Below are 60948 nucleotides of genomic sequence, written 5' to 3'. Positions count from 1 at the left end.
ACAAACAAGTACACATTTGAAATTTCTACAAGGTGAGTTCTGCTTTTTGAGCAGAGTGAGGTGGTGGAAGCGGGAGTGCTTCAATGACATGTGTATCGTCCATTATGGCGTATCCAGATGTCAGAATGCCCATGTCATTTTGGCGGTGGCAGCTACCGTCAACATACAGGTTCAGGTCTGCATTCTGTATCTCAGTGTCTCTTATGTCTAGTCTTGGAGTGCATAAAGTCTGGGTCAGCTTTTCACCATCATGATCATCTACCTTCTCCCCACTTTGTTACTGTCCAGTCACACCTGGGAGGAAATTTGCTGGATTCAAAGTTGTGCAGCGCGGTGTCTGCAGCAGCTACACTTGTTGACAAGACAGCAGATATAGTTCTAACACACACTCTACCTGACTGTCCCACACACAGTTGCTGCTTTATTAGATGGCTCAGCCACAAAGCACATCAGTGTCAATGGTAACCAAATGGTATCATTTAATGGTCCTACCTGTATATTACTATCAGCTAGTATTGGTAAGTGCTGTAATTGTCCTGAGACTCCGACTGCTAGGACCGTGTGCCCTGAAAGCGTCTGTGAAGGTAGTGCAGTGGTAAGTAGTGACTTAGCAGCTCCAGTGTCTAGTAAAAAAGAAATAGGTTCATTATTGACATGCATAGTAACCAAGGGTTCCTCAATGTGTTGGCATTGCACGCTGCATAATGAAGACACTGGATGGATTAAACATCAGTATGATTGCTGCTGCCAGCATGACATCTGAGTGTGTGGACCATTGTGTGGGGCATGAGTGCCCATCTGGGGACCTTGATTATAATGTTGGTGGAAGGGGGGTTGTGTGGGGCCGCTGGGTGTTCCCGTATTTTTATGTGGGTACATCCTGTTCTGAGAAGATACTTGACTTCTGCAATATCTAGCTCTATGGCCATACTTACCACATATGAAGCATGCCATTGGGTCTGGGTATCTAGGATCTTGGTATGTTGGTCCTGTGTTTCTATTTGTGGTGTACTTACCTCCTTGTTGTCCCTGCCATGAATTTCTCTTTTGCTGGCTATGACTTGGCTGTCTGGGGTCCCAAAGGTTTTGCACAGGTGGTCCCTGACTGTTATGAACTCCCTGGAGATTTGTTATATTTGTCTGTTGTTGGGGTTGTGTAGGAGCAATCTGATCTACAACAAGAACTGGAGTGGGTTTGACAAGATTAAGTTCATAAGATCTTGCTTCTCTCACTACAGTGTTTATTGGGGCGTCTCTCCATGCTAGTTTAGTAGTCGAGTGCGGACATTACTGCAGGCTTTAGACCTTCCACAAAGCATGGAACTAGCCTCATTTGGTTTAACTATCACTTCTCCAGCAGTAAATGTGGGCACCGTTAACTTAAATCTACCAAAATACTCATCCACTGTTTCAGTGTCTGCCTGTTTGATCTTAAACAAACCATCCGATTTGGGGACTGGTGGGTATAGGTCACGCAGGTTAGCATTAAGTGCATCTATCTTTCCTTTAGTTGGGTCACCATAATCATTTGCAGAGAGATTAATACTGGTTGTGAGGGATTCTGCTAAATCTTCAGGTAAACAAGTATATAATATCTGTTCTAGATCCCTGCAAGTAAACTTATGTACATAATATTCCTGTGAGAGGCACCTACAAGTGGCATCTGAATCTTTCCTCGGGTCTGGGAATCCAGCTTTTATACTTAACAGATCAGTTTTTGATAGTGGGTAACTGACCTCAACTGAGGAAGCTGGTACAGCCGGGCTTACAGCAGTATTGCCTTCACCTTTCACTTCTGGCCTCCCTGGTAATTTCATTGTGCGCATAGGGTTCAGTGCTACGGTCTCACTGTCAGTATCTATGATGGCTTGGTCTGTAGGCACTTGTATGGTGTACGCAGCAAGCTGATCTTGACTGACTGCCTCAATGATTTCTCTTGTCCCTATGCGGTGGAATACACGCTGTCCTGTGTTATTTAGTATTCTGTAATTAAACCTGGGTCCATCTCTGAGTGTTCTTATGGACTGTGCAATATGTCCTGGTATACTGGTGACATTGAGACATGCTTGATTACCACTTATATATACAGGAGAGGTCACTGGTGGAGTAGCAAAGGAAAGCTTAGGTAGCAGAAGCTGATAGAAATCAGGGGAGTTAGCAGATGGATGGGAGACAGAAGAAGCAGAAGAGTCATCAGATATTATAGACATGGTGTTTAAGGTTTTCCTGTAATATGTCAATGTCATGTTCTGTGTCACCATCTTGTTCTTGGTGTGGGCTTCTTTGGTCAGAGCCATGTGCCGTAGGTGGACTATGTGTTGTGTACTTGTGGATATTACAGGAGGGGCAGAGCCCTGGGCGTCCTGTGCTGGTGGAGGTATGTACGAAGGCTGTACAGCAGGAGGAACTGCACTGTGAAAAGCTGGAAACTGGATGAATGCTGCGTCATCCTCTAGGCTGGATATGTCATTAGGTGTATTCTGTAGTGACTAATTCTCTTACTGGATATAGAGATGGTGGTGATGCTGTGATATTGTTGTATGGTGGAGGATTACTGTGAGGGTTTGGTGTCAGTACATGTGTCAATACAGAGGTTAATCTTAACATTATCTGCAGTCCAGTTACACATTTCCTTTTTCCAGAAATCTAAAACTTGCAAATGTTTAATGTGCTCATTAGGTTTTATAACTGACTTTATCTGTTTCTCAAGGCATTGAAGTACTACTGGGTCAAAACTGCCCGTTTTAGGAAATGGTACAGTCTCATCCTGTGTGATGTCATTGTTAGGTGCCGTGGTCCACGGCGCCGCTCGATCTGCTTCCGAGCGACGCGGCCGCCGCACCTCCCTCTCTGCCCGCCCGGCGCCTAGCAACGTCAGGACGCCGTGCGCGCTGAGCCGCCGGGTCCCTAGCAATGCTGGGGCGCCGTGCGCGCTGAGACGCCGGGTCCCTGGCAATGCTGGGACGCCGTGCACGCCGGACCCTTAGCAACGGGGACGCCACTGACGGACCGCGTTCCCCGTTGCCTCTTATTGATTGGCACACCTGTTTGCTCTGGTCGTGCAGCAGAGCAGCTGCACGACATTACCAATTAAAGTATCATTGCAGCTATTGGAGGGCTCCGTGTTATAATCTCCCTCACTACCTGGCACAGACGCCGGTGATAGCTTCCTGTATACTGTTCCTGCCTTGTAAATGTCTGTTCCTGGTCAGCTGTACCTGGTCAATCCTGCTCCCTATGCTCTTGTATCCTGGAGTTCTGAAGCCGGTCCTGGGAATCCTTCTAGTCCTTGTGAACCTGTTACTGTCATCTGGGGTTCTCGCCCGGTCTCGTGAGTAGCGGCTTCTGTCGCGTGTTGCGGCCTAGGCCGCTTAGTATTAGTGTTTATTTTGCATTGGTGCTTTTGCGGAGGTTTCCGCTTTCACTGTCCTCCCCGGAACTCGGCGGTGCCATGTGGGGGAGTGGACAGTGGTATCTTTTGTTGTTCATTTCCATTGGCGGCGTGCCGCACATACATTTAGTTTTAGGGTAGTTAGTAGCCCCTAGCTTCGGTTGTTTTAGTTAGAGGTCCCCTTGTTATTATCCTGTCTCAGTTCACGCTTTGTCTCTCTCTAAGACCTGGGGCATCGGAGTTGGGCAGACCTAATCCGCCCTTCAAATGCGGCTGCCGTGGGCCCAAGAAACCATAGTCATTCAGGCGTGAATTGACAACACGGGTAAAACAACGGAGGTACGGTGCTAGGGGCTACTTCCGTTCCATTCCTGTCCCAGCATCACGTCCTGGTGCTCTGGACTCACTTCATAAGATCGTTCTAGTTCTGAGCATCAGGAACGTAACATTATCACCGGCCAAAAAAACAAAACAAAACACATTTAAACAGTTTTTTGTATCTGGTGGGCCTTGAAATTCGGCCTCATGAATCCAGCAGTTTTAGGACCGAATCCCAGCCAGCTTTTAGCCAGCCAGATTCAAGAACAAACTCAGATGGTTCAGGATCTTACTCTTCGGGTGAGGTCGCAGGAAGATCTTTTGCGAGCCTCCCCGAGTATGATTCCAGAACCAAAGATGCATCTACCTGACCGTTTTTCGGGTAACCGAAAGGATTTTTTTTAATTTTAAGGAAGCTTGTAAGCTTTATTTTCATTTAAGGCCCCGGTCCTCTGGCACTGAGTCTCAACGGGTCGGGATTGTGATGTCATTACTGCAAGGCGATCCGCAAACCTGGGCTTTTGGGCTAAAAGCTGACGATGTTGCCTTGCTATCTGTAGATGCCTTTTTTAAGTCCTTAGGCCTGTTGTATGATGACCCAGATAGAGAAGCATCGGCTGAGAGCCATCTGCGTGCTCTTAAGCAAAGGAAAAATCCAGCAGAGGCGTATTGTACCGAGTTTCGCCGTTGGTCAAACGACTGTGGCTGGAATGACCCGGCCCTGCGCAGTCAGTTTCGCCTCGGTTTGTCCGAAGTTATTAAAGACAGTCTCCTTCAGTACCCCGCTCCAGAGACTCTAGACAAACTCATGGAGCTTGCTATTAAAATTGATCGTCGTCTCCGGGAGCAGAGGGCTGAAAGAGGAGCTAGTTTCAGGCCTAGTCCATGTGTGTATACTTTCCCTGAGGACGTCGAGGAGCCCATGCAAATGGGCCTCTCCCGGCTGTCCCCAGAGGAAAGAACCAGAAGGCTAAATTCTGGTCTTTGCTTGTATTGTGGTGGCAAGGGACATATTGCACGTAATTGCCCGAATAAACAGGGAAACGCTCTGACCAGGTGAATTGTGAGGGGGTTCACTTGGGTCTGCAGTTAATCTCCTCTAATGACTCCTTATTAGTTCCAGTAAAAATGTCCTTTGATAGTCTTAGTTCGTTGGTGTTGGCCTTCATCGACAGTGGAGCAGCGGGAAATTTTATGGATCTTGGTTGGGCCTAGGCTCTGGGCGTTCCACGGATACCTTTGGACAAACGTATCACCATGCACGGCTTGGATGGTGGTCCACTTTCTAATGGGGTAATCACTCACCGCACACCACCAGTACAACTGACAGTGGGGGCCCTACATTCAGAAAAAATCGAGTTCTACCTTACCCATTGTCCAGCTGTTCCCGTAGTCCTGGGTCACCCTTGGCTCGCCTTTCATAATCCCACCATAGATTGGCGGTCTGGGGAGATTTCCCGATAGGGTCCTTTTTGTGTAAAGGAATGTATTTCCCGTCCAGTCCGGGTTGCGGTAGTTACCCCAGAACGTATTCCTTTGGAATATCAGGACTTTGCCAACGTTTTCTCTAAGGGTAATGCGGATATTCTGCCTCCACATCGGTCCTACGACTGCGCTATTGACTTAGTTCCCAGTGCCTCTTTACCTAAGGGGAGATTATATGCCCTGTCTGGGCAGGAAACCACAGCTATGAATGATTATGTTCAGGAGAGCCTAAAAAAAGGCTTCATTAGGCCCTCGAAATCTCCACTTAGTGCAGGGTTCTTTTTTGTTGAGAAAAAAGATGGGTCGCTCAGACCATGTATTGATTTTCGGGCCTTGAATAAAATTTCTGTTAAAAACACCTACCCCTTGCCATTGATTTCAGTACTCTTTGATCAGCTCCGGTCTGCCGTTATCTTCTCTAAGATTGATCTTAGAGGGGCTTACAATCTCGTCCGAATAAGATCTGGGGATGAGTCGAAGATGGCCTTCAGTACACAGTCAGGTCATTATGAATACCTGGTGATGCCGTTCGGGCTGTCAAACGCTCCTGCGGTATTTCAGGATCTCATTAATGACGTACTTCGTGACTTCCTAGGAAAGTTTGTAGTCGTTTATTTAGACGACATTTTGATTTACTCTGAGTCTGTTGAACAACATATTACCCATGTGCGACTGGTCCTTCAGAAATTACGGGAAAATCACTTATACGCCAAACTGGAGAAATGTGATTTCCATATCACAGAAGTGTCCTTCCTGGGGTATATCATTTCTCCTAAGGGGTTTTCATGGAACCAAAGAAACTCCAGGCCATCTTAAATTGGGCACAACCCACGAACTTAAAAGCAATTCAGTGCTTTTGAGGGTTTGCAAATTACTATAGGCGTTTTATTCATACCTTCTCTGATTTGGTTGCTCCTATAGTAGCATTGACTAAAAAAGGAGCGGACCCTTCCAATTGGTCGTCTGAAGCCAAGTCTGCCTTTCTGGCCTTGAAGCAGGCCTTTGTTTCAGCTCCAGTTCTTAGGCACCCTAATCCGGAGCTCCCCTTTATTGTTGAGGTAGATGCCTCAGAGGCTGGAGTGGGGGCTATCCTTTCTCAGGAATTACACCCATGTGCCTTTATGTCCAGGAAATTCTCCTCCGCAGAATCCAACTATGATGTTGGTAATCGAGAATTATTGGCAGTTAAATGGGCTTTCGAGGAGTGGAGGCCCTGTCTGGAGGGAGCTAGGCATACCATTACGGTGTTTACTGACCATAAGAACCTGCAGTATATTGAGTCAGCTAAACGGCTTAATGCTCGACGGGCACGTTGGGCGCTGTTTTTTACTCGTTTCAGGTTTATTATCACCTTCAGGCCCGGTTCCAAGAATACGAAAGCTGATGCCGTCACGTTGTTTTCTTCCGGTTCACAATAACCATCCTGCTACTACCACCATAGTTCCATCATCTGCCATCCGGGCAGGCCTCACACAGGATTTATTTACACAGCTAGTCCAGCTTCAACAGCAGGCTCCTAAACTTACTCCTGCTGATCGTCTCTTTGTCCCTGAATTTCTGAGAGGCACTGTTCTAGCTGAGTTTCATGACAACAAAGTGTCTGGTCATCCGGGTATCACTGAGACCTCGCTCAGTGTGGTGGCCTAATCTTTCTAAAGATGTAAGGGAATTTGTCCATTCCTGTCAGGTTTGTGCACAGCATAAGGTTTCTCGTTCGTTGCCGGTCGGGCAACTCGTACCTTTAGCCGTTCCTCTCAGGCCATGGTCACATATATCCATGGATTTCGTGGTGGACCTTCCTCTTTCAGACAGATTTCGAGTCATTTGGGTGGTAGTAGACCGTTTCAGTAAGATGGCCCACTTCATTGCTCTTCCCCGATTACCCTCTGCTCAAAGGTTGGCAGTCTTGTTTCTCCGCCATGTGTTCAGGCTCCATGGGTTGCCCAGGGATATTGTCTCTGATCGGGGTCCGCAATTCATCGCCCGTTTCTGGAAACGTTTTTGTGCCTCATTAAATATGAAACTCTCTTTAACATCTGGGTACCATCCACAATCTAACGGACAAACCGAAAGGGTTAATCAGTCGTTAAAACAGTATTTACGGTTGTATTCGGCCAAACTTCAGAATGATTGGTCTGAATTTCTTCCTTTAACTGAATTTGCCTATAATAACTCTTGTCATTCTTCCACCAAGGAGTCCCCATTCTTTTCGCTCTTTGGTTTTCATCCTAGAGCCAACTCTTTTTTCCCTCATTCTCCAGTCTCCTCGTTGACCTTAACTTCCCATCTCAGAACGATTTGGAGAAAGGTGCACCTTGCCCTTAAGAAGGCTGCCTTCCGAGAAAAGAAATTTTCTGATAGGTTCCGAAGTCCTTGCACTTTTAAGGTGGGAGATAAGGTGTGGTTGTCAACCTGCAACATCAAGCTTCGACAACCCTTGGCTAGATTGGGACCCAAATTTATTGGACCGGTCCTTATCATTAAGAAAGTCAACCCAGTTGCTTTTCGGCTATTCTTGCCTAAATCACTCAGAATTGGCAATACCTTTCACTGTTCCCTTCTGAAACAGTATTTTTCTTCCAGGAGATTTCCTCGGAGGACTTCCCAGGGTAGACCTCCGGTGGATGTTCAGGGGCAACAAGAGTTCTTGGTGGAGAAGGTTTTAGATTCAAAAGTTTCCCGGGGCCGGCTTTATTTTTTGGTTCATTGGAAAGGTTATGGCCCGGAAGAAAGGTCTTGGGTCCTGGATAAGGATCTACATGCCTCTAAACTTAAGAGATTATTCTTTCAGGAATTTCCTCAGAAACCCGGCTTTAGGGGTTCTTTAACCCCTCCTCAAGGGGGGGTACTGTTAGGTGCCGCGGTCCACGGCGCCGCTCGGTCTGCTTCCGAGCAACGCCCACGGCCGCCGCACCTCCCTCTCTGCCCGCCCGGCGCCTAGCAATGCCAGGACGCCGTGCGCACTGAGCCGCCGGGTCCCTAGCAACGCTGGGACGCCGTGCGTGCTGAGACGCCGGGTCCCTGGCAACGCTGGGACGCCGTGCACCCCGGACCCTTAGCAACGGGGACGCCACTGACGGACCGCGTTCCCCGTTGCCTCTTATTGATTGGCACACCTGTTTGCTCTGGTCGTGCAGCAGAGCAGCTGCACGACATTACCAATTAAAGTATCTTAGTAGCTTAGTATTAGTGTTTATTTTGCATTGGTGCTTTTGCGGAGGTTTCCGCTTTCACTGTCCTCCCCGGAACTCGGCGGTGCCATGTGGGGGAGTGGACAGTGGTATCTTTTGTTGTTCTTTTCCATTGGCGGCGTTACATTTAGTTTTAGGGTAGTTAGTAGCCCCTAGCTTCGGTTGTTTTAGTTAGAGGTCCCCTTGTTATTATCCTGTCTCAGTTCACGCTTTGTCTCTCTCTAAGACCTGGGGGCATCGGAGTTGGGCAGACCTAATCCGCCCTTCAAACGCGGCTGCCGTGGGCCCAAGAAACCATAGTCATTCAGGCGTGAATTGACAATACGGGTAAAACAACGGAGGTAGGGTGCTAGGGGCTACTTCCGTTCCATTCCTGTCCCAGCATTACATCCTGGTGCTCTGGACTCACTTCATAAGATCGTTCTAGTTCTGAGCATCAGGAACGTAACAGTCATTCCACTTAGAAACATACTGGACACACGGTTGTCCATAAAGGCTGAACATACAAGTAACAGCAGTACTGTCATTACTCTCTGAAGAGTCACTTCCCATTTTTCAACAACACAGTATATTATTTCTCCCAATTTGTCACCTGGACTGCTCTCTGTGGCCACAAAGAGTCTCAAATAGATCTGACTCCTGTCATTCTCACCAGTAATAATGTTACTTATACATTTCCCCTTCTGTATATGTAATTTTTGGTGTAACTAGATCTCACTTCTGTCATTCTCACCAGTAACAAATGTTACTTATACATTTCCCCTTCTGTATATGGAACTTATAGTGTAACTAGATCTGACTCCTGTCATTCTCACCTGTAAAAATGTTATTTGTACATTTCCCCTTCTGTGTATGCAACGTATGGTATAACTAGATCTGACTCCTGTCATTCTCACCAGTAATAATGTTATAAATTTTTCCTCCTGTATATGTGACGTATGGTGTAACAAGCTCTGACTCCTGTCATTCTCACCAGTAATAATGTTACTTATACATTTCCCCTTCTGTATATGTAACGTATGGTGTAACTAGATCTGACTTCTGTCATTCTCACCAGTAATAATGTTACTTATACATTTCCCCTTCTGTATATGTAACGTATGGTGTAACTAGATCTGACTCCTGTCATTCTCACCAGGAATATTGTTACTTATACATTTCCCCTTCTGTATATGTGACGTATGATGTAACTAGATCTGACTCCTGTCATTCCCACCAGTAATGATACTTATACATTTCCTTTTCTGTATATGTAACGTATAGTGTAACTACATCTGACTACTGTCATTCTCACCAGTAATGTTACTTATACATTTCCCCTTCTGTATATGGAACGTATGATGTAACTAGATCTGACTCCTGTCATTCTCACCAGTAATAATGTTACTTATACATTTCCCCTTCTGTATATGTAACTTATGGTGTAACTATATCTGACTCCTTTCATTCTCACCAGTAATAATGTTACTTATACATTTCCCCTTCTGTACATGTAACGTATGGTGTAACTAGATCTGACTCCTGTCATTCTCACCAGTAATAATGTTACTTATACATTTCCCCTTCTGTATATGTAACGTATGGTGTAACTAGATCTGACTCCTGTCATTCTCACCAGGAATATTGTTACTTATACATTTCCCCTTCTGTATATGGAATATATGGTGTAACTAGATCTGACTCCTGTCATTCTCACCAGTAATAATGTTACTTATACATTTCCCCTTCTGTATATGTAACTTATGGTGTAACTATATCTGACTCCTTTCATTCTCACCAGTAATAATGTTACTTATACATTTCCCCTTCTGTATATGTAACGCATGGTGTAACTAGATCAGACTCCTGTCATTCTCACCAGTAATAATGTTACTTATACATTTCCCCTTCTGTACATGTAACGTATGGTGTAACTAGATCTGACTCCTGTCATTCTAACCAGTAATAATGTTACTTATACATATCCCCTTCTGTATATGTAACGTATGGTGTAACTAGATCTGACTCCTGTCAGTCTCGCTGGTAATAATGAGGCAGATGTATTAACCTGGAGAAGGCATTAGGAAGTGATAAACCAGTGATATGTGCAATGTGATAAAGGCACCAGCCAATCAGATCCTAACTGTTAATTTACATATTGGAGCCGATTGGCTGGTGCCTTTATCACCTTACACATATCACTGGTTTATCACTTCCTTATGCCTTCTCCAAGTTAATACATCTGCCCCCCTGTTACTTATACATTTCCCTTTCTGTATATATAATGTATGGTGTAACTAGATTTGACTGCTGTCATTCTCACCGGTAATAATGTTACTTATACATTTCCCCCTCTACATATGGAATATATGGTGTAAACTAGATCTGACTCCTGTCATTCTCACTGGTAATAATGTTACTTATACATTTCCCCTTCTGTATATGAAACGTATGGTGTAACTAGATCTGACTCCTGTCATTCTCACCAGTAATAATGTTACTTATACATTTCCCCTTCTGTATATGTAACGTATGGTGTAACTAGATCTGACTCCTGTCATTCTCACCAGGAATATTGTTACTTATACATTTCCCCTTCTGTATATGTGACGTATGATGTAACTAGATCTGACTCCTGTCATTCTCATCAGTAATGATACTTATACATTTCCCCTTCTGTATATGTAACGTATAGTGTAACTAGATCTGACTCCTGTCATTCCCACCAGTAATGATACTTATACATTTCCTTTTCTGTATATGTAACGTATAGTGTAACTACATCTGACTACTGTCATTCTCACCAGTAATGTTACTTATACATTTCCCCTTCTGTATATGAAACGTATGGTGTAACTAGATCTGACTCCTGTCATTCTCATCAGTAATAATGTTACTTATACATTTCCCCTTCTGTATATGGAGTGTATGGTGTAACTAGATCTCACTTCTGTCATTCTCACCCATAATAATGTTACTTACACATTTCCCCTTCTGTATATGGAACATATGGTGTAACTAGATCTGACTCCTGTCATTCTCACCAGTAATGTTACTTATACATTTCCCCTTCAGTATATGTAACGTATGGTGTAACTAGATCTGACTCGTCATTCGCACCGGTAATAATGTTACTTATACATTTCCCCTTCTGTATATGTAACGTATGGTGTAACTAGATCTGACTCCTGTCATTCTCACCAGTAATGTTACTTATACATTTCCCCTTCTGTCTATGGAACGTATGGTGTAACTAGATCTGACTCCTGTCATTCTCACCAGTAATAATGTTACTTATACTTTTCATCTTCTGTATATGTACCGTATGGTGTAACTAGATCTGACTCCTGTCATTCTCACCAGTAATAATGTTACTTATACATTTCCCCTTCTGTATATGTAACGTATGGTGTAACTAGATCTGACTCCTGTCATTCTCACCAGTAATAATGTTACTTATACATTTCCCCTTCTGTATATGTAACGTATGGTGTAACTAGATCTGACTTCTGTCATTCTCACCAGTAATAATGTTACTTATACATTTCCCCTTCAGTATATGTAACGTATGGTGTAACTAGATCTGACTCCTGTCATTCTCACCAGGAATAATGTTACTTATACATTTCCCCTTCTGTATATGTAATATATGGTGTAACTAGATCTGACTCCTGTAATTCTCACCAGTAATAATGTTACTTATACATTTCCCCTTCTGTATATGTAACGTATGGTGTAACTAGATCTGACACCTGTCATTCTCACTGGTAATAATGTTACTTATACATTTCCACTTCAGTATATGTAACGTATGGTGCAACTAGATCTGACTTCTGTCACTCTCACTGGTAATAATGTTACTTATAGATTTCCCCTTCTGTATATGTAACGTATGGTGTAACTAGGTATGACTCCTGTCACTCTCACCAGTAATAATGTTACTTATACATTTCCCCTTCTGTATATGTAACGTATGGTGTAACTAGATCTGACTTCTGTCACTCTCACTGGTAATAATGTTACTTATAGATTTCCCCTTCTGTATATGTAACGTATGGTGTAACTAGATCTGACTCCTGTCATTCTCACCAGTAATAATGTTACTTATACATTTCCCCTTCTGTATATGTAACGTATGGTGTAACTAGATCTGACTCCTGTTAGTCTCACCAGTAATAATGTTACTTATACATTTCCCCTTCTGTATATGTAACGTATGGTGTAACTAGATCTGACTCCTGTTAGTCTCACCAGTAATAATGTTACTTATACATTTCCCCTTCTGTATATGTAACGTATGGTGTAACTAGATCTGACTCCTGTCATTCTCACCAGTAATAATGTTACTTATACATTTCCCCTTCTGTATATGTAACGTATGGTGTAACTAGATATGACTCCTGTCACTCTCACCAGTAATAATGTTACTTATACATTTCCCCTTCTGTATATGTAATGTATGGTGTAACTAGATATGACTCCTGTCACTCTCACCAGTAATAATGTTACTTATACATTTCCCCTTCTGTATATGTAACGTATGGTGTAATTAGATCTGACTCCTGTCATTCTCACCAGTAATAATGTTATTTATACATTTTCCCTTCTGTATATAGAACGTATGGTGTAACTAGATCTGACTTCTGTCATTCTCACCAGTAATAATGTTACTTATACATTTCCCCTTCTGTATATGTGACGTATGGTGTAACTAGATCTGACTTCTGTCATTCTCACCAGTAATAATGTTACTTATACATTTCCCCTTCTGTATATGTAACGTATGGTGTAACTAGATCTGACTCCTGTCATTCTCACCAGTAATAATGTTACTTATACATTTCCCCTTCTGTATATGTAATGTATAGTGTAATTAGATCTGACTCCTGTCATTCTCACCAGTAATAATGTTATTTATACATTTTCCCTTCTGTATATAGAACGTATGGTGTAACTAGATCTGACTTCTGTCATTCTCACCAGTAATAATGTTACTTATACATTTCCCCTTCTGTATATGTGACGTATGGTGTAACTAGATCTGACTTCTGTCATTCTCACCAGTAATAATGATACTAATACATTTCCCCTTCTGTATATGTGACGTATGGTGTAACTAGATCTGACTTCTGTCACTCTCACCAGTAATAATGTTACTTATACATTTCCCCTTCTGTATATGTAACGTATGGTGTAATTAGATCTGACTCCTGTCATTCTCACCAGTAATAATGTTATTTATACATTTTCCCTTCTGTATATAGAACGTATGGTGTAACTAGATCTGACTTCTGTCATTCTCACCAGTAATAATGTTACTTATACATTTCCCCTTCTGTATATGTAATGTATGGTGTAATTAGATCTGACTCCTGTCATTCTCACCAGTAATAATGTTATTTATACATTTTTCCCTTCTGTATATAGAACGTATGGTGTAACTAGATCTGACTTCTGTCATTCTCACCAGTAATAATGTTACTTATACATTTCCCCTTCTGTATATGTGACGTATGGTGTAACTAGATCTGACTTCTGTCATTCTCACCAGTAATAATGATACTAATACATTTCCCCTTCTGTATATGTGACGTATGGTGTAACTAGATCTGACTTCTGTCATTCTCACCAGTAATAATGATACTAATACATTTCCCCTTCTGTATATGTGACGTATGGTGTAACTAGATCTGACTCCTGTCATTCTCACCAGTAATAATGTTATTATATATTTCCCCTTCTGTATATGTAACGTATGGTGTAACTAGATCGGACACCTGTCATTCTCACCAGTAATAATGTTACTTATACATTTTTTTAATTATTATTATTATTATCATTTATTTATATGGGGCCACAAGGGTTCCGCAGCGCCCAATTACAGAGTACATATGCACATAATCAAAACATTGACTTACAGTTTAAAACAATTTGGACAAGTACAGGGTAACTAAGCATAACTACACCAGTAAACAGCATAGAGATAAGTTCCAAGGTGACCAAAAAACTGCAGTATTTGGGCAGTTGAGGATTATTAAAGTAAGAAAAGGATAAGCACATGAGGGAAGAGGGCCCTACTTGTGAGAGCTTACATTCTAAGGGGAAGGGTAGACAGACAGGGGTGACACAGATGGGGTACATAGAGAGCGTGGAACACAGGGTTAGGATGAGAGTTGGCTGGGTTTGGTAAAGAAGTGGGTCTTGAGAGCCCGTTTGAAGTTTTGTAGAGAGGTGGAGAGTCTGAGGGGGAGAGGTAAAGAATTCCAAAGGAAGGGAGCAGCACGTGAAAAATCTTGGAGGTAGGAGTGGGAGGAAGTAATCCATAGGCAGGAGAGTCAGCGTGCATTAGCAGAGCGAAGAGGACGGGTGGGAGAGTAAAGGGAGATAAGGTCAGAGATGTAAATGGGAGAAGATTGGGTGAGAGCTTTGTAAGTGAGGGTGAGAAGTTTGAATTGGATTCGGAAGGGGAAGGGAAGCCAGTGAAGGGCTTGTAGGAGAGGAGAGGTGGATGTAGTGCGTTTGGTGAGGAAGATGAGCCGGGCAACAGCATTGAGGATAGACTGGAGTGGAGAGAGGTAATTGTCAGGGAGGCCAGTTAGGAGGAGATTACAGTAGTCCAGTCTGGAAATAATCAGTGAGTGAATAATGATCTTAGTGGCATCCTGGGTGAGAAAAGGTCTGATCCTGGAAATGTTTTTGAGATGAAAATGACAGGTTTGTGAGAGGTGCTGAATGTGTGGTTTGAAGGAGAGGGAGGAGTCAAGGATTACACCAAGACAGCGTACTTGGGGGCTAGAGGAGATAGTCGTGCCATCAATGGATAATGAGATTGTGGAAGGTGAGGTTGTGCGGGAGGGTGGGAAGATGATCAGCTCAGTCTTAGACATATTGAGTTTAAGAAAGCGCTGGGACATCCAGGAAGAGATAGCAGAAAGACAGTTAGAGGCACGAGTGAGGAGAGCCGTGGAGAGATCAGGGGAGGAGAGGTAGATTTGAGTGTCATCAGCATAGAGGTGATACTGGAAATTAAAAGAACTAATGAGTTCACCTAAAGAGGACGTATAGAGAGAGAAAAGGAGAGGACCAAGAACAGAACCTTGGGGGACACCAACAGTTAGTGGAAGTGGGGGTGAGGTAGCATCATGAGAGGAGACAGAGAAGGAATGATCAGAGAGGTATGAGGACAGCCAGGAGAGGGCAGTATTGCGTAGACCAAGAGAGTGAAGGATTTGCAGAAGAAGAGGGTGGTCCACAGTCTCAAAAGCAGCAGAGAGGTCAAGAAGAATAAGCAGAGAGTAGTGGCCCTTAGATTTGGCGGCATGGAGGTCATTGCAGACTTTTGTGAGGGCAGTTTCAGTGGAGTGGAGAGAGCAAAAACCAGACTGGTATGGGTCAAGCAGTGAGTGAGAGGAAAGAAAGGCAGTAAGGCGATTATAGACAATACGCTCAAGAAGTTTGGAGGCAAAGGGGAGGAGAGAGATGGGTCGATAGTTGGAGAGAGTGTTAGGATCAAGGGTAGGTTTTTTAAGAATAGGGGAGACAAGAGCATGCTTGAAGGCAGAGGGGACAGTGCCTGATGAGAGGGAGAGATTGAGAAGGTGGGCAAGATGGGAACAGGCAGAAGGAGACATGTAGCGAAGGAGGTGGGAGGGGATAGGGTCGAGTGGGGAGGTTGTGGGGGGGGGGGAGGAGTGTATGAGGGCCATGACTTCCTCACCAGATACAAGTGAGAAAGATATCAGAGTTGGTAAGGGGGTAAGGGAGGGGTGGCAAAGGATGGGTGGTGGCTGGTTGCTGGACTGGTGGGATGTGATGTCCTGACGTATGGAGTCAATCTTGGATGTGAAATAAGTGGCAAAGTCAAGAGCAGACAATGAGGAAGGGAGAGGAGGTGGTGGTGGGCAGAGGAGGGAGTTAACAGTGGCAAAGAGGTGCCGGGGGTTGGAAGAGTGGGTAGAGATGAGGATTTTGAAGTATGATTGTTTAGCAAGGGAAAGGGCAGCACTGAAGGATGACAGCATGAATTTGAAATGGAGGAAGTCTGCTTTAGAGCGTGATTTCCTCCAGTGTCGCTCGGCAGTACGTGAGCATTTCTGTAGATATATGGTGCATTTGGTGTGCCAGGGTTGAGGTGTTGATCTGCGAGGGTGAATAGTGGTAAAATCTTATTTTTTCATGTGCTGCTCCCTTTCTCTGGAATTCTTTACCTCTCCCCCTCAGACTCTCCACCTCTCTACAAAACTTCAAACGGGCTCTTAAGACCCACTTCTTCACCAAACCCAGCCAACTCTCATCCTAACCCTGTGTTCCACGCTCTCTATGTACCCCATCTGTGTCACCCCTGTCTGTCTACCCCTCCCCTTAGAATGTAAGCTCTCACGAGCAGGGCCCTCTTCCCTCATGTGCTTATCCTTTTCTTACTTTAATAATCCTCAACTGCCAAAATACCGCAGTTTTTTGGTCACCTTGGAACTTATCTCTATGTCATTTACTGGTGTAGTTATGCTTAGTTACCCTGTACTTGTCCTTTATTGCCTTCATCTGTAAGTCACTGTTTTCCTGTTTTGATTACGTGCACATGTACTCTGTAATTGGGTGCTGCGGAACCCTTGTGGCGCCATATAAATAAAGGATAATAATAATGTAGAAACTCAGCAACAAATGGTAAGACTGCTGCTTTGCCGACCAGACCTACACTTAGGGGTTCAGAGTTTGTGTGGAACCTTTGTGTCCTGGATGGTGGAGTGACACTTAGACATCCGGTATCAGCCACAATCAGATCCTCATCTGAGGAACATAGCCAGACTCCAGCACTTAAGTCCTCAGCAGATCGAGGTCGGGCCCTGTGTTTGATCCCTCTGGAGCTAATGGTGTCCAGTAGCCTAAGAAGCCCAAGCTAGCTGCAAGCAGGTAGGTTCGCTTCTTCTCCCCTTAGTCCCTCGTGGCAGTGAGTCTGTTGCCAGCAGATCTCACTGAAAATAAAAAACCTAAAATAATACTTTCTTTTCTAGGAGCTCAGGAGAGCCCCTAGTGTGCATCCAGCTCAGCCGGGCACAAGATTCTAACTGAGGTCTGGAGGAGGGTCATAGTGGGAGGAGCCAGTGCACACCAGGTAGTCCTAAAGCTTTCTTTAGTTGTGCCCAGTCTCCTGCGGAGCCGCTATTCCCCATGGTCCTTACGGAGTCCCAGCATCCACTTAGGACGTCAGAGAAATCTTGGATAGGAGTGGGAGGAAGTAATCAGAAGACAGGCGAGTTGGCGTGCATTAGGATATGGACCTGTTTCACTAGGACATGGTATCATGGCCAACTGGCATCACCCACACCTGGAGCTCAGCTAGACATTTAGTATTGGTATTGTTTTCAGTACCCGGAGCAAAGACTGTATATCTGTATAGCAGAGGTAAAGGAGGACATGATGTCTTATTATTTCACCCAATAGCAGCATGTATATTGAAAAAAAAAAAAAAAAAAACACAGGACATAGGATAAAACCTGAAGGAACAATGCAGGAAAATGGTGAAGATGAATATACTCCAGCACAGGAGTTCTCAAACTCGGTTCTCAGGGGCGCACACAGTGCATGTTTTGCAGGTAACCCAGCAAGTACACAGGTGTATTAACTACTCACTGAAACATTTTAAAAGGTCCACAGGTGGAGCTAATTATTTCACTTGTGATTCTGTGAGGAGACCTGCAAAACATGCACTATGTGGGCCCCTGAGGACCGAGTTTGAGAACCCCTGCTCCAGCAGATTAAAATGGTTCCCCACCTGTGTGATGTCTACTGTGTCCAACAAGAGCTGATTTATTAATCACTCAGAGCATGCAAATGACTTCACACCTCTATGAGTTCTCTCATGTCTAACAAGATGTGATTTCCGTGTAAAACCTTTCCTACACTCAGAACATGAAAATGGCTTCTCACTTGTGTGACTTCTCTCATGTCTAACAAGACAGGACTTGTGTGAAAAACCTTTTCCACACTCAGAACATGAAAATGGCTTCTCTCCGGTGTGACTTCTCTCATGTATAACAAGATATGACTTGTGTGAAAAACCTTTTCCACACTCAGAACATGAAAATGGCTTCTCTCCGGTGTGACTTCTCTCATGTATAACAAGATTCGATTTCAGTGAAAAACATTTCCCACACTCAGAACATGTAAATGGCTTCTCTCCGGTGTGACTTCTCTCATGTCTAACAAGAGTTGATTTCTGTGCAAAACATTTCCCACACTCAGAACATGAAAATGTCCCCTCTCCGATGTGATTTCTCTCATGTATAACAAGACATGACTTGTGTGAAAAACGTTTTCCACACTCAGAACATGAAAATGGCTTCTCTCCGGTGTGACTTATCTCATGTTGAACAAGATGTGATTTCCGTGTAAAACATATCCCACACTCAGAACATGAAAATGGCTTCTCTCCGGTGTGACTTCTCTCATGTTGAACAAGTTGTGATTTCCGTGTAAAACATTTCCCACACTCAGAACATGAAAATGGCTTCTCTCCGGTGTGACTTGTCTCATGTTGAACAAGATGTGATTTCCGTGTAAAACATTTCCCACACTCAGAACATGTAAATGGCTTCTCTCCGGTGTGACTTGTCTCATGTTGAACAAGATGTGATTTCCGTGTAAAACATTTCCCACACTCAGAACATGAAAATGGCTTCTCTCCGGTGTGACTTCTCTCATGTATAACAAGATATGACTTGTGTGAAAAACCTTTTCCACACTCAGAACATGGAAATTGCATCTCACCTACCTTAGCTGGCTGATGTGCAATAAGCTTTGTGTTCTGTGTAAAACATGGTGCATCTATAGAACAGGAAAACACTGTATCTACTGTCAGAGCTGTAACAGATGCACCAATATCAGAGTGATCAGGAGAACATTTCCCAGGATCAGAGGGATCAGCTGATAGAGCTGGATGTATAATTGGGGTAATGGGGTTATCTCCTGGAGAATCCTGTCTACTGTCATTATCTTTTATGTCACAATCCGGGGATAACATTAGATGTCCTTCTGAGATGTTCCTGCTTGTGTGTCCATCTGCTGGAAATAAAATACATTTTGGAAATGTGAATTTTCATAAAACAATTAAAATCTTGTAAAGATTATGATCAAAACTGGAAAATTACTATAAAATAGTGATGAGCGGATTCGGTTTTACTCGGTTTTCAAAACGGCATCTTATTGGCTATCCAAAACACGTGACAGCCGTGAGCCAATAAGATGCATTTTGAGAACAGAGTAAAACCAAATCCGCTCATCACTACTATAAAATGAGTAGACAAGACCCAGGGTGTTACATGGTACAATATATAATTCTGTAACAGACATTTTATCCAGTACTGTATTTCTGGCATTGCTTTTATGTTTATCTTTAAAAGAATACTAGGAAGCTTGGACAGGAGTGTTACGAACACTGAGAGAACATGTGGGATTACTAGAGGTGACATGGGCTGTGCAGTAATAGAACATCTCCTGTGCATACATTTAGGTAACACTGAGATCATGTGGGATTACTAGAGGTGACATGGGCTGTGCAGTAATATAACATCTCCTGTGCATACATTTAGGTAACACTGAGATCATGTGGGATTACTAGAGGTGACATGGGCTGTGCAGTAATATAACATCGCCTGTGCATACATGTAGGTAACACTGAGAGATCATGTGGGATTACTAGAGGTGACATGGGCTGTGTAGTAATATGACATCGCCTGTGCATACATTTAGGTAACACTGAGATCATATGGGATTACTAGAGGTGACATGGGCTGTGCAGTAATATAACATCGCCTGTGCATACATTTAGGTAACACTGAGAGATCATGTGGGATTACTAGAGGTGACATGGGCTGTGCAGTAATATAATATCGCCTGTGCATACATTTAGGTAACACTGAGATCATGTGGGATGACTAGAGGTGACAAGGGCTGTGCAGTAATATAACATTGCCTGTGCATACATTTAGGTAACACTGAGATCATGTGGGATTACTAGAGGTGACATGGGCTGTGCAGTAATATAACATCGCCTGTGCATACATTGAGGTAACACAGAGATCATGTGGGATTACTAGAGGTGACATGGGCTGTGCAGTAATATAACATCTCCTGTGCATACATTTAGGTAACACTGAGAGATCATGTGGGATTACTAGAGGTGACATGGGCTGTGCAGTAATATAACATCGCCTGTGCATACATGTAGGAAACACTGAGATCATGTGGGATTACTAGAGGTGACATGGGCTGTGCAGTAATATAACATCGCCTGTGCATACATTTAGGTAAAACTGAGAGATCATGTGGGATTACTAGAGGTGACATGGTCTGTGCAGTAATATAACATCGCCTGTGCATACATTTAGGTAATACTGAGATCATGTGGGATTACTAGAGGTGACATGGGCTGTGTAGTAATATAACATTGCCTGTGCATACATTTAGGTAACACAGAGATCATGTGGGATTACTAGAGGTGACATGGACTGTGCAGTAATATAACATCGCCTGTGCATACATTTAGGTAACACTGAGAGATCATGTGGGATTACTAGAGGTGACACGGGCAGTGCAGTAATATAACATCGCCTGTGCATACATTTAGGTAACACAGAGATCATGTGGCATTACTAGAGGTGACATGGGCTGTGCAGTAATATAACATCGCCTGTGCATAAATTTAGGTAACACTGAGATCATTTGGGATTACTAGAGGTGACATGGGCTGTGCAGTAATATAACATCGCCTGTGCATACATTTAGGTAACACTGAGATCATGTGGGATTACTAGAGGTGACATAGGCTGTGCAGTAATATAACATTGCCTGTGCATACATTTTAGGTAACACTGAGAGATCATGTGGGATTACTGGAGATGACACGGGCTGTGCAGTAATATAACATCGCCTGTGCATACATTTAGGTAGCACTGAGAGATCATGTGGGATTACTAGAGGTGACATGGGATGTGCAGTAATATAACATCGCCTGCGCATACATTTAGGTAACACTGAGATCATGTGGGGTTACTAGAGGTGACATGGGCTGTGCAGTAATATAACATCTCCTGTGCATACATTTAGGTAACACTGAGATCATGTGGGATTACTAGAGGTGACATGGGCTGTGCAGTAATATAACATCGCCTGTGCATACATGTAGGTAACACAGAGATCATGTGGGATTACTAGAGGTGACATGGGCTGTGCAGTAATATAACATTGCCTGTGCATACATTTAGGTAACACTGAGATCATGTGGGATTATGTTAGGGTCTCCTGCCCTGTGCTGCCACGTCGTCATGGCAACCGGGAGACAAGTGCTAGCGGAGTAACCTGAGCGCAGCTGATACTCCGGTTCGGGTCTTTTGCTGTGCAGTGGTTACAGGCTCTGTGCACGGCAGGGGATCCGGTGCTGGTTTTTGTGCTCACAGTCTGTGAGGTCTGAGTGGGGCGTGGACAGCACCTGCTTTATAAGGCCTCTTCTCAGGTTAAGCAGATGCTGCTGAATCTTTGTTGGTTAGTCAGTTCCTGAAAGTTAGCCAGTACTGTGTAGCTTTGTATTTGTTGTTGCTTACTGCAAATAGGCCTGGGGATTTGGTACTACACTCTGCCAATCCAGACCTAGCAGTAAGACTGGAGTCAGTCGTTTAACCTGCTGGGGTTCTTTTGCTACTCTGAACTTAGCAGGTTTGCGGCTGTATTCTCAGACTGCCTGCCTAAATCCTGTCTCACTGTGCAAGGTGTTCAGGTATTCAGTTTAGTGGCAGTAAGCTGAACCTGTGCACTGCAAGTGAGGATTAGGATTGTGGAGACTCTCCTTGTGTCTATCATTCCATCTCTGACCAAGGAGTTTACTGCCACACCCGTTGGTAACCCTTTAGGGTTTTGCTGTTGCCCTTAGCAACAGCATTTCAGGTTCTCTTCGGGTATTAAAACACAACATCTTGCTTTTTTCATCTGAGCATTCCTAATAATAGGGAGACACCCAGTTTCTTAGCCTCTGGGCTTCTCTGTTCACTTTGTGTTTATTTTGTTACCCTATCACCTTCTGTGTACGTAATGTCATATTCACCAGTCTGTCTGTGAGTTCATTTGTTTTGCATCCCTATCCGTTCAGACACCAGTACATTCCTGCAGGCACTGGTGTGCATAACAGTTCAGACACCAGTACATTCCTGCAGGCACTGGTGTGCATAACAGTTCAGACACCAGTACATTCCTGCAGGCACTGGTGTGCATAACAGATTACTAGAGGTGACACGGGCTGTGCAGTAATATAACATCTCCTGTGCATACATTTAGGTAATACTGAGATCATGTGGGATTACTAGAGGTGACATGGGCTGTGCAGTAATATAACATCGCCTGTGTATACATGTAGGTAATACTGAGATCATGTGGGATTACTAGAGGTGACATGGGCTGTGCAGTAATATAACATCGCCTGTGCATACATTTAGGTAACACTGAGAGATCATGTGGGATTACTAGAGGTGACATGGGCTGTGCAGTAATATAACATCGCCTGTGCATACATTTAGGTAACACAGAGATCATGTGGGATTACTAGAGGTGACATGGGCTGTGCAGTAATATAACATCGCCTGTGCATACATTTAGGTAACACTGAGATCATGTGGGATTAATAGAGGTGACATGGGCTGTGCAGTAATATAACATCGCCTGTGCATACATTTAGGTAACAGAGATCATGTGGGATTACTAGAAGTGACATTGGCTGTGCAGTAATATAACATCGCCTGTGCATACATTTAGGTAACACTGAGAGATCATATGGGATTACTAGAGGTGACATGGGCTGTGCAGTAATATAACATCGCCTGTGCATACATGTAGGTAACACTGAGAGATCATGTGGGATTACTAGAGGTGACATGGGCTGTGCAGTAATATAACATCGCCTGTGCATACATTTAGGTAACACTGAGAGATCATGTGGTATTACTAGAGGTGACATGGGCTGTGCAGTAATATAACATCGCCTGTGCATACATTTAGGCAACACTGAGAGATCATGTGGGATTACTAGAGCTGACATGGGCTGTGCAGTAATATAACATCACCTGTGCATACATTTAGGCAACACTGAGATCATGTGGGATTACTAGAGTTGACATGGGCTGTGCAGTAATATAACATCGCCTGTGCATACATTTAGGTAACACTGAGAGATCATGTGGGATTACTAGAGGTGACAATGGCTGTGCAGTAATAGAACAGTCATACTAGTGGCGCCTCATTGGCCTCGGAGAGCTTGGTTCTCAGATCTCCGCGGATTACTCACAGACAATCCTTGGCCGCTCCCGCTACGTCCGGACCTGCTATAACAGGGTCCGTTCTTTTACCCCGATTTAGCGCTGCTGCGTTTGACGGGGTGGCTGTTGAGACCGCCCTCGTAAGAAGAGAGGGCATTCCAGAATCGGTTATACCAACCATGTTACGAGCTAGGAAGCCAGTTACGGCAGCTCATTATTACAGAATTTGGCGTGCCTATATAGGTTGGTGTGAAGCTCGGAAGTTTCCGACATCATCTTTCAAGTTATCCCGTCTTTTTTGTTATTTCTACAGACGGGGTTAGATGGAGGACTGCGTTTATCTACACTAACGGTGCAGGTATCTGCTTTGTCAATTTACTTTCAAAGACGATTGGCTCTATTGCCGTCTGTACACCTTTCTGCAAGGTTTCCTCAGAGTACAGCCTCCATTCATTCCACCTACAGCACCATGGGACTTGAATCTGGTTTTAGATTTCTTACAGTCTTCATATTTTGAACGCTTACAATAAGTGGATATTGAGTTTCTCACTTGGAAAACAATTTTTCTCCTAGCCGTAGCTTCGGCAAGGCGTGTTTCAGATGTGGGTGCCTTGTCATGCAAGCCACTGTATTTGGTGTTTCCTGATGACAGAGCAGAACTTCGGACGAAACCCGCTTTCTTGCCAAAGGTAGTGTCATCTTTTCACATCAATCAACCAATAGTAGTTCCTGTGTTAACAGAAGATTCCGGAAATTTGGATGTGGTACGCGTTAATGTATCCCGAACATCTACATTTCGTAAGACGGATACGTTGTTTGTTCTCTATGATGCTGCCAAGATGGGTTGGCCAGCTTCTAAGCAGACCTTATCCAGATGGATTAAACTGACCATACGTCAGGCTTACCTTCATGCTAGGTTACAGCCGCCTACATCAGTAGCAGCTCATTCCACACGTTCTGTGGGAAATTCATGGGCAGCTGGTCGTGGGGCTTCTACGACGCAGCTTTGCCGTGCGGCTACATGGTCATCAGTGCACACGTTTGTGCGTTTTTACAAGTTTGATACGTTTGCGCCATCAGCATCTAGCTTTGGCCGCCTAGTGTTACAGGTGCCAAAGTCTCCCGCCCATGTGGGAAGCTTTGGTAAGTCCCAAGAGTACTCCAGTGACCCCTAGTGGATGATAAAGAAAATAGGATTTTGGTACTTACCAGGTAAATCCTTTTCTTTGAATCCATAGGGGGCACTGGACGCCCACCCAGAGCAGTTTTACCTGGTTTGTGGTAAGTTCAGGGGATGTTATGGTAACACATTCTCACCGACTGGTTCAAAGTTCTATCGGTTATGGTGTCAACTGTTTGTCAGTAACGTTATGTGTCAACTTTATTGTTGTCCGTTATGTTATATGTAATTCTCCATTGTCAACCACTCTATAGCTCCTGTTCGGCTCAGTAAAAAACATTGAGGTACTCTGGGATATGGAGGGGAGTTCTAAATTTAAATATTCAGTGCCCTGTTCTTGCTAAAGCCGTCCATATCCCAATAGTACTCCAGTGACCCCTAGTGGATGAAAAAGAAAAAGGCCTCCTCTACCTGCTCAGGAGGAGTGTCCGAAATACGTAACAAATCCCGTATGGCCTCAATCATCAACTGCACCCCCTTAGCCAGTGATGCCGTCCCCCATGACACATCCCCGTCACCGTTTGCAGTGTCAGAATCTGTGTCCGTGTCATCCTGCATAATCTTGGGAAGCGCACGTTTGTGAGAATGAACAGCAGGGGACCCCGAGGGAGCAGTATCAGACTATACCACCATAGAGGATTGCAATACCTGAGTTGCATGCTCAGTTCTTGTAAGCCTTTCAGAAATCTGAGAAATAGTCCCGCTAAGAGAGGCTAACCACTCCGGTTCTCTAGCTGGGATCTGTGCTACAGCAGTGCAATCCTGATTACATGGGATGGGATCTTCCTGAGAAGATAAATCCTCTGCAGCATATGAAACAGAGTCTCTAGACACCACTCACCCCACATACAAACAGGGTACTGGGCAGACAGAGTTCCCCCCCCCCCCCCCCAAGAATGGCAAAGAGACACAGAGATTGGAGCCAACCCACACACAGCGCTATTACAGGTATAGGGAGACCCTAAACCAACGCTGACTGTGTCCCTTGAAAGGTGAAACAGTCTTACACAGCCTCCCCTCCCTTCTACAACCCGCTTGTACTGTACAGATAGCTGGAGTTGCACTGGAGGGACTGCTCTTCCACTTGCATCCGACTGCAGGCAGGAAAATGGCACTGAAACGCTGCTGGGTCCGCTCTGAGAAGCTCCGCCCCCTTAATGGCGCTGTCTTCCCGCTCTTCATAGATTATACTGGCTTGAGGTTGTGTGTGCTGGCTGAGTTCCGCAGACCCCAACAGGCTGTAATGGTCAGTGTAGGGTCAGGCGCTGGCTCAGGGTGCCCCTCACAGCGTCACACCTAGGTAACGCTGAGCCATCTGGGAGCACAGTTAATACTGCGCTCATACCCTGTAGCCGCCATCTTCACACCGACCCCCCTGCTTGTTAGGGGGGGGGGGTGATTCACTCGTCACACTTCAGATCTGCAAGGGGGTGGCGGCATGCTGCTGGGGTGAGCGTTCCCCTGCGGCTGGCAGCGATCTATCCCCTCTGGAGCTCAGAGTCCAGTCAGCGGAGACAGTGGCTCAGACCCCGCAGGGAAGACACTGCTCCCCCCTCAGTCCCTCGATGCAGGTAGACTGTTGCCAGCAGCCTCCTTGTAAAATAAAAACTCTAAGAAAAACTTCTACTAAGAAAGCTCTGTAGAGCTCCCCTAGCTGTGACCGGCTCCTTTGGGTACATTTTCTAAACTGAGTCTGGTAGGAGAGGCATAGAGGGAGGAGCCAGCCCACTCTATTAAACTTTTAAAGTGCCAATGGCTCCTGGTGGACCCTTCTATACCCCATGGTACTAATATGGACCCCATCATCCTCTAGGACGTAAGCGAAAAGACAATTTGTCCATCGAGTTCAACCTATTTGTGGTTTCCTGTGCAGTATTATTTTTTAACTAAATTTTGTCTGATGCTGATGTCAGCCGTTGTGTTTATTCCTTTTTTTTAATAACTATAGTGCGTGACTACGCACCATGGCCCTCATTCCGAGTTGATCGGTCGCAAGGCGAATTTAGCAGAGTTACACACGCTAAGCCGCCGCCTACTGGGAGTGAATCTTAGCTTCTTAAAATTGCGACCGATGTATTCGCAATATTGCGATTACTAACTACTTAGCAGTTTCAGAGTAGCTCCAGACTTACTCTGCCTGTGCGATCAGTTCAGTGCTTGTCGTTCCTGGTTGACGTCACAAACACACCCAGCGTTCGCCCAGGCACTCCCACCGTTTCCCCGGCCACTCCTGCGTTTTTTCCGGAAACGGTAGCGTTTTCAGCCACACGCCCCTGAAACGCCGTGTTTCCGCCCAGTAACACCCATTTCCTGTCAATCACATTACGATCGCCGGAGCGAAGAAAAAGCCGTGAGTAAAAATACTTTCTTCATAGTAAAGTTACTTGGCGCAGTCGCAGTGCGAACATTGCGCATGCGTACTAAGCGGATTTTCACTGCGATGCGATGAAAAATACAGAGCGAACAACTCGGAATGAGGGCCCATAACCCTGGATATACTTATCCATTAGGAATTTATCCAACCCATTCTTAAAGGTGTTGACCGAGTCCGCCATTATAACTCCCAGGCAGGGAATTCCAAACACGTATTGTCCTTACTGTGAAAAAAACATTTCCCCGCTTTGTGCGTAATCTTCTCTCCTCTAACCTAAGAAAGTGTCCATGTGTCCTCTGTGCTGATCTTACCAAAAACAGGTCCCGCGCAAGCTCTGTGTATTGTCCCCTTATATATTTGTAGATATTGATCATGTCCCCTCTTAGTCTCCTCTTTTCCAGTGTAAACATGCCTAGCCTAGCAAGCCTTTCCTCGTATTCCAGAGTCTCCATGCCCTTAATTAGTTTGGTCGCCCGCCTCTGAACCTTTTCTAGTTCCAGGATATCCTTTTTGTAGTATGGTGCCCAAAATTGTACACAGTATTCAAGATGTGGCCTCACTAGTGATTTATATAATGGGAGTATAATACTCTCGTTCCTTGCATCAATTTCCCGTTTTATACATGCTAATATCTTTTTAGCTTTCTTTGCTGCAATCCTACTTTGGGTACTACTGCTTAGTTTGCTATCTATGTGAACACCTAAGTCTTTTTCCAGTACAGAATCCCCTAATATTACCCCATTTAGTATGTATGTGTTATTTTTGTTCTTGCTACCACAGTGCATTACTTTACACTTGTCTGTGTTGACGCTCATTCTCGATTTGGCTGCCCATGCTTCTAGTTTAACCAAGTCGTTCTGAAGACTCAGCATCCCCCTCCGTATTTATAACCTTACACAATTTGGTATTGTCTGCAAAAATTGACACCATGCTCCATAGACCTTCTGACAGGTCGTGAACAATAGTGGTCCTGGTACAGACCCTTGTGGCACACCACTTAGCACTTCAGTCCAATTTGAAAATGATCCATTGACCACAACGCGCTGCTCCCTATTATCTAACCAATTTCTGACCCAAGTGCATATTGTGCTCCCTAGCCCCATTTCTTGTAGCTTGTAGATAAGTCGCATGTGTGGTACTGTGTCGAAAGCTTTGGCAAAGTCTAAAAAGATTACATCCCCCTCCTTACCCTGATCAAGGTTCGCACTTATGGTTTCATAAAAGGCAAGTAAGTTGGTCTGACATGATCTGTCCTTCACAAATCCATGTTGATTCCTTTTTTTTTTTAACTTCAAGAATTTTATTGAGAAAAAATATAAATTTTTATGGGGTACAGAAAAGGAAAGAGGGGATGAGTAGTACATCATACAACATGGTATATAGGTATACAATAAAACATAAATCAAACGGAGGGGTACAGGAGGGGGGAGGGTAGGGAGCATCCAGTAAATCCAGAGTGCTTGTACTCTCACGGGCTAGAGAGGAATCAAGTGAACCTTCTCGAGAAATAGAGGGACAGAATACGCCCAACAGTTATAGATGTAATACTAGAGATCCTAAAGCGATAGTACGAGGAGGGAGAGAGAACCAATAGCGTTACAAAGAGAAACCTAGAATCCAACATAGTGAATAGAGGCTATTGAAGAGAAAGAAAAAGGAGGAAGGTATGTAGGAATGTGCAGAGGGCCCATCGATACATTTATAGGAGATATTGTTGGCTGGAATAATTGGAGGAGGAATCTCAGTAAGCTGGTACAGCAACTCTTTACTCACTGTCCGGTTGTTCAATTAAACTAGTCTGAGGAGGGTCGCTTGGAGAGGGGTTGCGAAAGTAATGGGAGCCCTCGCCAGCCGTAACAAACTGCTGCCACAGAGACCAATTTTTTCTTGGAGAGGGTAAACTGTCGGGAGGGGGGAAATATTCAGTTTCCATAAGAAAGTGGTGATTCGTTTTGTGGATTACCTTTAGTAAAGTAGGGGGCGCAGGTTGTTTCCAGAGTTGGGCCAAGTTAGAGCGAGCGGCAATTAAAATATGACCTAGTACATATCTGCTAGATGGGGGGACCGACGAGGGAACAATATGTAATAACGCGAGGGCAGGGTCCGGGGTTAGGTGAGTATATTTTTTATAGGGGTAAGATGATTGGAGGGCTGGCAAGGAGTGGGAAAGGTTGATGGGTAAGGCGTCTGTCTTAGTGGTGTTGAGGTTATAATAAGAAGCCTGGCTATATGCATCTAAAGTAGAGTGTAAGAGAGGAAGAGTGTGGATGGGATCAGAAATAAACAGGAGAACATCATCCGCAAAGAGACTTAGTTTGTGTCGGGAAGATCCAAATTGCAATGCTGGAAAATGGGGATTATTCCGGGTTGAGATGACTAGAGGTTCAATTGAGAGGACAAATATTAGGGGAGAGAGGGGACACCCTTGTCTAGTACCATTGGTGATTGGAAAGGAGTCGGAGAGGAATCCATTGCTGAGCACCCGGGCCGTGGGGGAGCTATATAGCGCCAAAACAGAAGTCAAGATACGATCTCTAAAGCCAAAACGAAGAACTTCACGCATATACGTCCAGTTCAGTCTATCGAAGGCCTTCTTGGCGTCTAAGGACAGAAAGAGAAGGCCTTGGTCATTTGAGAGTGAGTCAATCAAATTAAAGACCCTGCGCGTATTATCTGACGCTTGTCTCCCAGGCACAAAACCAGTTTGGTCCGGGTGCACCAGCAGTGGAAGGAATTGGTTAACGCGTGTCGCAATCAGCTTGGCATATAGCTTAATGTCACAATTGAGCAGTGCTATAGGACGATAGTTGTGTACGTAAGCCAGGTCTTTGCCAGGCTTGGGGATGGTGACTATACGTGCTTTCAACAGTTCTGGTGGGAGGGTGCCTAGACTCGAGAACGCGTTGAATAGGGCAGTCAAATGGGGGGTAAGAATATCGTGGAAAGCAATATAGAAATCAGCAATAAACCCGCCAGGGGCCTTATTTCGGGGAGAGGTTTTAATAGCTTTAGAGATTTCAGCAGGGGACCAAGGGGCATTAAGTGATGACAACTGCTCCTGGGTAAGAGTGGGAAAGGGAAGATCATCTAGAAAAGAAAGAAGAAATAGAGAGAGGAGTGGGTTGGGGAGTTGAGGAGTCATCCAGCAAGTTGTAGAGTTTGGCATAGTATTGTGCAAAGAGGTTTGTTATGTCCTTAGGGTTTAAGACTTTTTGTTTTGAGGGGGAGTAGAGAAATTTAATTTTGTTTCTAGCTTGTTGGGCTCGTAGTTTGCGGGCTAGCAGTCTACCAGATTTGTTACCTAGGAGATCAAATTTTTGCCTCATCCTATGCAATGCCGCTTCTGTACGAGCAAGCAGCAGTTGTTGGAGACGGCTACGTACATTAGATATTTCTTTTTTAAGAAGTCTGGAGGGATTAGCTATATTCTCTGCTTCGAGAGCAATCAGTTCATCTTCTAGTTGTTTCGACTGCAATTGGAGGGCTTGTTTTTTGAGGGTGGCACCAGCCTGGATAGCCGCGCCACGAGTAACTGCTTTAAAGGCGCACCAGTGGTTCACAGTAGAGGTGTCTAGAGGGGAATTAGTAGCTAGATAGGAGTTTATGGAGTCAAGGAGAAGTTTCTTGGACAAACGGTTATTCAGGAGGTAAGGGTAGAGGCGCCACTGTCATAAAGGGTGCTGGGTGTCATGAAAGTTCCATTTCCAGAGGACTGGGGCATGATCAGACCAGGTGATTGGAAGGATATCTATATCCCTAGTTCTCTGTAGAGACCATTTGTCACACAGAATCAGATCTATTCTGGAATAGGAGTTGTGAACCGAGGAATGGAATGTATATTTCCGTCCCGTGGGATTACGGGTTCTCCATATATCGTATAGATCAAATTCTGTGAGCAAACTGCGGAAGGCTAGGGAGGGCCCGGATTGGGCAGATGGGATGAGAGGGATAGCGAGATTTATCTAATTTCGGGTCTAAAACTAAGTTATGATCACCCAATATGACCAGAGAGCCTTTAAGCGATTTACGTATCGTGAGGAAAAGTTTACGTAAAAACGGTACTTGGTTAGAGTTGGGGGCATATAGGCAAACTAGTGTAGCTGGTTTATCGACAAGGAGGCCCGTTAAAATCAGGTATCGGCCATTTTTGTCCGAGATCTGAGAATGGAGGACAAAGGAAACATGTTTGCTAAACAGGATAGCCACCCCATTGCGTTTGAACGGGCCGTTTGCAAATTATCCTACAGGGAAGTTGCTGTTTTTAAAAAGGGAGGGTAAGCAGAGGAGAAATGGGTTTCTTGTAGTGCGATGACATCAGATTTTTGTTGTTGGAAAAATAAGAATTTACTCACCGGTAATTCTATTTCTCGTAGTCCGTAGTGGATGCTGGGAACTCCGTAAGGACCATGGGGAATAGCGGGCTTCGAAGGAGGCTGGGCACTCTAGAAAGATTTAGGACTACCTGGTGTGCACTGGCTCCTCCCACTATGACCCTCCTCCAAGCCTCAGTTAGGACACCGTGCCCGGACGAGCAGACATAATAAGGAAGGATTTAGAATCCCGGGTAAGACTCTTACCAGCCACACCAATCACACCGTACAACTCATGATACTATATCCAGTTTGACAGTATGAAAAACAACTGAGCCTCTCAACAGATGGCTCAACAATAACCCTTTAGTTAACAATAACTATTCACAAGTATTGCAGACAATCCGCACTTGGGATGGGCGCCCAGCATCCACTACGGACTACGAGAAATAGAATTACCGGTGAGTAAATTCTTATTTTCTCTAACGTCCTAGTGGATGCTGGGAACTCCGTAAGGACCATGGGGATTATACCAAAGCTCCCAAACGGGCGTGAGAGTGCGGATGACTCTGTAGCACCGAATGAGAGAACTCCAGGTCCTCCTCAGCCAGGGTATCAAATTTGTAGAATTTTGCAAATGTGTTTGCCCCTGACCAAGTAGCTGCTCGGCAAAGTTGTAAAGCCGAGACGCCTCGGGCAGCCGCCCAAGATGAGCCCACCTTCCTTGTGGAATGGGCATTTACAGATTTTGGCTGTGGCATGCCTGCCACAGAATGTGCAAGCTGAATTGTACTACAAATCCAGCGAGCAATAGACTGCTTAGAAGCAGGAGCACCCAGCTTGTTGGGTGCATACAGGATAAACAGCGAGTCAGATTTTCTGACTCCAGCCGTCCTGGAAACATATATTTTCAGGGCCCTGACAACGTCTAGCAACTTGGAGTCCTCCAAATCCTTAGTAGCCGCAGGCACCACAATAGGCTGGTTCAGGTGAAACGCTGACACCACCTTAGGGAGAAACTGGGGACGAGTCCTCAATTCTGCCCTATCCATATGGAAAATCAGATAAGGGCTTTTACATGATAAAGCCGCCAATTCTGACACTCGCCTGGCTGAAGCCAAGGCCAATAACATGACCACTTTCCACGTGAGATATTTCAGATCCACGGTTTTTAGTGGCTCAAACCAATGTGATTTTAAGAAACTCAACATCACGTTGAGATCCCAAGGTGCCACAGGAGGCACAAATGGGGGCTGAATATGCAGCACTCCTTTCACAAAATGTCTGAACTTCAGGTACTGAAGCTAGTTCTTTTTGAAAGAAAATCGACAGAGCCGAGATCTGTACTTTAATGGAGCCTAGTTTTAGGCCCATATTCACTCCGGCTTGCAGGAAATGCAGAAATCGACCTAGTTGAAATTCCTCTGTTGGGGCCTTTTTGGCCTCGCACCATGCAACATATTTCCGCCATATGCGGTGATAATGCTTTGCCGTAACATCTTTCCTGGCCTTAATAAGCGTAGGAATGACTTCTTCCGGAATACCCTTTTCCTTTAGGATCCGGTGTTCAACCGCCATGCCGTCAAACGCAGCCGCGGTAAGTCTTGGAACAGACAGGGCCCCTGTTGTAGCAGGTCCTGTCTGAGCGGTAGAGGCCACGGGTCCTCTGAGAGCATCTCTTGAAGTTCCAGGTACCACGCTCGTCTTGGCCAATCCGGAACCACGAGAATGGTGTTTACTCCTCGCTTTCTTATTATTCTCAATACCTTTGGTATGAGAGGCAGAGGAGGGAACACATAAACCGACTGGTACACCCACGGTGTCACTAGAGCGTCCACAGCTATCGCCTGAGGGTCCCTTGACCTGGCGCAATATCTTTTTAACTTTTTGTTGAGGCGGGACGCCATCATGTCCACCTGTGGTTTTTCCCAACGGTTTACCAGCATCTGGAAGACTTCTGGATGAAGTCCCCACTCTCCCGGGTGGAGGTCGTGTCTGCTGAGGAAGTCTGCTTCCCAGTTGTCCACTCCCGGAATGAACACTGCTGACAGTGCTAGTACATGATTCTCCGCCCATCGGAGAATTCTTGTGGCTTCCGCCATCGCCATCGTGCTTCTTGTGCCGCCCTGTCGATTTACATGGGCGACTGCCGTGATGTTGTCTGACTGGATCAGCACCGGCTGGTGTAGGAGCAGGGATTTTGCTTGACTTAGGGCATTGTAGATGGCCCTTAGTTCCAGAATATTTATGTGAAGGGAAGTCTCCTGACTCGACCATAGTCCTTGGAAGTTTCTTCCCTGTGTGACTGCCCCCAGCCTCGAAGGCTGGCATCCGTGGTCACCAGGACCCAGTCCTGTATGCCGAACCTGCGGCCCTCTAGAAGATGGGCACTCTGCAGCCACCACAGTAGCGACACCCTGGTTCTTGGAGACAGGGTTATCAAGCGATGCATCTGAAGATGCGATCCGGACCACTGGTCCAACAGGTCCCACTGAAAGATTCTGGCATGGAACCTGCCGAAGGGAATTGCTTCGTAAGAAGCCACCATCTTTCCCAGGACCCGCGTGCAGCGATGCACTGATACCTGTTTTGGTTTCAGGAGGTCTCTGACTAGAGATGACAGCTCCTTGGCTTTCTCCTCCGGGAGAAACACTTTTTTTTTTTTCTGGACTGTGTCCAGAATCATACCCAGGAACAGTAGTCGTGTCGTCGGAACCAGCTGTGACTTTGGGATATTCAGAATCCAGCCGTGCTGGTGCAGCACCTCCTGAGATAGTGCTACTCCCACCAACAACTGTTCCTTGGACCTCGCTTTTATTAGGAGATCGTCCAAGTACGGGATAATTAAAACTCCCTTTTTTCGAAGGAGTATCATCATTTCCGCCATCACCTTGGTAAATACCCTCGGTGCCGTGGACAGTCCAAACGGCAGCGTCTGGAATTGGTAATGGCAATCCTGTACCACAAATCTGAGGTACTCCTGGTGAGGATGGTAAATGGGGACATGCAAGTAAGCATCCTTGATGTCCAGGGATACCATGTAATCCCCCTCGTCCAGGCTCGCAATAACCGCCCTGAGCGATTCCATCTTGAACTTGAATTTTTTTATGTATGTGTTCAAGGATTTCAAATTTAAAATGGGTCTCACCGAACCGTCCGGTTTCGGTACCACAAATAGTGTGGAACAGTAACCCCGGCCTTGTTGAAGTAGGGGTACCTTGATTATCACCTGCTGGGAATACAACTTGTGAATTGCCGCTAGCACCGCTTCCCTGTCTGAGGGAGCAATCGGCAAGGCAGATTTTAGGAACCGGTGGGGTGTAGACGCCTCGAATTCCAGTTTGTACCCCTGAGATACTATTTGAAGGATCCAGGGATCCACCTGTGAGCGAGCCCACTGATCGCTGAAATTCTTGAGGCGGCCCCCCACCGTACCTGGCTCCGCCTGTGGAGCCCCACCGTCATGCGGCGGACTTGGAAGAAGAAGCGGGGGAGGACTTTTGCTCCTGGGAACCTGCTGTTTGCTGCAGTCTTTTTCCCCTACCTCTGTCCTAGCAGAATTGGACAATGCACTTACTTTAGATGCCAATCGGCAGATTTCCCTTTGTGCATCTCTCATATATAAGACTGAGTCTTTTATATGGTCTATGGTTAACAGGATCGTGTCTCTGTCTAATGTGTCAATATTTTCTGACAGTTTATCTGACCACGCAGCGGCAGCACTGCACATCCAAGCTGACGCAATAGCTGGCCTAAGTATAATGCCTGTGTGTGTATATACAGACTTCAGGATCGCCTCCTGCTTTCTATCAGCAGGTTCCTTGAGGGCGGCCGTATCCGGAGACGGTAGTGCCACCTTTTTAGACAAACGTGTGAGCGCTTTATCCACTCTAGGGGGTGTTTCCCAACGTGACCTATCCTCTGGCGGGAAAGGGAACGCCATTAGTACCTTCTTAGGAATTACCAATTTTTTTTTTTCAGGGAAAGCCCACGCTTCTTCACACACTTCATTTAATTCATCTGATGGGGGAAAAACTACGGGTAGTTTTTTCTCTCCAAACATAATACCCTTTTTAGTGGTACCAGTAGTTATATCAGAAATGTTTAACACCTCTTTCATTGCCTCAATCATACAGTGAATGGCCTTAGTGGGCATCAGGTTTGACTCATCGTCGTCGACACTGGTGTCAGTATCCGTGTCGACATCTGGGTCTGCTTGAGGTAGCGGGCGTTTTAGAGCCCCTGACGACCCATGCGACGCCTGGGCAGGCACGAGCTGAGAAGTCGGCTGTCCCACATTTGGCATGTCGTCGATTTTCTTATATAAGGAGTCTATACGTGCACTCATTACTTTCCATAAGCCCATCCACTCAGGTGTCTGCCCCGCAGGGGGTGACATCCCTTCTAAAGGCATCTGCTCCGCCTCCACATCATTATCCTCATCAAACATGTCGACACAGCCGTACCGACACACCGCACACACACAAGGAATGCTCCGAATGAGGACAGGACCCACAAAAGCCCTTTGGGGGGACAGAGTGAGAGTATGCCAGCACACACCAGAGCGCTATATAATGCAGGGACTAACTAAGTTATGTCCCCTATAGCTGCTTTTTATATTATATATGTATTGCGCCCAAATTTAGTGCCCCCCCTCTCTGTTTTTACCCTGTTCTGAAGTGTAGACTGCAGGGGAGAGCCAGGGAGCTTCCTTCCAGCGGATCTGTGAAGGAGAAATGGCGCCAGTGTGTCTGAGGGAGATAGCTCCGCCCCTTTTCCGCGGCCTATTCTCCCGCTTTTTTCTGGATTCTGGCAGGGGAATTTACCACATATATAGCCTCTAGGGCTATATATTGTGGTATTTTTGCCAGCCAAGGTGTTTTTATTGCAGCTCAGGGCGCCCCCCCCCCCAAGCGCCCTGCACCCTCAGTGACCGGAGTGTGAAGTGTGCATGAGGAGCAATGGCTCACAGCTGCAGTGCTGTGCGCTACCTTGGTGAAGACTGATGTCTTCTGCCGCCGATTTTCCGGACCTCTTCTTGCTTCTGGCTCTGTAAGGGGGACGGCGGCGCGGTTCCGGGACCGAACACCAAGGCCAGTTCCATGCGGTCGGTCCCTCTGGAGCTAATGGTGTCCAGTAGCCTAAGAAGCCCAATCCGGCTGCAAGCAGGCGAGTTCGCTTCTTCTCCCCTTAGTCCCTCGCTGCAGTGAGCCTGTTGCCAGCAGGTCTCACTGAAAATAAAAAACCTAAAATTATACTTTCTTTCTAAGGGCTCAGGAGAGCCCCTAGTGTGCATCCAACCTCGGCCGGGCACGAAATCTAACTGAGGCTTGGAGGAGGGTCATAGTGGGAGGAGCCAGTGCACACCAGGTAGTCCTAAATCTTTCTAGAGTGCCCAGCCTCCTTCGGAGCCCGCTATTCCCCATGGTCCTTACGGAGTTCCCAGCATCCACTAGGACGTTAGAGAAAAAGAGAGTGCCAATCTGCGTTTGTTAGGGGAGTTCAGTCCTTTAACATTAAGAGAGAGAAGATTCAACATTGGAAATACATGTCAGAAATGAAATGAAGAAATCTAGACAGAGCATTGTAGGTGGGAACATGTAAAAAATCAGAGTACCACAGTAAATGTAGAACAAAGAGGAGTCTGGAGCTCGGAAGGGAAAGGGGCAGGTGTCTGAACCAGGGAGTGGGGAAACAAAAAAAAAAAAAAGGTCTGGTATATTGGACCTGCATGACTACTGCAGGGGAGGGAGAACAAAAATACGGGAACTTGCAGTAGTATAGAAAGAGTTGGAGGCGGGCTGGCGGAGCAGACACCGCCACTTCAACATAACAACCTGAAAAAATGCAAACATGTATAGTAAATCACGTGGAAAAATATGGATAAAAACAGAAGGGGCGAGAGCACAGGGTCGTCTGTAAGTATTACTAAGACAGAATAGCGCCCCTTAACAAATAAGACAAATCTAGACGACAACTAATAACATTGTAGAAGAAGCACCAATGAAAAATAAGAGTGAACCTGTAACACATAAACCTGGATAAGAATAGGCAAATGAACTGAGCAGCAACGTCAGTAGGGCCTTCCATCTCAGTAGAGGGAAATGTGTCTAAAGCCTCAGAGGGCCAAAGTACAATTGGAAGGATCTAACATAACTATCACATAGCTCAGGTATTAGACCAGTCGTGGCGAACAGCAGAAGTACGCGGCGGTGCAGCCGACTTTGAACGGTAATGTCCCAGTCCATCAACAATTTAACTCCCGCATCTAGGGAGGATACGATGAAGGTAGAATCCTCGTAGGTAATTATCAATTTAACAGGGAATCCCCAACGGTACATGATGTCATGTGATCTGAGGGCGAGAGTGATGGGTGCAAGGGCCCGCCTCTTTGCGATGGTGACAGCAGAGAAGTCCTGAAAAATTTGAAGACCCCCTAAGGTATCTGAATTTTTGGATTCTCTAGCAGCTCTCATGCTACGTTCCTTAACGGGAAAGAAATGGACACGGAGGAGGGTGTCTTTAGGGAGGTCAGAAGAGACGGTGTGAAGTCTGGGAAGGCGGTGGATGCGGTCAATCAGGAGCTCTGCAGAGTCCGCAGCAGGGAGTAATTTTTTGAATAAGGCTGTGGCATAGGGTTCTAGCTCAGAGTTGGTGAACGAGTCCGGTATGCCCCGGATCTTGATGTTGTTTCGTCGCGACCTGTCCTCCATATCTGCCATCTTTGATTTGAACTGGTCCAGCTCCCGTTGCTGGAGGTCATGGGAGGAGACTAGTTCGTTATGGGATGCAACAAGTTCTTCAACCTTGCGTTCCAGGTGGTCAGTTCTGTTCCCTATTGCTACCAGCTCGGTCTTGACCTCACGGACAGCATGTGGGCGTGTGGGAAAAAACGCTACCGTTTCTGGGAAAAACGCGGGAGTGGCTGGAGAAACGGGGGAGTGTCTGGGCGAACGCTGGGTGTGTTTGTGACGTCAAACCAGGAACGACAAGCACTGAACTGATCGCAGATGCCGAGTAAGTCTGGAGCTACTCAGAAACTGCACAGAGATGTCTTTTCACAATATTGCGAATCTTTCGTTCGCAATTTTAAGAAGCTAAGATTCACTCCCAGTAGGCGGCGGCTTAGCGTGTGTAAAGCTGCTAAAAGCAGCTTGCGAGCGAACAACTCGGAATGAGGGCCATTGTGTGTTAGTCCCTGCGTTTGGTCTTCTCTTGTACATACAGTTGAAAAAAAAAACTAATTTAGTTTGTCCGCTATGTCATTATCATTTTTGATTAAGACTCCCAATTTGTCTTTTAAAGGGTCTATATCAGGCATTCCCAAACGCGATCCTCAAGGCACACCAACAGTGCAGGTTTTAGTGATATCCAGGCTTCAACACAGATGGTTACATCAAAATAACTGAGGTACTAATTAAGTCACCTGTGTTCAAGCCTGGATATCACTAAAACCATGACGGTTAGTGTGCCTTGAGGACCGTGGTTGGGAAACACTGGTCTATACTCTCCTTTAATCTCTTGCTGTTGATATATTTAAAAAAATTGGGATTTGCTTTGCTTTCCTTTGCTGCTAGTTTTTCAGTTTCTACTTTAGCCTCTTATTTCTTTTTTGCATATTTTGTTACAATCCTTGAGCCAGTATAGGACTGCTTATGAAAACTGATATTGAATGAGACCATATTGTGGTCGCTGTTTCCTATGGGCTCCCCTACTATAATATTTGATACCAATTCCCCATTGTTAATACCAGGTCTAAGATTGCATTGTACCAGTTGGTTCCTCGATTAATTGAATGAAGTAGATATAATTTAGTATGTATAAAAACATATTACCCCTAGCAGTATCACATGAACGGATTTTACAATTTATCTCTGGATAGTTTAAGTCTCCCATCACTACTATGTCTCCTACTCCTGCTGCTCTTTCACTTTGCTTCAGTAACAATTCCTCATCAGACACATTAATACCAGGCGTCCTGTAGCATAACCCCAATAACATTTTTATTGCTTTACCCCCGCATGCAATTTCTACCCATAACATCTCAACAGTATTTACAGTCCCCTCTTGAATATCCTCCCGTATATGCGGTTTTAATAACGGCTTTACATAAAGACATACCCCTCACCCCGTTTATTTAAGTGGTCTCTCCTGAACAGCGTATAACCCTTTAGATTGACTGTCCAATAATGAGAATCGTCCCACCAAGTTTCAGTAATGCCTATAGTATCATACGGTTTGCTTGCTGCAAGGATTTCTAGTTCACCCTTTTTTCCTGTAAGGCTTCTAGCGTTTACATACATACAATTAAGATCAGTATTTCCCCCTGTGCTAGAGACATCATTCTCTTTATGCAGCAACGGTGACCCATAATCGTTATTAGTTAGTGTTTTGGTAAAAACTTTAATACCCATGTTAATACTCTTGCCGGCTGCTCTTTCCCTACCCCCTACTCCTCCCCCCTTACGTTCACTACCGCCACCCCACTATTCTCACTGCATGGCCTTACTGACCTATAGTTTCCTTCTTTATTGTCTTACTGACCTATAGTTTACTACAGTATTGTTTTACTGACCTATAGTTTCCGACTGTATTGTCTTACTGACCTATAGTTTCCTACACTATTGTTTTACTGACCTATAGTTTCCTACTGTATTTTCGTACTGACCTATAGTTTGCTTCCGTATTGTCTTACTGACCTATAGTGTCCTTCCATATTGTCTTACTGACCTATAGCTTACATAGTAACATAGTAACATAGTATCTGAGGTTGAAAAAAGACAATTGTCCATCGAGTTCAACCTATTTGTGGTGTCCTCTGCATGATTATTTGACTAAATAGTAACTATAATGCATGACTATGCACCATACCCCTGGATATCCTTATCCAATAGGAATTTATCTAACCCATTCTTAAAGGTGTTGACAGATTCCGCCATTACAACTCCCTCGGGCAGGGAATTCCAAACACGTATTGTCCTTACCGTGAAAAAGCCTTTACGCCGTATTGTGCGGAATCTCCTCTCCTCTAACCTGAGCGAGTGTCCACGAGTCCTCTGTGTTGATCTAACCAAAAACAGGTACCGCGCAAGCTCTGAGTATTGTCCCCTTATATATTTGTAGATGTTGATCATATCCCATCTTAGTCTCCGCTTTTCCAATGTAAACATGCCTAGTCTTTCAAGCCTTTCCTTGTATTCCATCGTCTCCATGCCCTTAATTAGTTTGGTCGCCCTCCTTTGTACCTTTTCAAGCTCCAGGATATCCTTTTTGTAGTACGGTGCCCAGAACTGTACACAGTATTCAAGGTGTGGCCTCACTAGTGATTTATATAATGGGAGTATAATACTCTCGTCCCTAGCATCAATACCCCGTTTTATGCATGCTAATATCTTATTAGCCTTCTTTGCTGCAGTCCTACTTTGGGTACTACTGCTTAGCTTGCTATCTATGAGGACACCTAAGTCCTTTTCCAGTACAGAATCCCCTAGTTTTACCCCATTTAGTAGGTAGGTGTAATTTTTGTTCTTGTTACCACAGTGCATTACCTTACACTTGTCTGTGTTGAAGCGCATTCTCCATTTGGCTGCCCATGCTTCTAATTTAACTAAGTCGTTCTGAAGAGACTCGGCATCCTCCTCTGTATTTATAGCCTTACACAATTTGGTATCATCTGCAAAAATTGACACCATGCTCTCTAGACCTTCTGTTAGGTCGTTAATTAAAATATATAACAATAGCGGTCCTAATACTGAGCCTTGCGGCACACCACTTAGCACTTCAGTCCAAGTTGAAAAATATCCATTAACCACAACGCGCTGCTTCCTATTATCTAACCAGTTTTTGACCCAAGTGCATATTGTGCTTCCTAGCCCTGATTCTTGTATCTTGTATATAAGTCTCATGTGTGGTACAGTATCAAACGCTTTGGCAAAGTCTAAAAAGATTACATCCACGTCTTTACCCTGATCTAGGTTTGCGCTTACTGTTTCATAAAAGCCAAGTAAGTTGGTTTGACAGGATCTGTCCTTCATAAACCCATGTTGATTCCTTTTAATGACCTTATTGGTTTCAAGGAACTTCTGAATACTATCTCTTAGAATACCTTCCAATACTTTCCCCACTATAGATGTAAGACTAACTGGTCTATAATTACCTGGTTCAGCTTTACTTCCCTATTTGAATATAGGCACTACTTCCGCTATACGCCAGTCTTTGGGAACCATACCTGATATAACTGAATCCTCAAAGATCAGAGATAGCGGTTTTGCCAGTTCAGAGTGAAGCTCCATTAGAACCCTTGGATGAATACCATCGGGCCCTGGTGATTTATTAATCTTTAAATGTTTTAATCGGTGACAGACTACTTCCTCGCTTAAATAAGTACCTATCAGTGTGATATTGTCCTTATTGAGATTGTGTGTCAGTCCCTGAATTGGGTCCTCTCTAGTGAATACTGTTGAAAAAAACTCATTTAGTGTGTTCGCTATGTCATTATCATTTTTGCTTAAAACTCCCAACGTGTCCTTCAAAGGGCCTATACTCTCCTTTTTTAATCTCTTGCTATTGATGTATTTAAAGAATTTTTTGGGATTTGCTTTGCTTTCCTTTGCTACTAGTTTTTCAGTTTCTACTTTAGCCGCTCTTATTTCCTTTTTGCAATTTTTGTTACATTCCTTATAGTGCTGAAATGACTCTGCTTCCCCGTCAGATTTGTATTTTTTAAATGCTCGCCTTTTCTTGCCCATAAGTTCCTTAATCTTTTTGTTAAGCCACATCGGTTTATGATTTTTATTCCCTTTTTTGCTACTCATAGGAATATATTTGAGTGTATTTTTAGCTAGCAGGAATTTTAGTACCTCCCATTTCTCCGTAGTATTTTTTCCTAAAAACAAACCTTCCCATTCAATATCCCTGAAAAATACCCTCATCATTTCAAAATTTGCTTTGCTAAAATTTAAAGTCCTAGTTGAGCCAGTATAGGGCTGTTTGTAGAAACTGATATTGAATGTGACCATATTATGGTCGCTATTTCCTATGGGTTCCCCTACTATAATACCCGATACCAAATCCTGATTGTTTGTTAATACCAGGTCTAAGATTGCATTGTACCTAGTTGGTTCCTCAATTAGTTGGACTAGGTAGTTATCATTTAGTGTGTTTAAAAACATACTGCCCCTACCAGTATCACATGAATCGTTTTTCCAGTTTATCTCTGGATAGTTAAAATCTCCCATCACTACTATGTCTCCTACTCCTGCTGCTTTTTCAATTTGCTTTAGTAACAATTCATCATCAGATGCGTTGATACCAGGCGGCCTATAGCATACACCCAATACTAACTTTTTTGTTCCTTTTTCCCCGCATGCAATTTCTACCCATAGTGTCTCAACAGTGTCTACAGTACCCTCCTGAGTATCTTCCCATATATTAGGTTTTAAAAACGGCTTTACGTACAGACACACCCCTCCACCCTTTTTATTTAGTCTGTCTCTCCTAAACAGTGTATAGCCCTCTAGATTGACTGTCCAGTCATGAGATTCATCCCACCAAGTTTCAGTAATGCCTATAATATCATACTGTTTGCTTGCTGCAAGTATTTCTAGTTCACCCTTTTTACCAGTAATGCTTCTGGCGTTTACATACATACATACAACTAAGATAAGTATTTTCCCTTGCATTAGGGACATCTTTCACCTTATGTGGCAAGGATGACCTGTAATCGTCATTGGTTAGTGCTTTGGTAAAATCCCTTTTAGTACCCATGTTAATAACCTTACTGCCTGCTCTTACCCTCCCCCCAACTTCTCCCCCATTTTGTTTACTACCGCCATCCCCACTATTCTCACTGCATGACCCGTAGTTTTTAGCTAAACCCTCCCCCCAGGCTCCTAGTTTAAAATCTCCTCCAACCTTCTAACCATCCTTCCCCCCAGCACCGCTGCCCCCTCCTCAGTCAGGTGCAATCCGTCACGACAAAAGAGATGGCGTCTGACTGAGAAGTCCGCCCAGTGTTCCAGGAACACAAACCCCTCTTTCCTGCACCAATCCCTAAGCCACACATTTACCTCCCTAATCTCCCACTGCCTCCCTGGACTAGCGCGTGGCACGGGTAATAATTCAGAGAATATTACCCTAGATGTCCTTGCCTTCAGTTTCTTTCCTAAGTCCCTATAGTCTTTCTTAAGGACATCCCACCTTCCGCTAACATTGTCATTGGTGCCAACGTGCACCAAGACCGCCAGGTCTTTCCCAGCCCCTCCCAACAATCTATCTACCCGGTCCGCGATGTGCCGTACCCGAGCACCCGGGAGACAACAGACTGTACGGCGATCACGGTCCCGGTAGCAGATTGCCCTATCTGCCTTCCTGATGATAGAATCCCCTACCACCACCATTTGACTAGGTACCTCTCTATCTTTTATCCCAACCGCGCCAGAGGGACCGCACCTCTGGATGCTAGAGGGAGCAGTCTCCTCCGGCACCGTCATTTCTTCGCTATCATCCTCCGATTCCTCGTCCAATCGGGCAAATTTGTTCGGGTTTGATAGTTCGGAGATGTCGTGCCTCCCCCTCTTATTCTTCCTTCTAACTGTGACCCAACTGGCTACCTGATCATCATCCTCTTCTACCAGTGACCCCTCCCGCAACTCCTCCACCGTTCTGTCTAAACTACGCTCGAGATTGTGAATCTCCCTCAGTCGCGTAACCGTTTGCTCTAGATCAGTTACCTGGGCTTCCAGGGCAACAGTTCGCACACACCTCGTGCAGATGTATTCACACTGGGCCGGTAGCTCCAGGTGTGCATACATCTTGCATGACATGCACTGAGTGAGGTCCTCAATCACAGCCCCTCCCATATTGTTTGCAAGGTCTAACTCCCTGTTACACTCAAAGAAAAAGCAGCAAAAATAAAAAATAGAAGACAAGCAATATCACTTATACAATAATTAAGCTGGCTTATACTTATCTATCTTTGTGCGGTTCTTGGTCCTTCACTTTTATGCAGCCGTAGTGCTCTCACCTGCGGCACCTATACTCCACTTAGCAGTTGCAGTTGTACCAGCTCACTGCTCCTCCTTTTCACTCGGCTTCCAGCTCCTGCTAAGAAAAAAAAATAAAAAATGCCCCTCACACCCGCACAATCACAGCCCCTCTGCTACTCCAAGTAAGAGACCCTCTCACTCACAAGGTCAGCCCCTTGCAGTCTCACCAGAAGTTTAATGGTACTGCAAATATGTGTGTTCCTGATTGTGTATTATAAAACTCACCTTTTTCTGTATTCTAACTCACCTTTATACTGTTTCCAACTCACTTAGAAATCCCAGCAGCACTTTGAAGAGACCAGCCCCACAGAGCAGGCTCAAAGAGTCTGGTCACTGCTTATATAGGCTCACCCAGCTGTTTCAATCAGCCCCTCACCCTCCTGATTACTCCTGATTACTCCTGATTACTCCTGATTACTCACACCTGAGTTAACCCCTCAGGCTATCACCTCACACTTTTTTTTTTTTCTGTATTCTCTTACTAACCTATAGTTTCCTACTGTATTGTCTTACTGACCTATAGTTTTTTTCTGTATTGTCTTACTGACCTATAGTTTCCTACTGTAATGTCTTACTGACCTATAGTTCCTACTGTATTGTCTTACTGACCTATAGTTTCCTACTGTATTGTCTTACTGACCTATAGTTTCCTACTGTATTGTCTTACTGACATATAGTGGCTTCTGTATTATTTTACTGACCTAGTTTCCTTCTGTAATGTCTTACTGACCTATAGTTTCTTCTGTATTGTCTTACTGACCTAGTTGCCTTCTGTATTGTCTTACTGACCTATAGTCTCCTTCTGTATTGTCTTACTGACCTATAGTTTCCTACTGTATTACTGTCTTACTGACCTATAGTTTCCTACTGTCTTACTGACCTAGTTTCCTACTGTATTGTCTTACTGACCTATAGTTTCCTTCTGTGTTGTCTTATTGACCTATAGTTTCCTTCCATATTGTCTTACTGACCTACAGTTTCCTACTGTATTGGCTTACTGACCTATAGTTTCCTACTGTATTGACTTACAGACCTAAAGTTTCTTCTGTAATGTCTTACTGACCTATAGTTTCTTCTGTATTGTTTTACTGACCTATAGTCTCCTTCTGTATTGTCTTACTGACCTATAGTTTCCTACTGTATTACTGACCTAGTTTCCTACTGTATTGTCTTACTGACCTATAGTTTCCTTCTGTGTTGTCTTATTGACCTATAGTTTCCTTCCATATTGTCTTACTGACCTATAGTTTCCTACTGTATTGTCTTACTGACCTATAGTTTCCTACTGTATTGACTTACTGACCTAAAGTTTCTTCTGTATTGTCTTACTGACCTATAGTTGCTTACTGTATTGTCTTACTGACGTATAGTGGCTTACTGTAGTCTTACTGACCTATAGTTTCCTTCTGTATTGTCTTACTGACCTATAGTTTCTTCTGTATTGTCTTATTGACCTATAGTTTCTTCTGTATTGTTTTACTGACCTTTGAAAAAAAGAATTGGAAACCGCACTGGTATAGTAGGTGTATGTGTGAAATGGTAGACTATCTGTAATTAGCTGATAACAAAATTCAGGAATAGATTCTCATTTTGGGAAGTAGACACTTAAGGTAATACACTCCTTATTTTTATGTGTCAAAAACACTGCCCATCAGCGGTGCTCCCACGAGTCAGAAATATATTGTAAACACGACAACAAGAGAAGAAAGGAGACTCTTTTTGGGAAGCACTCTTATACAGATAGTAATGTGTGGCTAATTGCCACAATAGCTAACTAAAATTCAATACTTTAATGATTTTCGTTAAAAAATTAATTACTGAGGAGTTCAATAAGCGCCAGTATCTGTTTAAATAGTGACATTGCGAAAATATGAAGAAAATATTTTTAATCAATAAGGTACAAATACCTAATATAAGCCGGGATGGGTAGCTTTGTGATTTAGTGACTTGAAAAACACCAGCTATAAGACAACTTGTGGTCAGAAATATATTTATTCAATGTATATATATGACCATCATTTGAAGACTGCTGTGTATCCTAAACTGGGAATTGAATCCTAGCAGGTAGTTAAATCATAGGTCATGACCGATAGGCGAATCAATGCTCTATTTCAGTGACAGACAGGGTAGCAAATACTTGCAGTACCAGGGTGTTCCTTGGTGGTCTCCCATCCAAGTACTTAAACCGGCCCTCCACTGCTTGGCTTCCAAGATCAGATGAGATTGGGCATCTCCAGTGGGGTATGACCGCAGACCTTATGCTTACCCTTGTCACACTGTGTCCTTAATTGGGCACAGGTAAGAGCCAATTTGTGATATCATGTAGACCACAGGTGTCTAAATAGCTGATGAAAAGGAATATGAAGTTATTTATCAACGATATAAACAATGACACAAATGTCAGATACCCATCAAAGTATTCACGGTGGAGGTGGTCGCAAATACAAGTAGAAAAACACACCTATTCTGCACAAATAATTAAGAGTATCTCTAATGTCTATTTCTAGATAGAGCAGAAAGGGAGGCCTCCAAATTTGGACTCCAAGATCTCAAATATAGTTGTATCCCACATATACTCCGGATTATACAGTAAGGTATACCAAATTGGTGATATTCCAGCTCCAATACCCCACCATAATTAACCTTCAAATAGCGGGGAGACAGTACAACAAAATTTATGCCACATAAATCATCAGTTGAGTGTTTTTTAAAAGAGCACGGAATTCTGCATAATACACATCAGAAATATATTCATGTGTTTGATAGAATCCTAAATTGGATGTATCAACATACACTAATGGATTATGTGACCAAGCATTATTGCGAAACGTACGTCAGGCAGAAGGTAAGAGAGGTTTTACCTCACGGTCACGTGGTGCGCACACGTGACCGCAACTAGCCGATCACGGCGGAGTTCGTCGCTACGGGAACCAGCCTAACAGGAAGAACAGTGCGGCCGGAGCACAGCAGCAGGTAACACGCGGGCAGACGCGGCCAGCACCTTCCACAAGGTTCTCCCTGACATTTCTTCTCCATACAAGTAAGACACCATAAAACTCGTATACAACCGGATAAGGTAATATCGTGACTCAAGCAATAATTCTTTTCTTTCTCTGTGCATGATAAACTCATACTCAGAAGGCACAGAGAATACTTCAATGTCTGCATGAGCAACAAATAACAAAACAACAGTGAGAAAAAAAAGTGCTTATTAGCTACCAAAATCATAGATGCAGAGGCATCGATCATTTTTTGGAGCTTATCAAATATACAAATGTTCTCTCTACGTTTGATGCACAAATCCATGCTTTCTTTGAAAACACCCCTTTAATTATATGTATGGTACACTCACTGTTCGTGCTGTTCCCCCGCTACCTGAAGGTGATCTATGGTGGGGCATTAGAGTCAGAGATATTATTACTTAAGATATATCCTATTGCATAATCCATTAGTGTATGTTGATACATCCAATTTAGGATTCTATCAAACACATGAATATATTTCTGATGTGTATTATGCAGAATTCCGTGCTCTTTTAAAAAACACTCAACTGATGATTTATGTGGCATAAATTTTGTTGTACTGTCTCCCCGCTATTTGAAGGTTAATTATGGTGGGGTATTGGAGCTGGAATATCACCAATTTGGTATACCTTACTGTATAATCCGGAGTATATGTGGGATACAACTATATTTGAGATCTTGGAGTCCAAATTTGGAGGCCTCCCTTTCTGCTCTATCTAGAAATAGACATTAGAGATACTCTTAATTATTTGTGCAGAATAGGTGTGTTTTTCTACTTGTATTTGCGACCACCTCCACCGTGAATACTTTGATGGGTATCTGACATTTGTGTCATTGTTTATATCGTTGATAAATAACTTCATATTCCTTTTCATCAGCTATTTAGACACCTGTGGTCTACATGATATCACAAATTGGCTCTTACCTGTGCCCAATTAAGGACACAGTGTGACAAGGGTAAGCATAAGGTCTGCGGTCATACCCCACTGGAGATGCCCAATCTCATCTGATCTTGGAAGCCAAGCAGTGGAGGGCCGGTTTAAGTACTTGGATGGGAGACCACCAAGGAACACCCTGGTACTGCAAGTATTTGCTACCCTGTCTGTCACTGAAATAGAGCATTGATTCGCCTATCGGTCATGACCTATGATTTAACTACCTGCTAGGATTCAATTCCCAGTTTGGGATACACAGCAGTCTTCAAATGATGGTCATATATATACATTGAATAAATATATTTCTGACCACAAGTTGTCTTATAGCTGGTGTTTTTCAAGTCACTAAATCACAAAGCTACCCATCCCGGCTTATATTAGGTATTTGTACCTTATTGATTAAAAATATTTTCTTCATATTTTCGCAATGTCACTATTTAAACAGATACTGGCGCTTATTGAACTCCTCAGTAATTAATTTTTTAACGAAAATCATTAAAGTATTGAATTTTAGTTAGCTATTGTGGCAATTAGCCACACATTACTATCTGTATAAGAGTGCTTCCCAAAAAGAGTCTCCTTTCTTCTCTTGTTGTCTTGTTTTACTGACCTACAGTTTATTTCTGTATTGTCTTACTGACCTATAGTTTCTTTCTGTATTGTCTTACAGACCTATAGTTTCTTACTGACGTATAGTGGCTTACTGTAGTCTTACTGACCTATAGTTTCCTTCTGTATTGTCTTATTGACCTATAATTTCTTCTGTATTGTTTTACTGACCTACAGTTTATTTCTGTATTGTCTTACTGACCTATAGTTTCTTTCTGTATTGTCTTACAGACCTATAGTTTCCTATATATCCCTCATCCCTCAGTTTGGAAAATTTGACCGAGAGAACAGGACATGATACTATAGCACATGGCGAGGAACCGAACCGTACAACATATCAAACAGCATCCAAGAAACTCTTAACAGAAAAACTAATGCTGTTTGCACGAACTGTTTGAACAAGAACCTTGAACACAGCAGGTTGACAGCACCGATGTGGGCATCCAGTGTCCCCTTGAGGATTCAGAGAAATTGATTTATCGGTAAGTACCAAAATCCTCTTTTCTCTTTCATCCACTAGAGGACACTGGAGTCCTACACAGTAGGGGACATCCCAAAGTTATCCCCCAGGGAGGGAGTGCTGTCGGTGGCCTGCAAAACTAAACGTCCGAACTTAGAGTCTCAGGACGAAAAGGTATCAAACTTGTAAAATTTTGCGAACGTGTGGGCTGAGGACCACGTCGCCGCTCTGCAAAGTTGAGTAGTGGAAACACCTCTTGCAGCCACCCATGAGGCACCCACTGATCGTGTAGTATGAGCACCTGTCTGAACCGGAACCTGTTTGCCACAGGAAATATAAGCTTGCTGAATGGGCAAGTCGAATCCATCTAGACAAAGGCTGCTTAGATGCTGGCCAGCCCTTCTTTGGCCCATCATAAAGAACTGACAATAGTCCAACTTTCTGAAAGACGACATAACTTTTACGTATACCCGTAAAGTTCGGACAACATCCAAGGACACTTCCCCATCTGCGAGATCCTGAAAAGATGGGACCACAATTGGCTGGTTTACGTGAAATCCCGAAACCAACCTTAGGAAGGAAACCTGCTTTTGTAAGGAGTTCTGCCCTAACCTCATGAAACATGATAAGGCTCCCAACTCAGAAACACGCCTGGCCGAAACCAAGGCAAGCAATAATGTGACCTTCCAAAATAAATATTTCAGGTCTGTTCTGCCTAAAGGCTCAAAAGTTGGAGATCTCAAACATTCCAACACCAAATTTAAGTCCCATGGCGCAGTGTTAGGACGAAAAGGGGGTTGTATCCTCAGAACCTCCTGTAAAAAGGTTTGAACCTCTGACAAGAATGCTAACCGCTTGTTGAAATAGGATGGAGAGAGCCGAAATTTGAACCTTCAGAGAGCCCAGCCTCAGTCCTACATCTAGACCGGCCTGATGGAAAAGTAGAAGTCTGGATAAGTGGAAGTTCGTCGAATTCCACCAATGTTCTTGACACGAGTCCATGTACCTCTTCCAAATCCTGTAGTAGTGCATGGCTGTGACCGGCTTCCTAGCGGCAAACATCATAGGAATGGCCGTTCTTCGTATCCCTCTATTTCTTAAGATCCGGGTTTCAATAGCCACGCCGTTAAACGCAGCCTGTGCAGGTGTGGGTGTTGGAACAGTCCCTGAGATAGCAGGTCCTCCCTCTAAGGTAACCGCCAAAGATCTTCCACTAGTAACCCTCGCAGGTCTGAGTACCAACCCCTGCGGGGCCAATCTAGTGCGATTAGAAATGCCCACACTCGTTCTCGCTTCAACCGTTTCAGAACCCTAGGTATGAGTGGGAAAGGTGGAAAAATGTAAACCCTCCTGTAACACCAAGGAAGTGTTAATGCGTCCACTCCTTCTGCTGCTGGATCTTTTGTCCTGGACACATATCTGGGCAGCAGATGGTTTTGCCAAGACGCCATTAGATCGACTTGAGGTAGACCCCATCTCCTCACCACCATGTCAAAAATCCGTGAATGTAGGCACCACTCTCCCGGATGCATGTCCTGGCGGCTGAGATAATCTGCTTCCCAGTTTTCCACACCTGGAATGAACACTGCCGAGAGGATGATGTTTCGCCTTTCTGCCCACAACAAGATCTTTGTGGCTTCCTTTAACGCCATCCTGCTCCTTGTTCCTACTTGATGGTTTATGTAAGCCGTCATCGTGACATTGTCCGACTGTATCTTTAAGTGTTGACCCATGACTAGGTCTGCGGCTAAGAGAAGCGCATTGTAAACTGCTCTCAGTTGGAGAATGTTTATGGGTAGGCTGCTCTCCTGTAACGTCCATCCTTTATGTCCATGGATACCATGACCCCTCCATGTTCTAAACCCACAATAACTGACTGGATTTATTCCATCTTGAATCTGCAAACCGTTAGGAATTTGTTCCACTAGGACGGCACCCCAACCTCTGAGACTGGCGTCCGTTGTCAGGATCCTCCAATCCCAAATGCCGAATCTCTTGCCTGCTGCGAGATTCTGTGCAACGACCACCAAATCAAGTAGGTTCGTATGCGCGGTGGAAGCTGGATTCTTCGATGTAGAAGCCAGTGCGAACCTGCTCCCTGAGCAATGAGTTTCATCTGCAATTGTCAGGAATGAAGTCCGCCGTACCGGAGAGCTGCGAATGACGCCACCCTCTTCTCGAGAAGTAGCACAGAGGTGTAGAGAACCCGTCTGTGTCCTTAGTACCTGAGCCACTAACCTCTGTGGGTCCTAGATCTAGTTCTCTGGTAGGAATACTCTTAATTGTATCGTGTCCAAGATGAGACCGAGGAATTGAATCCGTTGAGTTGGCATGAGGTTGGATTTCTGGAAGTTCACAATCCACCCATGTTGAATGAGAAATTGATGAGATGTCTGAGCATCCTTTATCAGCTGTTTCTGAGATGAGGCCTTGATCAGTAGATCGTCTAGATAAGGTATGATCGTGACCCCTGTCTCAATCCTGTCACCACTATTGCTATGATCTTTATAAAGATTCTTGGAGCTGATGATAGACCGAATGGCAGGGCCCTGATTCGGTAGTGATCCCACACCGGTGCAAATCTTAACTAAGCTTGGTGATGGGTCCAAATCGGGATATGAAGGTATTTTGCACTACCAAAAGTTTTGAATAAAATCCCGTTCTTCATTGAGAATCCGGGACTGGCGACTTAACCCTTTGTATGCAGGAGTCTTTGAAGTTGCCTCCTGTAACGCTCCTGCTCGCAATGGGCACCTAGGCCCTCGCGCTGCAAATAAATGGACTGTGCGGACGCTCTTGTAACTATCCTGTAACCCTGGGAAATATTGTTGACCCAGACGTCTGGTGATGTTTTGGCCCAGGCGTCCCGAAAACCTTCCAACTCTGCGCCCCCAAGGGGGACCCAAGGTGAGCAGGAAAACCGTCATGCCACGGGTTTGTCAGCAGGTCTGTTCTGCTTTTCTGGTGTCGACTATGAACGACCTCTACCTCTGGTTCCACGAGTCTGTTGCTCCAAAACCTCTTCTGGCTTGGTACGACAGCGATCCAATGAATTTAAACACTGGTCCCGAGCAACCTCCTCTAACGTGTGACGTGGTGCTCGAGTAAGAAGTAGGCAGAAAGGTAGATGTCACTGCAGTTGCCTGCGAAATCCACTTGTCTAACTCATCAAACATCATCTAACCCCCAAATGGAATAGCCTCTACTCTCTATAAAAGAAGGGGAGCGGCGGAGGAGCTGCGCTGCTAGCTACCAGGGCTTAAGTTATAAGGCAGCAGCGTATGAGAAGCCGCTGCTGCTCGTTCCCCCGTCATCTTTTCCAGCCATCCACGCCCTCGTACTAGTGCCGACGGCAGGAGGAAGCGTGCGGGGGATATAGCCCGGGTCTCGGTGAGTGCAGGGGAAGCTGCGGCTGCAGCCACGAGAGATATGTAGTTTCAGCGGGTGGCGGGAGGGGACGCTCTTTTCAAGCGCCCCGCTGTGTGTTTAAGAGGCGGCGGTATGCGCTGCCGCTGACATCCGCGCTGTGTCTCTCTCAGCCCTCCGTCTGTAGAGGAAGGAGGGGAGGGCGGGGGAGCTGACATGAAGTGGGAGTGTATAGCCGGCCAGGGAGTGTTTTAGACCGTTTGTTCTGTCACAGCGGCAGCGGAAGGAGGGGGGCGGCGGGGAAGCTGCGCTGCTGAGTCCCAGGGCTTAGAGCCAGAAGGTAGCAGCGTTGTGTGCGGTCCGCGGGAGGACGTCTGTCAAACTGCCTCCTGGATCCATGAAGAAGCTATGGTTACCGTAAGTGTAACTGTAACTAGGGCCCCTTTACAACCAGTACTCACTGCTGACTCTGTGCTCCGGATTTTCTGAGGAGAGATGCAGATCCCCTTTAGTAGGGATCATTGTCTCTCTATTCTGAAGACTTTCGTCCCCCTTTACATTAGGGTAACTCAGTCTCAGTACTGAAATGGAGGAGGAGCTCCCTTCTTGTGCTTGTACCTCCTTGGCACAATTTTTCAAACTGAGGGATGTGAAGGGGGAGGAGCCGGCTGTGCAGACAATGCTAATTTTTAGATTGTGCCACACCTCCGGTTGCAAGCTTCACACCCCTACTGTATAAGACTCCAGTGTCCCCTAGTGGATGAAAGAGAAAGGAGGTTTACTTCTTTCTTTCCCAACCGCTCGTCTATGCAGAAGGGAAATGTCTGCTGTTTATTGAGAGATGCTCCCTGTAAGGAATATAGAAATTTGCCACTTGTAGCTGAACTTGCAAAAGACCCCTCCCAATTTGCATCAGTTAAATTAAAGTCTCCCATGATTATGACTTCTCCCTTTAAAACCATTTTAGTGATCTCCAACAATAGTGTTAGGATCTCCTGCCCTGTGCTGCCACGTCGTCATGGCAACCGGGAGACAAGTGCTAGCGGAGTAACCTGAGCGCAGCTGATACTCCGGTTCGGGTCTTTTGCTGTGCAGTGGTTACAGGCTCTGTGCACGGCAGGGGATCCGGTGCTGGTTTTTGTGCTCACAGTCTGTGAGGTCTGAGTGGAGCGTGGACAGCACCTGCTTTATAAGGCCTCTTCTCAGGTAAAGCAGATGCTGCTGAATCTTTGTTGGTTAGTCAGTTCCTGAAAGTTAGCCAGTACTGTGTAGCTTTGTATTTGTTGTTGCTTACTGCAAATAGGCCTGGGGATTTGGTACTACACTCTGCCAACCCAGACCTAGCAGTAAGACTGGAGTCAGTTGTTTAGCTTGCTGGGGTTCTTTTACTACTCTGTGAACTTAGCAAGTTTGCGGCTGTATTCTAAGACTTGCCTGCATAAATCCTGTCTCACTGTGCAAGGTGTCAGGTGTCAGCTTAGTGGCAGTAAGCTGAACCTGTGTACTGCAAGTGAGAATTAGGATTGTGGAGACTCTCCTTGTGTCTATCATTCCATCTCTGACCGAGGAGTTTACTGCCACACCCGTTGGTAACCCTTTAGGGTTTTGCTGTTGCCCTTAGCAACAGCAATTCGGGTTCTCTACGTATTAAAACACAACATCTTGCTTTTCCCATCTGAGCATTACTAATACTAGGGAGACACCCAGTTCCTTAGCCTCTGGGCTTCTCTGTTCACTTTGTGTGTATTTTGTTACCCTATCACCTTCTGTGTACGTTATGTCATATTTCCCAGTCTGTCTGTGAGTTCATTTGTTTTGCATACCTATCCATTCAGACACCAGTACATTCCTGCAGGCACTGGTGTGCATAACAGTTCAAACACCAGTACATTCCAGCAGGCACTGGAGTGCATAACAGTTCTGACACCTGTACATTCCTGCAGGCACTGGTGTGCATAACAAATAGATTCTTGTCCAAATCCTGCCCCTGGCTAGGTGGTCTACAGATCACCCCAATGCGAATAATGTCCTTCTTCCCGGTTTCTGTGGTGACCCAAAGGGCCTCAGATTTGTCTAAAATATTTTTTATTAATTGAAGTAGCCTTTATGCTTTTTTTCAACATACATTGCTACCCTTCCTCCTATACTGACCATTCTATCCTTCCTAAATAAATTGTATCCTGGAATAGCTATGTCCCAGTCATGATCCTCATTGCACCATGATATTGCCACAATATCCAGGTTATCCCTTCTCATTATCACTATTAACTCTGGAAATTTGTCTCCTAAGCTCCTAGCATTTGCACATATAGCTTTAAAAATTATGTCCGTGCATCTGTTATTAGTAGCCATGTCCAGACAGTACAAAATAAATGACAAGTTTAACGTTGAAATTACCTGTTTAGTGATGTTGCTCAGTATTTGGTATTTGCTTTTTTTAACTAATCAGGAATCAAACTCTGTCCTTTACACCACGATTACACCTCGCTAAATGTAATGATATAAACCTGACCACAAATGGCCAAATAGGTTTACTATATACAAGGAATTATTTAATACCTGCATCATCTAACAAAATGAAGGTTATTTAATAAAAGGTTGCTAAACTGAGAAATTTTGATCTCATACAAATTAGACGCTCAAAAAAAAACACACTACTACTTATATATGATCCCTAAAAATAAACTTCTGCTTGTTACTTTTAATAACACTATAGTGATGTGTGTAATAACTCTCTTCATGTGATGTTTGCCATGGATAGCCTTGTGTTAGAAACACCCAACTGAGAACAGGGCTGATGGCAGAGGAGGGTGTAGGATAAGAGATTGCTGTAGTGACTGAGCAATGAGAATATGTGACTTCTGTAATAAGTGTTTATTACTCACCTGTGCTGATATCTGTAGGGATCTCCTCCTCCTTAGACTGCTGATCAACCCTCACATACGCCTCTTCTTCTCCCTCTATATCTTCTAGCTTTATATCAGTCACATACGTCTCTTCTTCTCCCTCTATATCTTCTGCCTTTATATCTGTCACGTATGTCTCTTCTTCTACCTCTGTATCTTCTGCCTTTATATCCGTCACATACGTCTCTTCTTCTCCCTCTGTATCTTCTGCCTTTATATCAGTCACATACGTCTCTTCTTCTCTCTCTATATCTTCTGCCTTTATATCAGTCACATACATCTCTTCTTCTCCCTCTATATCTTCTGCCTTTATATCAGTCACATACGTCTCTTCTTCTCCCTCTGTATCTTCTGCCTTTATATCAGTGACATACGTCTCTTCTTCTCCCTCTATATCTTCTGCCTTTATATCAGTCACATACGTCTCTTCTTCTCTCCTTATATCTTCTGCCTTTATATCAGTCACATATGTCTCTTCTTCTCCCTCTATATCGTCTGCGTTCATATCAGTCACATACGTCTCTTCTTCTCCCTCTATATCTTCTGCCTTTATATGAGAAAGACGTTCTACCTAAATAACCCAAAAAATACAAAGGCATTTTCATACTTTTTGATTAAACTGAGGTGAAACAGTATAATATCAGTGTATAATACACACAGCTCCTCTACAGATCATATAGTGACAATCACTTTGGTATATTGGATGAGACCCTAAATCCCACCTACCTGATCCTCCTGTGGGATCCTGTGATTCTCCTCTGTACAGTCCTGGTAATACAGAGGACGGGGACATCTCTCTGGGGTATCTCTGTTACTGGGTCCATCTGTAGGAGACACACAGTGACCGAGTACAGTGTATATATGTGATTATCAGATGATGTGTGTGTATATAGGGGCCCCCATACCTGCTTTCCTCTGTACAATACATGACAGTCTCCTCTTACCCAGTGATGTGAGGGGCCGGTGATTCTCCATCATCACGTCCTTGTACAGACACCTGTGTTCCTCTATATACTCCCCCTCCTGCATGGAGACATAGACAGTGACATCCTGACACCTTATAGGCACCTGACACACACAGTGATACAATCATCACCCAGAAACATCCCCTGGTGTTACTGTATAATGTCCCATTCCCAGGAGTCACCTCTCCAGTCATCACCCAGACACATCCCCTGGTGTTACTGTATAATGCCCCATTCCCAGCAGTCACCTCTCCAGTCATCACCCAGACACGTCCACCGGTGTTACTGTATAATGTCCCATTCCCAGCAGTCACCTCTCCAGTCATCACCCAGACACATCCCCTGGTGTTACTGTATAATGTCCCATTCCCAGCAGTCACCTCTCCAGTCATCACCCAGACACATCCCCTGGTGTTACTGTATAATGTCCCATTTCCAGCAGTCACCTCTCCTGTCATCACCCAGACACATCCCCTGGTGTTACTGTATAATTCCCCATTCCCAGCAGTCACCTCTCCAGTCATCACCCAGACACATCCCCTGGTGTTACTGTATAATGTCCCATTCCCAGCAGTCACCTCTCCAGTCATCACCCAGACACCCCCCCTGGTGTTACTGTATAATGTCCCATTCCCAGCAGTCACCTCTCCAGTCATCACCCAGACACATCCCCTGGTGTTACTGTATAATGTCCCATTCCCAGCAGTCACCTCTCCAGTCATCACCCAGACACATCCCCTGGTGTTACTGTATTCCCAGATCTCCTCAGATCCCAGTCACGTCCCTGTATTATTACTATAGATAGAAGTGACGTTATTGTGACGCTCCCAGATCCCCTCACCTCCCCAGTCATGTCCCTGTATTATTACTATAGATAGAAGTGACGTTATTGTGACGCTCCCAGATCCACTCACCTCCCCAGTCATGTCCCTGTATTATTACTGTAGTACTCTAGTGATCTGAAGGCCTTGGGACACTATGAGGGGGCAAATCAATGAATGAATGTGTAGATCTATAATGTAATAGAGATGCTGCCAACTGATGTATACCATATGTGTGATAATAACTTGGATCTTTCTAGTGATCCAATAATGTATAGTGTTTATGCATGTTATTATTCTGTGCCTGCTGAAGGTGAGGGGACTCTGGTAAGCGTGCAGTGCGCGGGGGGAGATCGTGGAGAAGCTTCCAGAGGTCCGTGTGCTGAGAGGGGTGGCGGGGCGCGTGTAGTGGCGGTTTTGTTGGTGGGCTGACTAAGGGGAGAGAAAAAGGCTGGCGGCTGAGACAAGGGAGCTTACAGGAAGGTGGTTCCCTGCGAGTGAGAGAGGCCCTGTGGGGGAAAGGAATTGGATGTCTTCCGCTGCGGGTGAGAAGCGCTGTGTTAATTTCCCCTGGTGGACGCCGAGCAGGGACGTCCCGGTGCCTGGTTGTCATGAAGAGTGCTGGGAGGCGGAGAGCTGGTGGGGCAGGCTAGTACATGGGAGGAGACCGCAGTGCGGGCAGCAGCTACCAGGAGTCCAGCAGTAGCAGACAGTTCTCCCCCCCCCCCCCGGCAGAGCTGTGTCCCTCATCCCATCCAACCTGCAGGAAGAGCCCGGTTGTTGGAGGAGGCGGAGTCGGGGGGAGGTCCATACCGGGCACACTATCATTGTAAGTGCAGGATGCCCCCATATAAATCCTGCTAATCTGCATACTCCCCTATCATCCTTTAACTATTAAAGTACCAGCCGCCAGCACAGTAGCACAGGGACCAGCAGCATCGGTGGATCTGAGGAGTATAAATATCACCTCTAGAGACTCCATATCCATTAGATAATGACCAGCCGGGTAGCAGTCATAGAGTGCGGTGGTGTATAATGATGAAAGCAGCTCGGAGAGGGCGCAGGGTCACCTAAACTTGGAAATTATACACTAGGGAGACTAAGCACCCCTCACCTATCAGAGACAGGTGCCAATAACCGGGACTTCTGTATGTTCTGGAGCCACCCCCACGGATCTACAGTGGGGCTATGCTTATACTGGGACAGGTAACACAGATTATCACCCCACTATATGTAACGAGTAGACCACGGGTGTCAGGGATTCCAGGGTGGACGGCTCCACGTACTACCTTCCTGTTTCAGGTTGTCTAGGAGCGCTACAATTAGATCTTCCATGGAAACCATGCTATTCATTGCCGTGAAGTAGGGATTGCTCAACAATCGTGAGGACAATTGCTCCAAGTGGATACCCATATAACCCAGAGTACTTCTTATAAACAGACACGAAAGGGCCGCAACCATGCACGATTATAGTAAGAGAACCCGGGTGGTTTTTCAAACGCAGCCCCACAACTTTCTTGTGGAATCGTATTTTTTGTATTGCATGCATTACCTTATGTATAGGTGGGGTATATTATTATGTATAGGTGGGGTATATTATTATGTATAGGTGGGGTATATTATTATGTATAGGTGGGGTATATTATTATTATGTATAGGTGGGGTATATTATTATTATTATGTATAGGCGGGGTATATTATTATGTATAGGTGGGGTATATTATTATGTATAGGCGGGGTATATTATTATGTATAGGCGGGGTATATTAGTAGAACGGTTCATGGTTTGAGTATTATATGATATAACTGTATAAGGTGGCCTATAACTTCTTACATATAAAACTAGTATACTTACCGGTGGAACTGTCTCAGTATCTGTGGAAGAGCCTGAAATCACAAAGGAAAGGTACGATAGGTAAATGTGCATAGTCCTATCTGGTTACATCACATACTAATGTTATAGGCGACCACTACAGGGGTAGGATATTTCTTAAGTGATTAGAGTACTGGGCTCTAAATAGCTTGGGTGGAGGCACATTGCACATATACACTGTACCCCCATGTAAAAGAGGGGTTATATTACTATAGATATGTGATGTCACTGTGACACTCCCAGTTCCCCTCACCTCCCCAGTCATGTTCCTGTTTTTTTTTTAAACATTGAATTTTTATTGAAGAGTTTACACACAGAAATGGGGAACAGAAAAAAGAGGTAGGGGAAACACAGGGGGAGTCCGGAATGGTTACCATATGCAAAATGAAAACAGCGCACAGTCGGATGAATATACAATTGGCTACATTAGGCGTTCAGATACATAAGGAGGAGAAAGCACTGAGAAAAGACATGGAGGAAGAGAAAGAAAAAAACAAATAAAACAATAAGGACTAAAATACATTATACTTAGGAAATACCTGATAGCATAACGTTCTTGTAAAGGTCAATCTAGGTGGGGTAAAGCACAGACATCAATTGGAGAGCTATAAACGGTCAGCCTACCTTCTCTACTCCTATAGTCGGACCATCCTAACCATTTCAGGTGAATAGAGTTAGCCGAGGAAGAGTATTTAGCTTCCGCTGTTTCGAAAATGAAATGTTTGTGAATCTTATTTTTAATAAACGTTAAGGTAGGAATATTCTCAGACTTCCACAATTGTGCTATAGCAGCTTTAGTGGCTATCAGGATATGGCCCAAGACGTAGCGATCACCTGCGGAGAGGCGATCAACGTATAAATGGAATAGCGCTAGGGCTGGGTCCAGGGGGATGTTGAGCCCTAACACTGTACTAGCCATATTTAAAACTTCTCTCCATAGTGGTTGTATATGAGGGCATGCCCAGAAGATATGAAAGATATCCCCCGTAGAGCCGCATTTCCTCCAACATGATTTGGATTGTGAAGGCCAGATCCTGTGTTGTCTTTCAGGGGTGAAGTAGGCCCTCTGTATAAGCTTGTAGAACATTTCAGAGTGGTTTACACATTTGGAGACTTTGAAACAAGATCTAAATATACTGTCCCAATCTTCATCACCAAAGGACCTATTCAAGTCTCTTTCCCATAAAGTCTGAGCTTTTAATTTTGTCTGTGGGCCATTAGTCAATTGAAATTGGTACCACCACGTAATCCCATATTTATGCGAGGACGATTTCAATCGGTTTATAATATAAGCCGGAAGAGAAGGTTTGTGTAGATGTGGGGGAGTAAATGAGTGTAACCAACTTCTCACCTGCAGGTATTTAAAAAATCTTGAGTCCGAATCCCAAATCTCTCTTGCAATTGAGAAAAGGACATC

The 60948-nt window shown here is 44.6% G+C and overlaps 1 protein-coding gene and 2 pseudogenes across 1 annotated transcript; 1 reads left to right on the top strand and 2 right to left on the bottom strand.

The window, feature by feature from the left end:
• Positions 1-17589: 17589 nt before the first annotated feature.
• On the bottom strand, positions 17590-59543 carry LOC134983774 (zinc finger protein ZFP2-like). Its single transcript, XM_063949411.1, has 5 exons — positions 59514-59543; positions 56778-56895; positions 56599-56696; positions 55852-56443; positions 17590-19425 (listed from the first exon to the last, which is right to left on the bottom strand). The coding sequence occupies exons 2-5, from the start codon at positions 56848-56850 to the stop codon at positions 18179-18181; spliced, it is 2010 nt and encodes a 669-aa protein (XP_063805481.1). The 5' UTR covers positions 56851-56895; positions 59514-59543; the 3' UTR covers positions 17590-18178.
• On the bottom strand, positions 46708-46828 carry LOC134983799 (5S ribosomal RNA; annotated as a pseudogene).
• Positions 48565-48685, top strand: LOC134983797 (5S ribosomal RNA; annotated as a pseudogene).
• Positions 59544-60948: the final 1405 nt, after the last annotated feature.

The sequence above is a fragment of the Pseudophryne corroboree genome (genome assembly GCF_028390025.1).
Source record: "Pseudophryne corroboree isolate aPseCor3 chromosome 3 unlocalized genomic scaffold, aPseCor3.hap2 SUPER_3_unloc_24, whole genome shotgun sequence".
NCBI classification, from domain to species: Eukaryota; Metazoa; Chordata; class Amphibia; order Anura; family Myobatrachidae; genus Pseudophryne; species Pseudophryne corroboree.
The sequence above is the reverse complement of the archived record's forward strand: the minus strand, read 5'-3'. Positions and strand labels throughout refer to the sequence as shown.

Bases quoted from the DNA above. Each gene is read 5' to 3' on its own strand.
- LOC134983774 (XM_063949411.1), bottom strand. From the start codon at position 56,850: ATGATGGAGAATCACCGGCCCCTCACATCACTGGGTAAGAGGAGACTG. The intron at 56,697-56,777 runs GTATGGGGGCCC...TGTCTCCTACAG, and splicing joins TATTGTACAGAGGAAAGCAG to ATGGACCCAGTAACAGAGAT. The intron at 19,426-55,851 runs GTGAGTAATAAA...TTTTATTTCCAG, and splicing joins CCCTACAGATATCAGCACAG to CAGATGGACACACAAGCAGG.